General features: G+C 39.3%; 5 protein-coding genes across 7 annotated transcripts in view; 4 read left to right on the forward strand and 1 right to left on the reverse strand.

The window, feature by feature from the left end:
• Positions 1-4,945, forward strand: part of LOC140941020 (charged multivesicular body protein 6-A-like) — a 9,057-nt gene extending 4,112 nt beyond the window's left edge. The window contains exons 5-9 of the mRNA XM_073389967.1: positions 397-483; positions 832-897; positions 1,548-1,628; positions 2,467-2,530; positions 3,588-4,945. Of these exons, the coding sequence (XP_073246068.1) occupies positions 397-483; positions 832-897; positions 1,548-1,628; positions 2,467-2,530; positions 3,588-3,649 (360 nt within the window). The 3' untranslated portion in view covers positions 3,650-4,945. The remainder of the gene's footprint in view (positions 1-396; positions 484-831; positions 898-1,547; positions 1,629-2,466; positions 2,531-3,587) is intronic.
• Positions 4,946-5,190: 245 nt separating this feature from the next.
• LOC140941019 (probable tRNA(His) guanylyltransferase) lies at positions 5,191-9,637 on the reverse strand. Its single transcript, XM_073389966.1, has 7 exons — positions 9,446-9,637; positions 8,810-8,941; positions 8,342-8,386; positions 7,463-7,632; positions 6,855-6,943; positions 6,258-6,365; positions 5,191-5,330 (listed from the first exon to the last, which is right to left on the reverse strand). The coding sequence occupies exons 1-7, from the start codon at positions 9,547-9,549 to the stop codon at positions 5,202-5,204; spliced, it is 777 nt and encodes a 258-aa protein (XP_073246067.1). The 5' UTR covers positions 9,550-9,637; the 3' UTR covers positions 5,191-5,201.
• Positions 9,638-9,688: 51 nt separating this feature from the next.
• Positions 9,689-27,307, forward strand: LOC140940436 (protein Njmu-R1-like). 2 transcript variants are annotated; one of them, XM_073389408.1, is made up of 13 exons: positions 9,689-9,795; positions 9,855-9,980; positions 11,803-12,015; positions 13,150-13,230; positions 13,734-13,800; positions 14,185-14,241; positions 14,673-14,735; positions 15,481-15,545; positions 16,573-16,642; positions 17,653-17,746; positions 18,350-18,450; positions 22,777-22,847; positions 26,153-27,307. In XM_073389408.1, exons 1-13 carry the CDS (start codon positions 9,698-9,700, stop codon positions 26,337-26,339), a joined length of 1,293 nt encoding a protein of 430 aa, XP_073245509.1. In that variant the 5' UTR covers positions 9,689-9,697; the 3' UTR covers positions 26,340-27,307. The 2 variants fall into 2 exon arrangements, with proteins under 2 accessions (XP_073245509.1, XP_073245510.1); XM_073389409.1 differs by lacking the exon at positions 14,673-14,735.
• Positions 27,308-32,329: 5,022 nt separating this feature from the next.
• Positions 32,330-52,928, forward strand: LOC140941239 (lethal(2) giant larvae protein homolog 1-like). 2 transcript variants are annotated; one of them, XM_073390219.1, is made up of 19 exons: positions 32,332-32,589; positions 32,679-32,776; positions 34,049-34,130; positions 38,393-38,511; positions 39,475-39,618; positions 39,731-39,803; positions 41,355-41,793; positions 42,098-42,167; positions 42,728-42,875; positions 43,536-43,603; positions 44,489-44,798; positions 45,240-45,501; positions 46,029-46,283; positions 46,791-47,012; positions 47,448-47,829; positions 48,472-49,120; positions 49,510-49,575; positions 50,681-50,725; positions 52,136-52,274. In XM_073390219.1, the coding sequence occupies exons 1-18, from the start codon at positions 32,503-32,505 to the stop codon at positions 50,699-50,701; spliced, it is 3,495 nt and encodes a 1,164-aa protein (XP_073246320.1). In that variant the 5' UTR covers positions 32,332-32,502; the 3' UTR covers positions 50,702-50,725; positions 52,136-52,274. The 2 variants fall into 2 exon arrangements, with proteins under 2 accessions (XP_073246319.1, XP_073246320.1); XM_073390218.1 differs by lacking the exon at positions 50,681-50,725 and having other exon boundaries at positions 32,330-32,589; positions 52,136-52,928.
• Positions 52,929-53,847: 919 nt separating this feature from the next.
• LOC140940195 (uncharacterized) lies at positions 53,848-55,624 on the forward strand. Its single transcript, XM_073389111.1, has one exon. The coding sequence runs from the start codon at positions 53,870-53,872 to the stop codon at positions 55,250-55,252; it is 1,383 nt and encodes a 460-aa protein (XP_073245212.1). The 5' UTR covers positions 53,848-53,869; the 3' UTR covers positions 55,253-55,624.
• The last annotated feature ends 15,058 nt before the right edge of the window (positions 55,625-70,682 follow it).

Here is a 70,682-nt window from a genome sequence, read left to right on the forward strand (position 1 = left end):
GGTTAGCTTAATTATTGGATAAGTGCCAATTTGCTGAGCCGCGTTAGAGGGCAGCAGTTCAAACCCCAGTCGGACCAACACTAGCGATCGTAAAATAACTGAGGAGAAAGTGCTGCTTTTGTAAAGACGTCTCATCTGCAAATGGTTCAACTTTCAAGTAAACCATAGGCCTCCTCTCACAACCCTTGCACATGTAAATTCTGTGGGATGTTTAAGGACCCAACCACTGTTCATAAGGAGTAGGGGACAGTCCTCTCATGAGGGAGGGACTGTTATGGGCTGACCATAATATTTATTGGCGCCACGTGCTGTTGCGGTGACCCTGCCAAGAATTGGTGAACCTAAGTAAATTTTAAAAAACTTAATACTAACTTGTAACTGCATATACCCTGTCAGGTCCAGGATGTTGAATTTGCTCAAATCCAGTTACAAGTTGCTGATGGATTGAAACAAGGAAATGAAGCACTGAAAAAAATGCATGAAGTATGTGGATTTATACCCCTAAGCAAGACCAGGAGCTTTCAGCTACTACCATCTTGGGAGTTTCCCTCTAGGGGAAAATTCTCATATTGTACATGCCCAGTTAGTTAAAATGTTTTATTTGGGGGGGGGGGGGGGGAGAGCAAGGGTGGCGCAGTGGTGAGAGCACTCACCTCCTACCATTATGGACCGGGTTCAAATCCCTTCATCAATACTATTAATAATATGGTGGATGAAGAACCGCTATGTGGTCCGTGTGGTACCTCTAAATCCTGAGTTTGAGTTAGCGAGATTCTATTGTATTTATGTATTTCTTTATTTTTTTTATTTACTTTAACATTCTTGTTACAGATCATGTCAATAGAAGATGTGGAAAGAATAATGGACGAGACACAGGAAGGCATTGAATATCAAAGAGTATGTATAATTATCTCGATGCAAGAGAACAATCATGTTCTGCAGGGAACAGACACTGAAGATGAACTTCAGCAGGACTTGTGCAAAAATCGTTTAGTCTCTCACCCAATTTTTTTTATTTATTGTCAAAAATTAAAGGTCACTTGCATTTCAGTGCAGACAGTTACAATTCATTACATTAAGCCTATTATTATTGGTTACAACATTTTACCTTGCATTAAAACAGATAAATATTTTAACAGAAGGGAAAAAAAAGAAATAAAAAATAAAGACAAAGTTTACAAAGAGACAAGGATAACAATCACAAGAAGGTTGACTGCCTTTTGGTCCTCCCTCCCCCATCTGCCTATCTCTCACTTGCACTTCCTGTAGCTGTTTAGATTTAAGTTATTTCTCTGAGGGGTATTGCTTGAAAGTAGCCCATTTCTTCCTAAAGGAGACTAGGTTGCTGATATCAAAAGCAATCTGTTTTTCACTTTCGGTTTCCATGGAGTGTATAATTAACTGAGTGTAAATTTGTAGCAGAGGAAAGGTATTTTGTCTCTCACCCAACTTGATATATACACAGAACAGTCACCTTAAAGTACGTAAATAATATTGCAGGGTCATGTAACTAACCTTGCGATAAGATGATTCATTCATTTTTCCAGGAAATTGATGAACTTTTAAGCGGAAGTTTGACTCAGGAAGATGAAGATGCAGTGTTACAAGAACTGGAGGAAATGACACAGGTAAAATGCTATACTTCATGGACCAACAAAAGTATTCGTATTGAAACAAGCAATGTCTCAATATTTGGATGACAAAGAAGAAACTTTCCTCCCTCATCCATCTCACCTCAGTACAATGCCCCCTCTGCAGCTAAGCAGACACATGCAAGGATGTGGCGCATCGGTGTCTACACTGTAGGATCCTGTCAGTGTCAACATCGTATTAATATTAAAATGGCTGAATGCAATTTAGGCAAAGTTAAACTTGAGACAATGCTGGCCTGCTGTCCCTCCCTAGAACTCACAGAAGTAGTCGTGGGCCTTTGCAGGGGCATCTGGGATTTTATGGCTATGTTGTTGAGGTCATCTCATTTCGCTCGTGTTTTGCTTGTGTTTATTTCTGCTCCCTTCCCAGCCCTCCCTTTGGTAAGTATTGGGTAATTATATTTAGTTTCCACTGGTTAGCAGTGTGATGGTGCATGGGTGGATGCCACTCATGGCATTGTCATGGTTACTCACTGCACTCAACTGCAGTTCTGGGTGCCATCAGCTTCTCAGGCACCTCTCCCACGCTCTTTTATTGTTGATGAGTTTAATAGGGTGGATGAGGGAGGATGTTCAAAAGCAAGTGAAAGTTTTTGTTTTACTTTGTTTTCAATTGCCTCTGTAGCTGCTTGCAAGTTTCTAACCTGAGATCAGGCTCTATTTTCGTTTCGCTTTGAAAATTACATTCCGGCGGGCAAGGCGAAATTTCAGCGGTAGCTGTTAGAGAGAATGTATGAGAACCGCTAAAATTGGGCCTGATCTCAGGTTAGCAAGTTTCTAAACAAGTTATTTATTGCTTATGTTTGAATTTCAGTCTGTTACTGAGAACCTTCCTGAAGTACCAACAGAAGAACCAGAAGAACCAACAAAGGAACTTGGTATGTGTCTTAAGACCCTTTAATAACATTATTTAAATGTTACGCATTCACAATATTATGGTGGTTGTTTACAAAAGAAGAAAAATGAAAAGCACCTCATAGAACACACAAGCTTTATAATTCACTTTACGCATTGTTACCTGCAAGATGTTGTTCAATTTAAGCAATTCATTGGAGCCATTGTGGTACCTTCCATAACAAGGACTGTCACCAAGATATCAAGTTATTCAAATAGAACAACTGGGAAGTTCTTTTGGTTCTATTTTTCTTTTGTCTTCTATGAATATAACCATCAGAGGTCATTCTCATAGTAGTTAGGCAAACCCCTGGGTCTTCAGCACTTGGAGACACCCCTGCATGAGTGTTTAAAATTTTGTAGTGCAATCTCAGGTCATGAGATGGTTCATGCGAGAGACCATCCCAGTACAATCTCATTTAGTGGACAAATTGTTTTTCTAATAAAGTATATAGCTGAGTTGCATATTAGTGCTGTTGTCATAACATCATTTTTTCATAAGGCTTAACATTGCAAGCCAAAGTTGCAGTATGTATAACAGTCCCCAATAGGGTTTTCAATGCCATTATTCTGCCAAAACTTTCCTGTCAATCCTGTGATCCTGACAGTTATCATCAGCTAATCCCAATCCCAACCATATCTAAAAAGTGCCTTATAGAGGTTCTTGATTTCTCATTTGAGGAGAACCAGTGGACGATAGTGGGATAAAAATTATGATAAGTTAAAAATTGCCATGTGTGGTCGAGGAAAATGACAGGGCATCTTCTTTTAAATCAAGTGCTTACTGGATATTGGGGTTTTGAACAGCATTTCTGAAATCCCAGAACATAAAATCATAAAATTTCCAACTCTCACATCCCCGTTGTTAAGTTCTACAATCCTGAATATTGCTTGCCTTTCCTCTAAAATTCCAAATCCCATCCTTAAAAAAGGCAACTCCTTGATCCTAAAAAACCTATTGGGATCCTCGTGTATCTGGATGTTGCTGTCATAAAAAGTAATTTAATATTGTTTATTTTTGTTTTGTTTTTTTTTTAACAGGAGAGAAAAGACCACCGAGGGCAAAACAAAACAAGAGAGAGGCGGAGATGGTGCCTGCTTAGTTATAGTCCCGAATTTCTGAATTGCAAAATTGAGTTTGTATTTAGTGCAATGTGAAAGTTAGTCTCCCACACAGCTGTTCTTTGTGTGAACACACAATGTTCTCTTCTAGGGAGGAGTGGTGCATAACAATTTGAAGAATGGCTGCATAGGAGACCATGTAAAAGTCCCTGTTGCTTTTATGTTTATCATCCTCCTCCTCCTCATCATCATCATCATCATCATCATCATTGTCACCATTTCTTCTTCAAACAGACTGCAAGGTGTGGAGAATAGGACCTAGAAAACTATGGTCACAGAAAATATTGATAAAAAATCTCATAATCTCAAAACTATTTGTGATGGTGTCAATTTTCCTCCCATTTCCATGTTTATATACAACTCAGGACATTTTTACCTCAAAGCGGTAGATTTTAAAATTAGGGTTTTGGGCCTCAGTGATGTTTCTCAGCACCTCATTTATCTTACTCTCAAAATCTGGGGGGAAATGCATTTAAGGGGGACATTTATGGCACTTTGATTTTTCAACAAAGTAGTATGATTTGTATTAGCCTGTTCCAGGCTCAATTCAGCCAAACCGGCTATCTCGGAGCCTGGAACAGGCTAGATTTGTATTGGCCGCAATGTTGGAGGACATACTCTTACCCTCCAACATGGCAGCCAAAACTACTTTTTGCTTGTATCTTGTTAAACGGTTGATAGTTACAATGTATGCCCAGATGTGCTGAAAACTTTACCACATAATCTTTTCAACAATTTCCTTGAAGTTTAAGTGCAAAATTTTTGTTCAGAAAGAGATAGTTCATAGGTTTAAAAACCACATTTTGGTCATGTGACCAGCTACAAATTTACTTAAGAAAATGGTGCAGGTTTGAAAAACTAAATCACTATTATTTTGTTTAAGATACGACCCAATAATGGTTTTTTGAAGGCAATATCATATAACTTTTATTTTCATAAAAATGATGTCACATAACCTCTTAGTGCATTGCCTATTAACATAAACATAATAATGTGTTAGATGGAACTAATGGTATCTACTTGTGAATTTATGTTTATCCACTAGACAAGAGCCTAGCACTGATTACTTTATTCTTAGGTAAACAATGTAATTAAATCTGTGTAGGGTAGGTGTAATGCAAATTTGAGAAATTTTCCTCCTTGTTTGAATATTTGTGAAAGTGAAAGGGGAAGTAGAAAATACAATATCACAATTTTGGAATTATGCATTAAAGTATTAAAGAGTTATTTTCAATAAAATAGAGGATTTGCTATTGACATAAAATAGCATTAAATAATAGTTTATATTAAGTTTTGACATGTTAAGTTGTTCAGTATTCTGTTCTATATCAATTCCTGCACTGAAAGGCTCTCAAACACTTTATAATCTTGTTCTCCTTGGCTGATCTTTCTTCTTGGAAATCAACTCATTTTCTAGAAACAATACTGAAATGGCTATGGTGAGGTAGAGTTGTTAGAAGTAAGATTTCCTTCTTCTTTTCTGAAAGGCTATCCATCTTTGAAGCTGTAGGAATGTATGTGTTACCTAAATCACTAGCTTTTTAAGATATCTGGATGTTCAATCCAAAAGCTGTCGCCAATAATGTCAGTGTGGTAAATTACAATCTGTCTCTTTGTCTTTTGAAAATTGCCGGCTTGATCTAAGTTGTTTTCCTCACTGATCTATAATGAGAGGACATAAATGATTTTATAGTTAACACAGCAGCTCAAAAAGACGTTTTGCTTCAGCATGGTACCCTTTATACGTACCGGTATATTCTCCACACTGTTCTACTTTGTACATTTTTTATACTGATTGTTTAGTTCAGGAAAATCACACAGCTGAGACCACTGTAAGCCTTGTTTAATATCATTACAGTTACAGAATTGATCGTATTAACTGACTTACTATGCAAATCCTGGTCTCTTGAGTTGACAATAAAACGAGGACGAAAGCTAACAACCATAAACTGCCATTTATAAACTGAGGAGCGTATATCCTAGGGGATTCAAAACTGGAATAGAGAAAGCAGCTAACAGTGCTAGTCAAAATCATTTTGCATTTACTGTTATTTTAAATGAAACTTAAAAACATCGTAACAAATCGAATTCATTTCAATATATTTGGATCATAAGCTAGAGGGTGGCTTATATCTGGGGCCAGGGGGGTGGGGGACTTATATGTCGCAGTTTATGTTTTTTTAGCACCATTCCTATTGTACAGCGACACTGATGAAGAGAATTTGTAGACTACGAGTAGTCCCCAATTTTTCCTCAAGGATAGTAGAGCGAGTGAAACGCGAGCGCGCATGAAAATCACCCCATGTGAAAAAAGGCGACACGCGGCGGGGAGAGAGAAAAATGGGGTGATTTTCACGGCGCGCGCGTTTCGCTCCCTCTACTATCCTTGAGGAAAAATGGGGGACTACTTGTAGTCTAGAGAATTTGTAAACAATCAAGATCTTTTTAACTAGTCGAACAGTTCAGTTTTTCTTGTGACCTTTTTGATTGATTGAACAGTGTAACTGAACAGAGAAATGGGATGTTGGTCACTCGTAGGGGGCTAGAGGTTTACAGTGCAAAAAAAAATAAGGAATGAGATATGATTACCATCTCCCAGAGAAGGACTGATCCTTTGCGGTACATTTGAGGAAGGTTGTTGTAGTTGATGTTGTATTCAGAAAAAAGGATTTCATTCTTGTCACTAGACGCTGTGCCCTGAAAGAACATAAAAATTTAGTGATCGATGCAAGTTTTAAATCTTGTCATGAACTTTGACCGATCAGAAGCTGTGGGCTCCTTTGAATACCACACATCAAGATGGCTAAAATTACAAAACAACTTAAATTTCGGACTTTGTTTTAGGACAAACAAGAAGTGTTTGGTCTCAGACGAGATCTGACATTTCAAGTGGTTACTCCTTTAGACCATCTGAAGTAATAATTTTTATAGTGGCTGGTAGGGAGTTTTAAGTCATGGTAAGGCCTTGCATTTTTTACCATCTAATATATAATGAATAGCTAATTTTTCCTCCTTATTTGGAAAATACTCTCCACTCAATTTAACACTTAGTGTACAGAAAAACCACTCACATTTTTCTGTTATGCCACTGATTCTGATAATTTCTATGTGAGTAACTTACAATAATCTATTTATTTTAACCACCTAGTCATTCCAACAGCATTAATGATTACTAAAAGCACTTACGTTAAGTCTTCCCTCAGCCTGGTCTGTGGTAAGACCCGATTGTTGAACCAGACACCAGAAGCATGTATTGTAAAGGTTGTTAATATGACCTAGGAAAAAATCTACAGTTAAGAATTTAAAAAGGCTGTTAAGAACTCGCATTGAACAATATTTTTTACAAAGAATTTGGGTCTTTAAATCATCGCTGTTAAGTCACTTTGTTTTATAACTCCACTACCTCCGGAATTCTGAAATATAGGCTCCTATATGGAGTTCAAATTATTTTATTGAAAAAGGAAATACACTGTATTATTGCAATGTCTTCATAAGTCCTGTACTTTGATTACATGATCTTTGATCAAGAGCCATTGTCTGGTACTACATGTGTACATCCACACTCCCTCTCCTCCTGGGTTAGTGAGTCATTGGAAATTTTGACTGGGAGCCGGTCTTCGAGACCAAAATCTTTGTGATACCCAGGGGGGTGGAGGGTCAATTCAACAAACCCTCAGAGGAGAAATAGAGATATTTTCTCGATCGACACACTGTATGCACTTGTGGTAGGCCATGGCCCGGATCCGGATCCCCATCCCCATAATCATCTTGAATCCTTCTCTATCTCTACTTACAATCTGCTTGTCTCCAGCTTAAATAATCTCTCAGGTTCTTTTCTGCTGGATACAGGACAACACGGCCATCAAACATAGGTGGGTAGAGGAGATTTTGAGAGACAAAAAACTGGTTCCAATAAAACACATATGATGATGAAAATAATGACACCACATTAGTCACCAGCTTACTGCAGAAGAATAAAAAAAAATTGACTTTTTACGAGATAATACTAAAACTAAAATATGTAATAATAATAAATGGTGATTATACTAGTCTTGTATGTTTATTAGAAATCGATCATATGTCAAATTTGATTTCAGGTTTTGATTTAACCTAGGTTGATTCTCAGTTTCTTTTGTCTCTTTAAGCCCTAATTCATGAATAATTAGGGCTAGGAGACAAACGAAATTGAGAATCAACCTAAGTTAAAAAAAATTTTACCTGAAATCAAATTTGACCTGAAACATAAACATGTAGGCTAAGGAGTGGTCAACCAGTCTCCTAAGCCAAGGGCTTACCCACAAAATGCTTGACCGGCCAATACATTTAAATAAATTAACTATGTTTATAAAAGGAAAAAATTAACGTGAGAAAAATGTCTTCTTGCTAAACAAATTTTTGCTGATTCAAATCCTGGGGTCGAAACCATGTGTGGGTTGAGTTTGTTGTTGGTTCTCTCACTTGCTTCAAGAGTTTTTTTCTCCAGGTACTCCAGTTTTCCCCTCTCCACAAAAACTAGCATTTCCAAATTCCAATTCGACCAGGAATGGTAGACAAAGAACCACTATGAGGACATGCTACTGCAGAATTGTTATTTACCTATTTATTTAGACATTAAAAATAAAGGGGGAAAAAACATTGAAAAAAATTACAATCACATTGAGATTTTGACCTACCTTGCTCTTCTACTGAATTGTGTTGTGCTTCTTTTAAATACCAAACTAGAAAAAGGTTGGAGAACATAAAATTAAGCTTTCAAGGTTTATTATGAATTACAATGTGTAGTGGAAATCTTTACACAGACTCAGTAATGAGGACCTGTTTGCTTTATTCCGACAAGTGGCATGGCCTTGAAAAAGCAACATTAGACAGATGGACTTGCCACAAACAACAGGGAGATCAGGAGAAGATGGCAATGGGGTATAATCACAAATACAACAGTAAAATACCAACCAGCCACATGGCCTCCTCTTCAATATGCATAACGACTAGTCATGAAATTAAGACTAGGAACATACATGTATAGACCCCCCCTCCCCTCCTAAGTAGGCCTCAGTAGCTAGAAACTAGGCAGATTTTTGTTGTTGTTGTACTGTAAAAGACTTCCTTTGAGGAACACTTTTAGAAGCCTAACTCTTGATCACCTGTATTCATCGCTTTGTCCATATGCAATTACGATGTCTTTGAATTCCTTCATCACCGTCTCAGCACATCTGTTCATTAGCTGCAGTGCCCTTTGATCATTTGGCTTCTCAAAACCATGAGTATCCGAAAATCTGTAAATCAAGTTATCAGTGGCACAAATTTATCTGTCTTCATTGAAGTCTTAATAAACACTGTCAACCTAAAATACCAGCTAAGGAAACAGTCTTGATCTGGACCTAGATTCTCACAACTGTAGTTAAAAACATAAGCTTACATATGGAGCTCAGTTTAGAGAATCTGAATATTTTTAAATATTTATCAGATGCAATTTAAATGTCGGTAGGGATACTAGAGGGGAGGTGGCAAGTTGATTTCTATATTGAATTGATACTTATATATTAAGAATATTTATGACATTTGGCATGAAACTACCAGGGATAAAGACAAATTTGAAACCCTCTCCCACTGTGACCATAATACGGTGAGGTATTTTGCACATCATTTAGAATATGCATAGCTGACTCCGTAAAAGTTCAAATACCTGGGAAGTATTTTGAAATCAAATTTAGGTTTCAAATAGACTAGTAACATTTCATGAAGTCTTCAACAGAAAGTTCTTACTCAACACGAGGTACCTGTGAAAGTTTCTTCCATCAATGCGAATCACAATCCAGCAGTTAAGGAGACATTGGTCATTTTGCTCGAATTTCCGCACATATTCGAATTTGCTTTTTGCCATGTCCCATGGGCCAGAAAATGCAGCGCACCCCAGGCTGCACCCTATAATTTCAATTTCACCGGTAACTTTTACCGCGAAATGCCCGCCATCTTGGGAGCTTAGTAGCCAAACCGTAACAACAAGGCTTGGCCCCAGAGCAACTTCCAATATGGCCGACAAGGAGCAAACAGCTGATGGAATTGAAATTAAGGCGAAAAAGCCGACTGATTTCCACGGATTTGCCCTTTACACATTTAAAGCACGAAGGTATTCTCCCATTGATCTTAATGAGTGTTTATTCAGTATGTAACTATTCGGTATTTTAGGCCCAACAGTGCTGATGTTGACAGAAACGGTGGCGACAATGAAGATGGTGGTGTAAGCAGTAAAGCTGTAGAGGGGAATGTGGCGGATTTCCTTCGAAAAGAGGCCACCACTAATTACGACTTTAGGTAAGGTATTTGTGTTTTTTATTTCTATGACTGTTCCCAGTCCGTGTCGTGTGTATAAGACTTATCGTATTTTGTTTATTTGTATTTTGCATGAAAATACATGACATTACATTAAATAAGCTTAAAAGAGTACAACGAAACCATGATATAAAGAAGGGCCAGGGGACTGTTAAATTTGTTCGCTATTAGGAGGTTTCGTTATTTCAAGGTTCTCTACTATATATTTTACAATTACGGTGTTAAAAGAAAGTTGTTCTTTATACCGTGGCCTTCGTTAATAGGTTCGTTATGCTTCAGTCAATTCCAGCTGCGCCCAGCCCCCGCCCCCGGGCTGACCCCCGGGCATTAGCATTTTTTTTGCCTTGGATGGCAAATAGACCTTTTTACCGATACGGCGGCCGTATTGAATTCATTCGATTTAAGGAGTATTATAGAATGCCCACGGGGCATAAGCACATTTCGTTTGTATTTTCGAAGGCTTTTCGGGACATTTTTTCTTAATGTTCTCTAAGAATAAGATTGTAATGGGAAACAAGATCCTTGTGCCGTGTTTGGATGTAATAATGATCGCCTTTTTCCCGAGAAATATATAGTGAAAGACCAAATTTCTAATACTAAACTAGAAAAAGGCGGGCCTCACCTGGAATTTCATTATATTGAGGTTCCCCTGTATTAGACTTTATACATGTACAGTCAAACCCCGCTTTACAGACACCCGCTTAATACGGACACCTCATTATTATGAACAGTTTGCTTTGTCCTTAGTTAGGAAAAGAAAGCCCTTACGTTTTCTAATTAATTTAACCCGCTCATATGGACACCCCATTAATAGGGAAATGTTTTCTGGCCCCCTCAGTGTCTATATTAACAGGATTTGACTGTACTTCTGACCAACCACTTATTAAAACATTTTGTTCTATTCCATCAGGCAGCGCCGTAGCTAGTATGAGGCCAACCGAGGCACTCGCCTCGGTAAAATTTTGACGAATTTCGCCGATCATTTTTATTTTACATAAGCGATCATTGGATATTTTTAACGCATCATGATATTACAAAGAATTCAGCAATTCAGTCAATATACTATGAAAAAATTACCATATCATCGATCTCAAGGGACTACGTACGTTAACTCAAATTTTTTTTGAACAAATACTGATCAAAACCATTGGCAAGGTTAACGGTCACCCAGATTATGTAGCTTGTTTCTGATTATTGCTTTTTAAATTCCACTTAAATTAACTCGAAAAAAAGTTACCGAAAGGCCCAGAAAACGCTGCAAATCACATTTCCGAGAGACTAAAGTTCAAAATTTCTCGGGGGGGGGCATGCCCCCGAACACCCCTAGCAACTCCCGCCTGCCTCGGTTGGCCGTTTGGTCTGGCTACGGCACTGTCAGGCGGTGTGTCATTGACAGCCAGGGACCAGTTACTCTAAAAGTGATTTCCAGCTACTTTCAAAGGAATGTAGAATGAAAATAGAACCAAAAGAAATCCCTAGCTGTTTGATCCCCAGCCTACTTGTTGTTACTCTCTTGCCAACTTGAAATCTTAGTGAAAGTGGAGTGAGTGTCTAGAGTGAAATGCCTAAGGGCCATTTTGTGCAGCAACAACTGCCCTAGACTGCGAGCAGTCTCTCCTTTGCTCAAAAATCTGTAAGCAAGAGTATTTGAGCAGCAAAGTTGTGTGAGTTGTGAGGGCGCGAGTTGGAAAGGCGCTAATAAAACATCTACAACTGTCCAATCTTTTGGATATCCCAAATGATATTATGGTGTGGCTTCTAACTGGTCAATATTTCGTTGTTGTTGTTGTTTTTTTTTTCACAGTTTGTCTCTTTTGAGCACAAATTTATCTGGAGAACAAGAAACAGAGCTGAGGAAATTCATGGCCAAGCGACTTGCTAGGGGAACTGTGTATAGTGGTAGTGGCAACATCAGCACACTGGAGGATTTTTTTCCTGACGAGTCTGCTGTTTGTTATTATTGTTTCCTCAGAGGAGGAAAAGAGGATGATGAAGGATGCAGTGATCATCATGATGCGTAGGTTTACAAATCGGGAAAATATAGTGCAAAAAGTTCCTTCTCTTGAGTCACTCTAAAGTGCTTACTTTTTGCGAGTTTTTTGCACTATTGCAATCCTTTCTGATCAAGTACTGGACTCTGTCACTTGGCATTATGGAAATCTGATACCAGGTGCTCAGAAAAATATTGTCTGGTTGTCCAAGACAAGCAGTTTTTCCTGCTTTGCAATTAACTTTTCATACTTATTTGGCTGATTGGTAAGGGCCCCGGCAAGCAGTCTTTTAACTAAACGATAAATAAAAAAAAGCATGTACCCCAGCTGTATACCCCAACCGTCAACTGAGGCTTGTGATCTCAAACCTCCAGCTCTGTACCAGGAAAATCTTTTTGTGAGGTGAATGTCAGATGACAAATTCCATCTTGAAAAATAATCAAGAGCAAAATCCTAAAGCAAGGGAGTGGAGGAAAAGAAAGACTTTATTTTTGCCCTTTCCCTTCCCCTATGACAGCTTTTTTGGCTGTTTTCCTAACATTAGCCTGCCTTGCAGGTGCCAGTTACCATATACAGGCCACGCGAGGGGAATACTTCCCTTCACTCTTCTCCTCTTCTCAAGATTTCTTCCTTCACCCTAAAAAAACCGGCACCTGCTACGCAGGCTACTAACATTTGCACTTTTCTCACATAAAAATACTTGCTTTGCAAGCTAATGTACACTCTACCTCTTCAAATCAACACTTTTACCTTAAGGGGGCCAGAGATCCCCCTGTGTATATGGGTTTGTCCCCAGCTTCTCTTGTAGGAAACAAAATGTAGTTAAATGAAATTTAACACAGTTAACAACTAGGAGCGAAGGCATCAGTCAGCAGTCAGTGCAGTGGCTCAAGTGGGGTCAGCCTTGCCTGCATCAGCAACTTGTGCTAGGTACAGCGTTTCCTGGCAGCCACTCTCTTCGTTTAGCCTTTGGACCATTCTTTACCCCTATCACCCCTCTTTTTTTTCCACTGATAAATCAGTGTGACAGGTCCCTGGTTCTGTCAGTATGTGGACTCATGGCTGGAAGGTGCAGGTTTGCCAGCCATTGGGGCATACCTCTGTCTAGTAAATTTTATTCTAAAATTAAAAGTAAAGTCTTGGTTTTCTGCATTTCACAGGGATTCTCCTGAATTTGGAAGTTTCCTCTCAAGCGACTATGTGGTTTGTCTTGTCTCTGGTGGGAAAAGTGGATTAGACCTGTATCCTTTAAAATGGCTGGTGTATTTCAATCTTTACATACACTTTGATAGATGACAGACAATTTGTAACAAAGAGTCTTGTCTAAGGAGGCATTGCAAGTTTGGTAATAATAACTCTCAAATATCATAGACTGTCTATCTTGAGAGACATTGACTGCTAGGCCACTAGCTTTCTCCACTGACATTATTATCATTATTGTTAAAATTCTAAGGTACAAATCACAAAAAATTTGTCTGTGTATTCTTTCAGTGGATTTAGATTTGGCCTTTAAGGTGTAAATTGCAATGAACAGTCATTAGATTTTCTTACTGAAGTTATAATGAAAAGCTGCCAATGATGTAGTACTGCTTAGTATTTACTCACAGCACTTCACTTACAATATTTTGTAGCCTCCAACAGGGTTGAACCTGGTGTTAGGGACTGGTGGCTGCACCTTACTGAAGACGCTGGCTATTTATCTCATAAAAGACATAGATGTTAGACCTTAACCATAATATCTTAGATTTCAGAAGGAACTGGATGATTACAGCAACGGACTCTTACCTTACATTGAAAACTACATTAGCTCTGTAAGTTGGGACAATGATATTATGAGTCTTATTGAAGCATGTGTCATGGAATGTAAGATCCTTGAATACAGTCGACTCTCTCTTAATGGACACCTCTATAAGACAGACACTTAGAGTTGGTCCCTGCCTTTCTTTACTCCCTTTATTTGACTCTCTATAAGATGGACACCTCTCTAAGACGGACACTTAGTGCTGGTCCCAAAGGTGTGGGTCTTAGAGAGAGTTGACTGTATCAATGTTCTTTATTGGTTTTATAATGAAAGCTCTGATGGACCCATATGTAAGCACGTTGTTGAACAAAAATTTGTGTCCAATTACAACTCCCCACAACTCTCCCCTTCATAAGAGCTTCTTCTCACTTGTAATGTGTCTTCGTCCTTGAAGGAATCTCAAGATGTTCAAGAAAGCTTCAAGCATCTGGAATCTTGGTATGATGATAATGTGAGTATGGTATTTGCTTAAGTGATGGACCTTTTTGGAATTTTACAGGGTTTAGCTGCAGGATGCTGACTAGAAATGGCAGTACAGTTTTACTGTTCAGTAGCTAATCAATTTTTTCTTTACTATAACAATAGTATGTATAATCAAGAGAACAAGTTACAAGAATTAATATTATAATAATAACTGATGGGAAAGTACTTTCATCTTTTCTCAAATTCGCCAAACTGATAATTCTTGAAGGAAATGTATGGATATAATATCAGTCTGGATTTGTATGTACCAGCAGCTTCTGTATGGTACCTCTATAAGAACAACAGCAGTGAGGCTTATGAGCATCCATACTATCAATGTCTAGTGTTAGAATAATGCTACGCGACTGTTCATCATGTGGCTTGTCAGACTTCACCTTCATCACTAAAATTCCTTTGCAGATTAGATTTGTATGCAGATGTACACATCTGTTAAAAGAGGATCTGGCCTCTCTTGTACAGTTGGTAAGTCATTCTGCAGCAAGTAATTACGACATAGCACTCCTGGTTAACTGTCGGTCACAGCCCACTCACAATCTCTTGCAAGGCATGGCTATAGTTCAGTCAGTAGGGCATTGACTGGAGAACAGGAGGAAAAAGGACTGAACCAATGCTAACAGATGAAATAAAGGAATTGCCTTAACCTGAAAACAGTTAGACCTTCGTGTTGCTGTGTTGACCACGTGAAATGGAAGTCCTGGTGTCTATTTAATAACACTTTTACACTTTAATACTGTAATTTACAAGTGTAGCTATTGTTTTCAGACTCTTAAAAAATGGCTACAATTTATTGTAAATTCCAAGGGTAAAATTTTTATTAAATTGACCCCTGTCTCCAGTAGAGATGTAAAAATAGTCTCTTAATTTAGTACTTTCATGTTAAAAAGGAAGTGCATTTTTAGGTTATCAAATTGCATGTTCGTTTATGTAAGAGAATGAATTGTATTTATTTGTATTGTTATTTGAACTGCAAATTTTTTTCTAAAGGAATGAGGTTTACTTATCAGTCCCACAACATTAAAAGTTTAAAGGAGACTAGCCTGGGTTGTGATCTAACTGCAGCCAGTAACCAGAGTTCTGTCTGTGACGCAGGCTAAAAGGAGACCTGAAGTTAAAACATTGACACGTCATGGGATCTTACTTGTTAATGATGAACAATATATATCGTTGGTTTTACTTCACATTTAAATTTGTTTTATTTCACATTCAGGGTCTTTTAGGTGGCAAGTTACAAGTAGAAAGTGATGATAACAGACTGAAAAATGACCTAAAAATGTGAGTAATGTGAGACGATATTTTTTCATAAAGATGACTACATTGGAGGCTATCCTAATGGACACTCTCATAAGTGGACAGCTCTACTTATGGCCACCTTCACAAAACCCTGCTTTTCTCAACTCCATACAAACTCTGTATTTTTACATTCCTGTAAGCAGCCAGCTCAAGTCACAAACACCCCTCTCGCGTCCCAAGGTCGTCCACTCATGATAGCTTCCACTGTATTTCCTATAATGGGCACCTCCCTAAAAGAGAAAAATCTGTTCTTTATTAAGTGCATCGCTGGTCCCAATGAAGGCCCAGCTTTTTAGAGAGAGCTGACTTCAATCCAGAAAATTTTTCCCACATGGCATCCCAAATGTTTCCTTTGGTAATGCTGATCTTTTTATCGTGCTAAAATAAAGTTCTAACCTTACCTTACCATAAGACACAATGCATTTTCATGTGAGAATTCCACAAAATGCTGAAGAGAACTTGACAGTTAACATGGTAACGAGCAAAGAAACCAAATTTATCTTAGCTAGAGAACTTTCCATTCAAATTTGCATGATTCTGGTATCATTTCCTTAATTTGTCCTTGTGACTCTCGGGTTATGCGGGCCCATAAGGACGGTTTTATAAGGCTCTTGCCCCTCTCTTCTCCACAGAGGCCTTTTTGTGTCATAGGAAGGCTGGAGAAAGGAAAAAAAGAAAGCACACGTGTCCATCTTGGATACATAATAATGGTAGAGGTCCCCGCCTTTTCTCTCTCCCCATTGTCCACCACACGTAATTATTTCTGTTTTATTGGAATACCCGGTGGGAGCCTCTGAGGTGGCAAGATAAATCGAGTTCTGTGTTCTTACTGGCTACATGTACCTCATCCTGAGCCGCTAAGAATCGCCTATAAAGATTACACTAGAGTATCATAGGTCAATAATTATTCGGTATTTCATTTCTTTAGAAGCTTGCTATGTGACATTTTTTTATTTGTTATTTTTTTTTCTGGTAGTATAATATGGTATTCCTTTCTGCTTGATTAAAGGTTTGTTAACGCCTGTAGTACTGCCACATTTAATGCATTGGGAATAGCCCAGGACACTTCTAAAGTTAAGGTAATTTAACCCCGTGGGGGGGGGGGGGGGACTCTGCAAATGAAAGGGATGGGGATGCTCGTCCGAAATTTTGAATTAAACCCCTAAAGGAGACCAATCTGGGCATGGCCCAAGCTTTTTTTGACCCCTAAAAGAGACCGTGTTAAAACACAGACAATATATATTTTTTTATGTTTTTTCACTTGCAACCCTAAACAAGACCTTCACAGATAAATATGATGGCGTTTTGCCCAGAACACCCTAAGTGAGACCAAAATCCAAAATTTACACCCTTAAGCGAGACGACAAGCATCCTCACCCCTTTCATATGTGGAGTTCCCCACCCCCCAGGAATTTAACTTTACTGCAAATACTCGAATTAGCGCCCAGGGTGCATTTTTTTTTTTTAATTAAGGTGTTGATTGATTGAAGAAGACACTTATTTCATTCTTCAACATTTTCAGCCTTTATGATGGCATATTTATTTCTTTCAAGTGAACGAAAACAGGAACACTAGAACGCATCTGTTAGTAGAAATCAGTGATGTCTGAGGAACAAGCACAGACTTTCCATACTGATAATGTGTTACAACCCAGATCTGGGTTATCCTTCTGATTGGTGGTGGCACAAGAGAAATTTTCTTCAACTAATCAGAAAAACTATCCATTTCATAACAGCAAAATAACATAATTACAGTGATGATTTGTCAGCAGTAGACAGTCTACCTGCCAAACCCGCATCTACCATGGACAATAATGCATTCCTGGCTGTGTCCGACCACAATCATTTTCTGTTTTGATCGCCCAAAATGGTGACTTGACGTTTCCTATGTTTATATAAAAATGCGAAAGCTCACAATCTTCATCACTGCTGCTGATTAAACATCGATGGCCCAAGAGCCGAAGTCTTTATGAGAAATAAGTGTTAATGTTGGCTTGGGGGAGGGGTAGGTAGGCAATATCCCAGAAAACTAAATTGCCATAGCTTTTCCCTGTGATGCAAATTAATTATACCGTTTTTTTTTTCTTTAGGAAACAGAAAGCTTAGCATGCAAATGTGCTGCAGCAATACCCACAGAACTTGCCTTAAAAACAAATGGTGTAGAATACAGCCTCGATAACAAAGGTACTTTGTTCATTTATACGAGAAAGAGGGGGGGGCGGGGTATCACCCACACCCTGATGTAAAGAATGCCAGTAACACAATTCCACAAAATCGTTTAAACTTGGGAAAGATTCGAGATAATTGGGCAATATCACCGGTCCAGCAGTTATTTTAAGTCCCCGGAGACTAAAAAGTTTTGTTTTACGCGTCTTAACACGTTCTCAAGTTTTTTACTGCAAGGCAGGGGTAGCCTGCGTAGCATGGCGGTTTTGGTTGGGCGCGCTAAGTAATAAAGGCGGGCGAGGGCAGAGAAACCGCGAGGAGATTGGGGCGGCAGCAACTCGCGGCTTCGCCACTCGTTCTCGCGCGCTTCTCGCGCGAATTTCGGGACTTCGCCGCTCGTGCGCCCGGCTCGACAAAACCGCCATGCTACGCGGGCTAAGGCAGGGGAAGCAAAATGTTTGTTCAGTTTCCATGCAAGGTGTAGCTACCAGGCTCGATTTCCGCCACTCTCTCGGGTCTGCCAAGCGCGCAGACAACAGAGTAAACCAAAGATCCTAAACAAAAGCTTAACATTAAACAGTCCTTGAAAGTGTTGATGAGCTTCTTTTTAATCTCTTCTAGTAACAACCCGTTTTTGTCGTGAATGGGCAAAAACTCTGCTGACTGATACAGAAGATAACCCCGTGTTTCTTAGACAAGTTATTGAGAACTACAAATTGAGGGTAAGCAGATAAGTGTCGTAAAACCAACGCAGTTCCCCTAACCGATTGCAATATAAGTGGACAATCAAGTAAGCCTGTCAAGTCTCAAAGCGAATACAAGAAAGTCGCGATTGTTGTCACTTTTGATTGGTCTTGATGGTGACACAAGAAATTTGTCGCGAGAGTTTTCGAAAACAAAACCAATTTTTCTGGCCAATCGCCACACGCGTAGAGAGCATCACAAGTTAGCCGAACGAAAGCGCGGGAAAATGTTTCTAATCACGGTACAGCCAGACAATTAAATGAACCAATGAGATGTTAACTTAAGTATTTGTCGCGGGCGCCAAGCGCGGGAAGGTTTGATTTTTGTAACGCAAGATTTTAATATGTTTTCGAAGAGTGTTGCCGATCTTAGAGTCTGGGACCAAATCTACTGAGACACCATGGTCCTACTTGGTGATGTCCCATGCACTTTCGCGCCATTTTCTTACAGATTAGTAGCCTGAATTTCATCCGATTTCTTCGAGTCGTTATTACTCCGTCAGTAGGGACCTTAAGATCCGAGGACGGCGACGGCAGTGAAAACGTCGCTGAAAAAGTGAATTCGCGTTCTTTCAATCTTCATGGCGATTACTCCATGTCACTAACTTTGTCAAATGTAGGTGAACCCTCGTAAATCTGAATTCCTAAGAATCATATCCAAGTTCAGAAAGAGAGAGGAAATCTCGTCGTCGCTTGTGTACTTCCTCTGTACATCGTGAAATTACGCATTTTTACGTCGTAGTCGTGCAGTGACGGCAAAGAAATGTACAAAAAAGCGTGATGCACGTGCAAAATTGTTGTTTTGCTAATTAAACCTATTGCTTTTGTGACGTTCCCGTTGCCATCGCCGTCGTCGGATCTTAAGGTCCCTAATAACGACTCCATCGACCGGCCGTTAATGCCGTTCAGTGACGTCACTACTCCTTGAACGTTAAACGTGAATTACGATCGAAAAAAATAAAGTAATTCTGTGTCATGCAGACATTTCCAAACGATATTTCTCGGTTTGCCACTTGAAAATCGTGTTTTACTCTTTGCATGTATTAAAGCAAAGGTCAAGCAGTAGTGACGTCACTGGACGGCATTAACGGCCGGTCGATTCAGACGTTACTGACGGAGTAATATAACGACTCGAAGTAATCGGATGAAATTCAGGCTAACAGATTAGCATAATTAATTATATTTACACAGGTGAAAGCGCTCGTAAAATTTCCGGCGCGAAAGACTTCAAAGTGGCAATTTTCAAGTGGTTCCCATATCTAATTTTGCCGCGTCATTGTTTAGTTGCTACGCTATTTAGTGCTTTTCAGAGGAATGCTCGTAACAAATTAAACATTGATGAACCAGGAATCGTGAACGTATTCTTTCCTTTCTCTCGTAAGAACTTTTCAAATGTTTTTCTTGTTGTTACTACTTTTCATGCCTTCTTGCTCACCATCTCAAAAATTCAGTGTTAATTTTCATTTTGCCCTGGCTTTTGTTGGCACTGTTCATTTTTGTGATAGGTGGTACTTCAGTTCAATGCACTTGACAGTTATAATATAAACAAAGGCCAACTAAAGCTTTTGATTTCGGTGAAAAAAAAATTAAAAGCGCTTTTTACAGTTCAGCTGTCTAATGGGCTTTTTATTCTTGATGTTGGGCAAATATATCAACATGTATAAGTCAAAATATATCTCCGACTTTTCTTGAAAGCATTTAATCATTTTATTAGAAAGTTCACATGTCATGTGTGTACACAGATTTAGCTCCAAAGACAGACTTAGGCTATTTATTCACAGATGAATCCCTAAATCTTTTAATTTCAAAAAGACAAAAAAAGGATTTACGCACATCTGTTGTGATAGTTACCGAGACGGTAAGCTAACGTCTAGACATATAAACTAGTAAACTTTGCCAGCTCATAGGCGCAACAGACAACCCCCTTTGTTAATTAACAAAATTTTGAGTTTCTTTGTATGCTGACACGCTAAGAGGCCATCAAAACAAGTTTAACAACTCTACGTGGGAAAAAAAGGAACATTAAACTTTCCGTTCATTTTCCTCCTTCAGTGAAAGTCAAAACTCAGAGGCACCCAACGAGAATATAGCTCAAAACCACTTAAAGATAGCATTGTTGAACGTATTTTAGTACTTAAACGGTAGATATAGGCATATTTTTATCCCCTAAAAATATTTCATCTGTTCGGATTTCCTAGCCGAAAGTCGAGTTATCCGAAAATTATAGGGATCAAAACTTACCTGTTCGAAAATTTCAGTCGGAAAAAAGGCTCCCGAAAATTCTAGGTGATCTTTTTAGAGTAAGAATCCGTGAAAAATGGGCAATTACACAATTTTGGGGGGGTTCGAAAATCCTAAGAGAGGCAGGCAAGCAAGAAATTTTACAACAAATGTTCCGAAAATTCTAGATCTCAAATAGTCTTCCGAACAGATATTTTCCAAAAATTGTCGTTGGGTGCCCCTGAAAACTTAGACTACGAGTAGTCCCCCATTTTTCCTCAGGTATAGTAGAGCGAGCGAAACGTGAGGGCGCGTGAAAATCACCTGAGGAAAAATGGGGGACTACTCGTAGTCTTTTGAAAACTCTCAGAATAGGGTGCTCTCTTAGGGACTGTTCACACTAAACCTGATATTTTTTGCGCCGGCACGAGAACCATACCGGGAAGTTAGGGGAGGGGTAGGTAGGCATGGCACAAAAACCATACCGTCTAGGGCTTCTGTTCACACATAAGAACCGTGATTTTGGCGCGATTTCTGTAACGGAGCGCAAAGATCTCTAAAGTGGAGGAGTCTCATATCTTTCATACTATACCTGATAGTTTTTCGTGTCGGAACGAAAAGCTGCCTAAAACGGCCCACTGAGTTCTGTTTATGGACTTTATGGCTGCCTTAACAAAAAACCCGTAGAACTAACTCCTAGAGACTCTGTACTTTGATACGACTGAAAAGGGTACGCAGTGGAAACTTTCGGATACGATTTGGTATAGACCTTGTCACGGTTTTCGACGCCATCTTGACGAGTCGGCAAGTGTGTGAGAAATTACAGTGTTTGTATGAGAATCTAATGTCGAATAATTTTTAATAGATTTTCCATATATTTGTCTGTAATTTTTCCCGGGACTTTCTTACAGACAAATGTATCGAAAATTTAAAAACGTGGTTTTAGGTCTTCTAGCGAATGGAACGCCCTCAATTTTTTTTCAGTAGAATCCTTAGGAGTGAAGCGTTAGGTTACAATTCATATTTTTTTCAGAACAGGCGTTTTACGGAAATCATTCGACATTAGATGCTCATACAAACACTGTAATTTCTCGCGCGTTTGCCTACTCGTCAAGATGGCGTCGAAAACCGTGACAAGGTCTATAGTAATATGCAATACCATATTATAATTAAAATTAAAAATAATTTCGTGCGATGTAAGCGGCCGGTGTAAGTTCCGTTGTGATGCTACTGGGCGCTTGCGATGATCATCAGCTTCAGAAATGGAACCTTTTTCTGCTTCTTGAGGATGTCCTCTTGCGGTAGCTTTGACTGTTTGTGGCTCGACGGGTTTGTTTCAGGGGCACCCAACGAGAATATAGTTCAAAACCACTTAAACATAGCATTGTTAAACGTATTTTAGTATTTAAACGGTAGATATAGGCATATTTTCATCCCCTAAAAATTTTTCATCTATTCGGATTTCCTAGCTGAAAGTCTCAAGATCCGAAAATCATAGGGATCAAAACTTACCTTTTCGAAAATTTCAGCCAGAAAAAAGGCTCCCGAAAATTCTAGGTGAGCTTTTTAGGGTAAAAATCCGTTAAAAATGGGCAATTACACCAATTTTTAGATGTTCGAAAATCCTAGGAGAGGTAGGCAAGCAAGAAATTTTACAAAAAATGTTCCGAAAATTCTAGATCTCAAATCGTCTTCCGAACAGATATTTTCCGAAAATTGACGTTGGGTGCCCCTGTTGTTTCTTCTCTGCTAGCCTGCGACCAGGCTCACTTTTGTGAGTTCGGCGAAAAGTTTGGCGGCGGAGCCACCAGAGCGCAAGGAAACAGACTTTTCCTCGTGATTTTTTCACTTTTTCTCGCGCGCACCGCCGAAATTTTCCTCAAACTATCACAAATGACACGAGTGAGCCTGCTCACAGACGATCCTCGCAGGCTGTTCCTCTTCCTGCAGTGCCGGCTCAAAAAACAAATGAAGCACATTTCTGTTTAAAATACTCTACCAGCGGTTTGATTTTATTTTTGTAATATTTTTGATGAACACGTCATCTCCTCTTTCGTTGTATCAGGTCTCTCTTTGTCTCCGCAGGTAAATCACGACATGAATACATTAAAGAGACTTTTGAGACAAGCGGAGACGGATCATTACGCATTATACAGGTAATAGAAATCATTTCGCGTCCCAGTTTAGTGGACACAGCAGTCTGTGGAGTTCAGAATTTACACTCCTTTAGCTCAAAAACGGCGTGCCAAATCGCACGGCCAGCACACGAGTACTACTGTTTTCACTATAGAAATCATTCAGTTCTCTCCTAGGTGCCTGTTAAATTTTAGCCTTTTTCACTGGCGTCCCATCAAAGGAAAGGAAAAAAACTGAACAAAGCCGTTTTCTAATATAAAACCGATATCAGAAGTATCTTCGGCAAAGACACGTTTTACCTCAGGGTAACCTTACTGACTCGTTGTCTCGGTAACATTGGCATTCAGCAGATTTGAGTGTGAATTTCTCATGATCCAGTGTTTTTTTCTTTCATTCGTGTTTGCCCAGCTATTTTTACAGTTGTTTCTAAAGGAAAACCAAAGAAAATGGTTTAATTAGCTTGCTGTCTAAATAGCTGTTTCCGGACTGTGATGTTTTTTGACGCGTGGGAGCAGCAATATTGACCTAAAGTAAGCCATTGATGGACGATTTGTTTTACTTTTATTATTTTTTGATATAAGATAAAAGAGTACTTTCTTGATCTGTTTACACTTACGCCCTCTCCCTTATACATTGAATGGGTAACTTCCATTTTTGGAATCACTGCAACATCGACGTGCAATCTTCCCGCTTTTCATACCATTCCGTCCTTTATACTTGACGCTGTCGCAGGAATGATTTCTCGTTTTGCTACGAACTGAAGAGTCGAAACTGCGCAAAAATCTCGTACAGTTCAAGTATAGTTTGTGCGTGAGCAAGAAAACCATTTTGGATGAATATTGTTCGTACGTGGAACTATTTACTACTCGATTGATTAAACTTGTATCGAAACGACCGGTAACGCCCTGATAGATGCACTCGGTTGCCGGAAATGTGCTATTTTATAACTCGTGAGAACGTGTTTCTGACTTAAAGATTACTGAACTGAATATTTCTTAGTGTTTCTTTCCCGCTTCAGATTTTATCACTTGCAAAGATTCAAGAGACGCTCGTTCTTTTCTCATTCTGTCGTTCAGTCAATTGCCTTGCGGCGCTTGTTTTTGTAAACTGTAGGATTACAGGGCCACTTATCTACGTCTCATTGAATGCTATAATGCCCTTCGTGTTATGGATCGTTCTTTCAAAAAGCTTTCCGACAAGCTGTGGATCAAAGTGACCATGCATTCTGTTCCCCGGGGGGGAGGGGGGTACTCCTGGGAATTCTTGGTGGGGGTGTATCCAGATGCTGACCCTATTTCAGACCAAAAAATGTCATTTTTCACACCCGTTTTCAGACCTGGCCTCTAAGAAGTTATGTCGTCATTATTTAGATTGGAACACCAACAAAAACGATTTCTTAATTTACACATTTCTCTTTCTTTCTTACTCATTCGGAATCGACAGGATAAATACGTTCATACACTCCTGTAGCTCCCTCGAAAACCATACCCGATTCCAGACCAAAATATAATGGGCAAAGTCTCAACCTGTTTTTAGACCAAAACAGCGCAAAAACCCTACCCTTTGGGGCGGCACATTCCTGTATTGTTTATAAGAGGGAGTACCCCCCCGGTTCTGTTATCGCTTCCTTGTAGTGAGTATATCAAGTGCCAGGAGTGACCAATATTAATTTTCTCCTAACAGCATCAGCAGATCATCAAGAGTAAAGGTTATGAGAATGACTGAAAACAGAAAAACCTTGATTACCAAAGGGAGAACACTTTGATCTTAAGCCAAATTCTTTCAACAATTCTTAAAAGAAATGTGTGGAGATCAGTGTGGGGAACTTGTACGTGGGTTTAACGGTTCAAAGAAAAGGGGGCGTTTATACAGAATAATTGCCGAGGGGATGTCGAACGTAGGAGGGTATAAGTGTGGGAAGTGAGATCCTCAAGATACAGGAAGCTTTGTAAACTTTCATACAGACCATTTCTGGCTGGTAGCGCACTCCTCCCTAGTCTCCCTCGCAGCCGTAATTAGGGTCGTCACGAAACGCTAATCTTCGCTAGCCGTTTGTGGAGAGGAGCATTGTGTGACGACCCTAATAGGCTTCCTTTACTCTTCCCCAAACTCTTCCCCAACGTCGCAGAGTAGAACATGCGTGATGAACCCGGCAAAAGAACGTCTGCGTTGGTGGCTAGAGGCGTGGTGCGTGGGGTAGCCTGGGATTCCCAGGTTTCTTAGCATGCCCCTTTCGACGCCTGCTACGCAGGCTACAGGTTTCTGAAAAGCGCGATTTCTATAGAGCTTTTAACAATAGGACTCTTTGGATTGTATGTTGAAGGTCGAGTGATACAGTGATACGCACGTGAAGGAAACGCAGGTCGTTGAGTTATACTCTTTTTTTTCTATAAGAATATATTTTATAAGAATATCGAGGCTGAAATTTGCGAAATTTTAAGAATATTTTAAGAATAAACCCCAGGCTGCGGTTTTGAAAAGGATGTAATTTTGTGTGTTCAAAAACTGTAAATACCACACAATTATGTTTTCAACTTATTTCATCCTCTGAACGGCAAAACTTGCCAACAAGGCGCAAAAACCTGCACTAACTATACTTGATACCCCAATATATTCTAAAACGGAAATGTCATAAGCTATAATTTAAGAATAATACAAGAATATTTTCAGCCTAAAATCAGCAGAAAAATAAGAATATTCAGCCTCGGCCGGGAAAACAACATTCTAATATAAAAAAAAAGAGTGTATCCATATCACATAATCTGTACCGGAAAAATAACAAAACATACAAGCTTACAAGCTGGCTTACATATCATTTTCCACCACAAAAACTTCCTTTAGAAAATAATAGCCTTAAAGAGGTTGTGCAGAACCCATGTCTCCCTTCCCCGTTTTGAGGACGGCAAAACTGTCTCCTTTTCCCATTTTGAGGACGGCAAAACGCTTGTGTGTGACAAACGTGACAGGACGAGTTTTGTCGTGATCTTCACTCAACATTTGTGCTTTCCGGTCGTTGCAAAAAGATACGTTCAAATGAAAGTGAAGTTTGGCGAAAAGTTATTTCAAACAAAATTATTGTCTCGCTTGGCATACGAGGTTTGCCGTCTTCATTCCTCTCCCGTCCTGTTGCGTAAGTTTACTACGGTGTAATATCAAAAGAGATCCCTCTCTTGGTAATATCTTACTCCGCGAGTTTCACCGTTGTGTTTCATTCAGTATTGCCATTCTTTCTTTAACTTTTATTTTTTTTCAATCTTTGTCCTCTTTGAACTGACTCTCGCCGTCTAATTTATGACATTCGTGTTTTCTTTGTGCTTGTTTTCAGGTCGTATGTATTTCTCTTGAAGTGTGGTAACGGACCCATTTTACTACGTAACGCCACTTTAGAAGCTCGCGCCCTTTGCTCTGAAGATGCGTTAAATATCATCCAAGTACTGGAAGAGTTCATTGAGGAAAACAATCAATTTGGAATCGAAGCTTTATCTGAGCGAACAAGAACTGACGAAAAGTGATAAATAATAGGGACTTTAAGATGCCACGAGGGCGACGACAACGAGAACGTCAAAAAAAAGCAATTTTTTTTTAATAGGCAAAGCAACAACTCTGCACGTGCATCACGCTTTTTTGTACACTTTTTTGCCGTCACTGCACGACTACGACGGCAAAATGCCTAATTTCACGTTTTATGGAGGACATAAACAAGCGACGGCTAAGTTTTCTTTCTCTTTCTGAACTTTAATATGGTTCTTAGGAATTCACCTCAAAAACACTTCGCTTGTATTTGACAAATTAAATGAGTTGGATTAATCGCGACAGAGATTGAAAGAACGCAAATTCACTTTTTAACCCTTTAAACCCTAAGATCAAAATTTGAATTCTCATTTGTTGCCCCTATTCATTTCCTACAGAAGTAGTGGGGAGAAGTTGATAAAATATCAAGCAAATTCATCTTGTGTGATCATGACAGTAATTCTCATGACCACTTTTTTTTACAAAGCATTGATATTACAAGGAGAAATTTGATGCTGATCACTCTTAGGGCTTAAAGGGTTAAGCGAAGTTTACGTAGCCGTCGCGGTCGTAGTATGTTAGACGCCCTAATGCTGGAAGCTCACGGTTTTTGCAACGGATCAGGAGTCTATGACTGGTCATCTGTTAACGTTTCGTAAATATTGATGCCTGCTTTGTAAGAATCTGAAACTGCATGATCAGTGAATGGCTCATCGCAAGAGATGGCAGAGTTGGACAGCATGTCTTGTGAACATTGAGTGATAGGAGAGCCAATCTGTTTTCAGTATTCCCAGCACAACTCCAAAATCTGGTAAGGTGGATTTATCGGTAAAAAAACAATTTTCCTCAGAGCCGGTCTGCACACACCTTTATTAGAGAGTCCTGCAACTCTTTGGTTAACATAAAACCCGCGTGAAAGCGAATTCATGTGGGCTGGATAATAGACATGTATGAAGAAACTAACTTTGAAGCCGACTTATGTCTTTTGGTTGGAAGTTCTCTGACTGTTCAGTCGTGTAGCCTCCTATGCAGGCGTTGCGTTTTAAGGGGAGCTCGTTTTTCATCCCCCCTAACTCTAACCCCCCCCCCCCCCCCCCCATGAAAAACGAGCTCCCCTAAAAACGCCTGCGTGGGAGGCTACGGGCGCCTGAGCTACCGCTCGCTGATTGAGTCTTTTTTGCCTGCCCCCCTTCTCCTTCCTCCGCAGCGGAACCTGGTCCCAGGTTAGCAAATGCCGGTTTTTTTCTTATGCAGCGAGAATTTTAAAATTAAGCTTTCCTGTATAAACATTTGATTCTAGTTAAAACTAATTCAAATGCAAAAATTCTAAAAAAAATCATTCAATACTGAAGAAGTTTTGCCTTAAGATTAATTCTCTAGGCGCGAGATTGCAACGCAAAAACCGAAAGATCGCCTCCTCGGCACACTATGCGGATTCTCCCGAAACGAAAAGCCGCTTTAAAAGAGATCATTTTTAAATATTTTTGCGAATCAGCGAAGGCTTGACATGGACTTTTTTCCCGTTAAGGAACCGCAATAACCAGAGCATTATACGTTTCTGGGAAACTGTCCACCTACCCCTCCCCTAAGCCAGCATTAACACTTACTTCTCACTTAGGGCAAAATATTGGCTTAAGGGAGGGGTAGGTGAGCAATTTCCCAGAAACGTATCCATACCCAATCAGGACCTTCGAGAAGATCCGAAAGGTTATATGGAAACCTGGCTTTAGTACACCTGCGAAAATCGGAGCAAGGTGAGCGAAAAATGTGATCGGAGTGCGAAGCGCGAGACAGAGTACGAACGACTTCGAGGAAGTCTACCAGAGTTTTCTGTTGAATATGGTCTGCTGAATCCGATTTCAGACAAGGCATTAAATACAGCTATTTCCTCCTAATGTTGTCTTTGCGGCCTTGCACGTCGTATATTTAAGGAAACCAGAAGTTATTGTCCTTGGTGAATGAGCAAATTTTGCTTGGCAATTCCCGTGATACCAGGCGTGATATCGGGATAGGCAGGCGAGAGTCCAAAACTTGACTGCTTGGGAATATTTTAACATCAATCTTTTCAATTTCGGGAGTGCCAGTGTACAATTATCAATTTTCACCGGTTTAAGGCATAGGGGGGAGGATCCAAACCAATGGTTATGTGACAAGAGTCGTCCAGTATTAATTGCTAATACGTTTGACTCATGTTTTAGGTCTTATTAGGGAGCTTAAGCAACGACGACGGCGACGGAAACGATAACGTCAAAAAAGCAAGAGATTGGCAAAACAACAACTTTGCGTGTTCATCACGCTTTTTTCTCTTCATTGCACGACTGCAACCTGGAGGGTGTTAACCGCAAGAAAACGACTTCCTTTTATCTTTTCCCGAACTTCAGTACAGTGTTTTAGAATTTAAGTCCACAAAATTTGCCAAAATTTGACGAATATTGAACGATAAAGTGTGAAACAGCGCCACTGACGAATTTGCCGTTACCGTCCTTGTTGCTTAAGCTCCTCATTGCATTGTATAAGCGTGTCACCCACTAGGCAATTACGATGACCCCTTTCAGGAGCTTCTGCCCCTTGACAGTGCAGTAAGGGAAGTTATACGGCGCAACTTTAACACAGTTGCAACTTCTCAACTTCTAATAACAAGGCATGCAACTCAATTTTCCTGCCACAACGCGTTAGTTTTAGTCTTTTTCCAGTCCGTTTTAGAAGTGAATTTTTTTGGGATTCACTTGGCCAATGCCGACCCCGAGGCTACTTTTAGACGGCACTTACCAGTTTGGCAAACAACAATTGCGTTTCCTTCTGGCAAGGGCGTAGACTAAAAATAGATAAATTTTGTAAAAGAAAGTTATCTTTAAAATTTGTCTGCAACGGTTACTTCTTTATAGAAGCATAAAAAACGATGGTGTTCATGTTCTTGAACTTGGATAAACTGCAGTTATGATGTGTCCAAATCATATTGGAGAGTTAAGCTTCACATATACGGCAAATGTCAAACGTCAAACGTCAGATTCAAGCTGAGAATTTCTCAAAATAGAAAATGAGCAGCTAAAACGGTTCAGAACCATTCCTATGGATAACAAAATTGCGTGAAACTACTAATTTATGTGTAGAAATAATGAGTAGTAAACGACAAGTAAAGGGAAAACTTGGTCACCTGGTACAAATTCGCGTTTGCCGTTTGACTGAAGTGTGCTGAGTACCGGATCTCAATCATTATTGTAATTCCGCGGTTAAAATCTAGGGTCAGGGTCTATTTTGAGTTCACTTAAAACCACAAACTTTAACAACAAAAACGTCCTTGAAGATGGAAAATGTAGCTTGCGATACAGTCGTCTTTCGTCGGTCTTTACCGCTAGAAAGCCTGAGTACAGCCGCTTCCTTTCCTCAAAAACAGTCTCTACTGATCCCCGTCGACTTTGTTTCGATGAGGGAGCACCTAGACACAGGCTTAGCGGCGAGACTTTCGTGGGAAGCTCCCTACCCTGCTGTGTAATTTTATCTCAAAATGTTTACTGTACAAACATTACCTTTTTGGAAGATCCTCGTCGTTTTTGGCAAAGCTATCACGGGCGCCATTAAACAGAAGGTTCAAGAACCTGAAAGATTTTCTTTTGTCAGTCAAGATGGATAATTATGGCTCATTCGCGGTTTCCGGAAACCCCGTAACCTCGAGGAATTTTCACTTCTAGCGAGTGAATCTACTTCAAATAAATTTTCCAAGAAAGGTTATTTTTCAATTACTCGCACGATTTTTACATTGACGAGAGAAAAGGGCACAAAAAGCGTTGTGAACACTTTACGATTATAAGCTATTATTTGACTCCATAGATTCAAAGGTTTGAATAGGTTTTTTTTTAGGCAGTCAGTTCTTAATTCCCGGCCTTAATTACAGACATCTTTTCGCACGCCGGCTAGGCGGAAAAACGGCTTTAAGGAAGTAGAAAGCTAATTTGGTCAGTTTCTTTTCATGAAGAAATAAAAACAGCGGCACGTGACCGCAATTAGCATATCGTCGGCTTTATTCGTTATTCTTTAAATCAACTTGGTTTTGTTCGTAAAAAAAACAAATAACTTCTACTCATCTTACCCCAAATAATAGACAAACCGATCCGTGATAATAATGGAAAGGGTTCTAAATGTTGTGATTCAGTTGCGTGACGTCCCGAGTAACTTTGTAAAAGAAAACTTGTAAAAACGGTAAACGTCTCCCGAAAAGCGGGTTCAATTCTGTTATGACTCAATGGCCGGATTTCAAAATCGAGAAATTTTGTAACTTCTATTAATAGTTATGTGCGACTGGATATCAGGCGTGACTGAATATTAATCATAACGTTAGACTTTGTAATATATTCAAGGTCCGTAATCGGATAAAAAGCAACAGAATACAGAGAACCGATGACAACTGATCAACTCCCTTTGAAGAAATAAAAAACAAAAATCCCCTGACGTTCGAAAGCTTATCTTTCTGTAAGAAGATGCCGCTTAACAAAGAATTTTGAATGATGAAAACAGTTGATTGCATTGAAAACCATTAATTGGATATGAAGCAATTGGGATTTGCAAGGCACTTAACACATTATTTCAGTGATAGATCATCTTCGTAGATAATGTCAATATTTACATGTAAAATTTCCGAATATTGTATAAACAGACGCTTTGGTAGATATAACGATAAATCTTTAAGTTAAAATTATTTATATACTGTATACGATTTCCTGTGAGTTTTCGAATATGTCAAATCAGAAGTATATTTCCGTTTTTTTCAAAATCACGTCAATCGCCGTTTTAACTCGAGACAGGTTTCCTCTCCGGCATGTTCTGCTAGACTGTCAGGCCAAAAGATTTATCACAGTCCTACTGCAATGAGTCCTTATTGTGAAATCATTATACCACCCTCCAAGAATCCAAGCAGGCGTTTTCTACAATCAGGAAGTCTCGACGCCCGCATAAGAAAATCACCAAAGATATATTGGTAAATTCTCTGTCCCTTTATTTTTTGAAAGAAAAAAGTCCTTCACGGAACCTAAATTAAACAAATTATTATATTTTGATGCAAACTTTAGGATACTGTCATGCAAGCCAGCCGCAAACAGACAAAACATGGAGTTTTCACCCAAGTGGCTGAAATCTTGCGTCATCGCTATTAACTGTTTGGCGCGTTTCGTGGGTGTATTTGCAAAGGCAAGCTCCAGGGATCTTTGTACCTTCGAATCTGCGTATGTCAGAAACTCAAGGTAGAAGTACTATTAGTTGAAACAATGTTTTTACGTGTTCTAACCCCTTTTTTACCTATTAAAAAAATAATAAAATAAAATAAAAAACGGGTGGACTTTGAAAAATGGACGGTGGAGTTCTCATTCACCTGTAATTCCTCTGACAGGCTAAAATTTGAATAAGGGTAGCAGGCTATATAAATGAGAAACAAATCAACAAATTTGCTCCTATTCACCTCAAGTGTAACTTCCTGTGTAAAACAGGCATTGAAATTTTTTCTTTTTGATCTTAAAAATATGCATATTTAAAAAGCTTGAGTTTTTTCTCTGACACGTCAACACGGTCAATAAATCCGATGCCAAAAATTGCAAAATCTTAGTTTTCTTGGTCCATCATCAGTTTTTATAGTTACATTTTTGTGGACAACTAAGATTAATAAGTAAAAAATGTTCACAGCATGGAAGATAAATAAATGTGGTCCATAATTTAACATCTTCTCCTCAAATTAAACGAGATTGCGGGCACGCATCTAGCATAAATATCCGAGCTTGTCAAAATCTCATGCAATACATGCAGATCACGCGCGTCTAAACAAATATTCACCTCAGATGACACCACTTGAACGTTCAAAACTAAATTTATTCATGATGAAAGAAAGATTCGGGACAGTTCATTCTTTGGCTTTAATTTTGTTTGAGGAGGTTGGGAAGCCAAGCTAAAGCAGCTGAACTGTTTTTTCGGCGCGCTTTTTAATCACAATACACATTCTGATTGGTGCAGTGGTGTTTGATTGACAGGGTGTCACATGACCCAACCACAATTTCTCAAAGGCGTGATTGCATTGATTTTCTAACGAGTCTCTCGGTGTACTCTCTTCGACCTTCCTAATCAGTTGTTTGTCCCTGTAAAGTCGCCGCATTTCAGTTCTCTTCGAAGGCGACCGCCGTAGCAATGTTTAAGTTTTTTTCAAGAACACGAGACAGGAGCTCGGGACATCTGAAGGACAAACTCGGCAAGGATCTGTTTCTCTTCAACAAGGTTTGCTTTAGCGCTTTCTGGCTAGTTCTTTGAAAAGAATATCGTTCGGTAGACATGTGCTCGCTATTAATACCCTCAATTTGTTGCAGGCTGTAGAGCATGGATTTCCACCGAAGCCTTCGGCAATTGCTCATGATCCAGAGCTAAACTTACTGGCTATTGGGACAAGCAATGGATTGCTTAAGATGTATCCTTTTCTTGTAAATGTGCGTAGTACTTTTGGTTGCTCTCTCCCACCCTTTTCCATTCCAGACAATTCTTACTCTTTTGTCCTCGAAGAGTTTTGTAACACCTTCGAAGGACAACTATTAGCTCCGAAAAATCCGGAGATTTGGGGCCATTTCTAGGAATTAACTACAGTTAAGCTGAAAACATCAGCTCCCAGACAGCAAGTTGTAGATCATGATTTGATTAAAAGCGATCTGGGAATGCCACGAACACTGTAGCAAGCGTAAATTTGTTGCTCGCCTCAGACACAGCTTAACATTGGTAGCCTTGTTAAAGAAGTTTTTCTTTCGCTTCCAATGTACTTCAAGTAGGTCTTGTGACTTCACCTTCCGAAATGTTTTGATGTCGTTTCAAGTGAAATTGGCTTGCAGGAAGCCTCCTACGTGCTCTGAACAGGATTGGATATTTCTAGAGGGTAGAATTTGCATGCAAACCAGACGTGATTAAAAGAAGAAAACCCTGAAGACATCGCCTTTGAATTACCCATTGCCACGGCTTCTAAGTTAGGTATCTGGGCCAACGCGAAAGAGCTCAAATTTTGCATAAACAACGTGGATTACCCTTCGAACGCACGTGGACCAGTCGTAAGTTACGTTTTGTAAACTCGCGTCCGCGTCGCTATCATTAGTAGAAAGTATCCTCGCATTTGTATAAGGTTCCTTCTGGATTTTTAAGTGGCTGCTGATATTTTTTGATAGCTGTTCAAACGAAGCTGATCTTTGATCACAAAATTAAGATCCTTGAAGTAACAACTATCGCGGTACCAGGTTCAAGAGTCGAATATGCGAGAAGGAGATGTTAATTTTGAAAAACGAAAATCAGCATGTTGTTGCCTCTAAATAATTCTAAATGATAAAGTTAATTTGGGCTCAAGCCGAGTTAGCAAAAGAAATAAACACCTAGCTCTTAAAGGTGAAACTGAAACAAACTTCTGAAATTTACATGAAACAAAAATTCCGGGTCGTCGATTTCATTTCGCCGACATAATTTCATTCATAATTAAGTGCAACGCCGTGTTGCCTTTTCTCTTGGCGTTAGGTATCCGGAGTACGTCTTCTCGTTACATTTTGTTAATCGTATACTGCGCCTGCCATGGAATAGCCTCCTTACCAATTTAAGTCTGCAGGGCAAAAGTGTATTAGGTATTTGAGTCACGCGGGTACTTCTTGTGTTTACCACATATTCTGTATGCATGAAACCCCCGCGAATTTTTCTTTGACGTGTTTGCTAGCTATGGCCGTCCTGGAGTGGAGCTTTCTGCCAGCCATCAGAACGAAACAGTCATCCAAGAGTTGCACTTTTTGCCTGAACAGGTAAGTGACCAACAAAAAGCTTGATACTTCAGGTTTCATGTTTGTAAACTTCTGTCGACAGAGGGGAAAATGGAGGGTGTGTTTGTGAGGGTGGGGCTTTTAAATTCAATTACGAAGGGAAAATTCTAGTTTCTGACCCAGCTAGAAGCTAAATCAGTAGTTGCCCATGTTATGGAACGGAGTCCACTTTGTGTTTCTTATATGTGTTGTAATCCATTTCGTCCAGGGTTTTCTAGCACAGGAAATCAATACATGTCTATATTTATTTTGTCTGCCATTTATTTAGAATAAATTTAGGTAATGATTTTAACCACTGGAATAACATTGTGCGAAGACTTCTATTGTTTTTAGTCAAGGTCTTGTTAAAACTCAAACGAGCTTGCCTTTAAACTACTTATTGTGGTCTCATCTGGATATTTTAATTGTGTTACAAAACGGAATTTCTTTGACATAAAATATTCAAATTCTGATATTGGCATTTGTTTGTAAGTGAATAAATTCTCTTTCGCTGAATAAACTATTAGAGCCTTGTTACATTCATCCATCATATTTGGTGTTTCCAAGAGATCAACTCCCCGATTATTGCTAGATGACTGTTGGAAATTCCAATAGTTTCGAAAGTATTGGTTTGCATGTGATATTATTCTTGAATCTTGCCCATGGTCAAATGTTGAAGCAAAATTATGCAAATTTAAATTGGAGGCCACTTCCTTTCCCGTTTAATTTTTGTTTTTTCAACCTTTTTCAATCCATGGTAGTCCAAAATGTTCATCTTTATGAACTCTAATTTTTCTCATATTGCAGAGAGCACTTTTTATGTGCACACGTTGTTTATGACGTCAGTATTATAGAACCAAGCAGTGCATTAAATCATGAATGAAATTAAAATGAAATCTCCTTTAGGGACCGGTCATTATTTATGTGGGGGGGTGGGGGGGAAAAATCATGGGGTGGGCCAGGCCTATTTTTTTTAGAGAAAAGGGGTGGGCCAAAAGAGAATTTTATGATGATTGGGGGTGGGTCATCGTGTGTTTTGTAAAGAATCACACTCACTACAATTCATGTGGAAGATCTAAATAAATTCTAATGCTGTACGAAAAAAAAAAAACTGGTGAAGAATTACATTGAGCACTTGTTGCAGCTGCAAAATGTCAATGAAATCCGTAAGCAAGAGCGAAGAAAAGAAAAGCTTGTTGGAACCATAAAAGATGTACATTGCTATGACTGGAAAACACTTGTAGAGAAGGGGGAGCTTGACACTCTGAAAGTCCCCGAGTTGCACGAGCATAATAAACTTGGCAAGAACGTAAAAAAAATCGACAAAATCAAGCGAATCACAGTACACTATTATGAAACTTCAAAGGAATCTACATTTCCTTCAAGCATCAGTGTTGGTGAGGACAGTGATGAGAGTGACAGTGACAATGACCTTGTTTTGTGTGATGAAAGTGAAAGTGAAAGTGAATCAGATGATGACAGTCATACTGTAACAATACAATAAGGCACATCAACAAGAAGTGGCCGCAGAGTAGGACACTGGTCCACAGGATATGCTGATTTCGTTCAGTGAACAGGAACTCCTTATAGAGGTATAGATTGAAGGGGGTTGGGGGTGGGTCACCTCTTATATAAAGTTATATGGGGGTGGGTCAAGAATTAACTAATGGCCTTAAAGGGGTGGGTCACGTTTTTTCTTTCATGCTAAAACAAAAAAAATCCCCCCCACCCCCCCACATAAATAATGACCGGTCCCTTAAGGGACCCCTCTTCTGAATGTATGCAAGTTGGCTGCTTGTAGGTAAAGGCTTGCCGATATATATCTTGACTTATGATTGAGGCCTGCAGAAAATGTTGTTAACTGTTGAAACATATGTATACATTGTGTGCAGTCTGAGATTCGCAAAAGTTTGCAATGCCCTCTGTCCACTGGCACTTAAACTTGAAAATTTGTTGAAAATTCTCACATACCAAAGTGGTTCGTGGGTCACTATAATTTCTGCAAAGTTGTGCATGCAACATTGGCTGTATCAGCAGTGGAAACTAGAGACTGGGCAAAGTCCATCTCTCTTACATTTTAATAGTTTAAAACTTTGTGACATCTAGAAGATTTTGCTGCATTTCTCAGTCAACCATTTCCAAATAAAAACCAAAGTATGCAATTCATTAGCCCTTATTAGGAATATAACACAATGTTGTGTGCCTTGGACTTGTTGTGATAGTGGGAAGTTGTCCACAGGCTTTTAATGCGAATGATTTTGTAGAAGAGACTGTCTGATTTGTGTTAGTTGGTAATTGCATAGTGGAACTTGCACTAAATATTTTTGGGCATTTCTGCAATGTCCTATGAATTACTTTTCGAGAAAGGTTGCTCAACCCATTGATGACATCAAAACGTGTTCATCCTAAAGCACACTCATTGTGCTGTCACTTTGTTACATCACAAGACTACAGATAAGAAACTGATAAGAAATTGTCCATTTTACACAGTTGTAAGAGGTCTTTCTTGTGTTGTTTGTTTCTAGCTTTTTATGACTCTTGTTGCATGTGAAGTAACATTTAAATCATGCTTTTATGTCAGCTCTATATTAATTAAGTTGGCAACCAAAATTTATGATCTGGCAACAATTTTTTTCCCATTTGTCACCGGCAAGCTCCTCAGCAAACACACAAAAAAAATCAACTCTGGGCCATTATAAGTAGACATGGCTGCTCATAAGAACGTCTGTTAAGAAAGCTTCAACTGTGTTTCCAAATTCCCTTTCTGTCGTGCACAAAACCCTAAACCTTGTTTATTTTGCCACATTGTAAATTGGCTGCTTTTGTTTGTATGCGCTAGTGCATAAATACTTTGCACATGTGATCTATTTCCATGAAGTATTCCTTTTTATTTGCCAGGTAGACACTGTATTTCAGGGATTTTGTGATTGATCTCACAATTTAAAGACAAAAACATCTCTCGAATTCCCCCAGCAAATTTTTAGTCAATTAAACTACATAACAGTCTGCTTCATCCCAACTATGATGTTGGAACTCAATAAAGCAGTGCTAAAAACAAGTCCTAATCCAACTGTCTTTTCTTCCCTCAGACAGTCACAGTTCTCTTTGTTTTAATGCCAAACCTTTCTCATTGTACACCTCTGCTGCTACATTTACATTCCTTGGGCATTGATTATCTTGTAAAGGATGTTTTAGACACTTGCTTTTTGACAGTATGTGGTCTTGAAACAGCTAGTGAAGGGAACAAAGACAAAATAAGTGCATGATTTTGTCTCTTGCTCAGTTTGATCCTTTGTCTCCTGCTATGCCTAATGGGATGTATTGTGTGCTATTAACCATTCCCTGTTATCATGGTTTGTAAAACTTTAAAGCTGCAAATTTAGCTAATTCAGCTTCTAATTTTGGTACATTAGTACACAAACCTACAGGATTAGAACATATTCCTTGTTTGTAACGTAAAATATATTGGCTGACCCAATTACATATTTATGACTGCTGCTAAAACATATAAAGAATCTTCTTTGTTTACAAGACAAAGTGGTTCAAATTATCTGTTGTGAAATTCAGTGGTTAGAATGGCAGACAATAGTTTGGCAGGTCATGCAGTGAGTTTTAACCTGTAAAGCTTCTTTTATCACAAAATTAAAAAAATGATGTATTCCTAAAATTGAGATCATCAAGATGTAATTAGCTGGGAAAATTAAGTTCGTGATGATGTCTATTTTGGTTAAAAATAAACAGCCTTGAAATTAAGGGAGAAAAACCAAGTGGTAAACTGCTGAATAAAATTGCAGATGCTTTTTTAAGGACCACGATGCAGGGCTGCCTCTAACAACGATGGGCCGAGAATATTTCCTGTGACTACCATAAGCATAACCCTTGGCTACTTTCATAGGAAACAAAGTGAAAATAAAAGCAACATGAAAGAAGAATTCCCCAATTGCTAATTGCATCTACAGGGTTCTCATTAGGTTTTAAAGTAGACAGCTTTGATGTTAAAGTAGGTGGCTTAGCAATCGAATCCTGAAGGTAATTTCAGGCTTTCTTTCTCTCACTTTACCAGTAGGTGACTCAGACCTCAAAGTAGTTGGGTATTTTAGCTAGTTCTGGTGCTTAATGAGAACCCTGCATCTAACCGGTGAACTTGATTTCTAAGTGACATTCCAGACACAATGGAATGCCACCAGATTCTATTGAATGCTATTCTTGTGCTTTCTTGTTGTTTTATTATTGCTTTTGCTGATGTCTGTTATGACTATTTTTAGGGACGTATCATCAGTGTTTGTGATGATGGCGAGCAGAACACCATCCATCTGTGGGAGGTAAACAAGAAAGAAGGGAAATCTGTTCTTGAAGAGGTGAAGACATGCACATTGGAGGGAAGGTAAGACAGATGTTATTAAAAAAAAGAAAATAAAGGTTTAAAGGGTTGTTTATGGTGGAAAGTGCACCTAGCTTATGCAGCTACTTTACAGACACCGCACTCAAATAATTAGAAACAAATAATTTAAACATAACATAACAGCATTAAAAACCCCAACTGGCAGGAGGCAACCAGTTGGCTATTTAAAAGCATAGCCGAGGTTTTGAACTTGGGATGACAGAGAACAAATACAGCAATTGGCCAGAGGCGGACTCGAACCTGGGACTGTGGGATTATGAGTCCAACGCGCTGACCACTTGGCCATGCTGCCTCCTGTTATTGTTGTCATAAGTTTGGGGTGGATTCATTTTTTAAAACATACATGTGTTGTAGCCCTCAGTTTGACTTGTTGGAGGTATTGTTTTAAAGCTTTCATGTTTAAAAACAACAAAAATTTCCAACAGGCAGATGCAATGGCTATGCGTGAGTGCTGCAAATGAACCCACCCTATATATATCAATATTGCTGTGGCGCTGGCTATTTCACGTGAACTTTCTGCCTACTCTTCTTTGGAAAATACCCCAGTTTAAATACAGTATTCATGTGCTGTCCCCAAATGAAAAAGCCAAAAGTTAATGTCTGTGGTCTTTTCAAATACTCTAATTTTTGGTCCAGAATGCTGGAAATGCATTCTAAGAGACCCAGATTCAAAATGTTTCCAGGGGGAGTTGCCCCAGGACCCCCTATAGAAACTTGCGCCTTCAGCGCTTGCAAGTTGTGCTTTTGGCACAAGTTTTTTCCTTCTCTGCTTACTCCAAAGCTTTTGCCACCTACTTATAACCTTATTGAAAACCCTGATATAAGTCCACCATATTGCACATGCATATAATCGTTGCAATTCCTGTGGGCTGTACTATAGAGCACTGTGTTCTAATTTTTAATTATAGAGTATTTACTTCCATTGTCTTTTGTTAATGTTTGTAGACTGAAAAAGATCTCTGTGTGCTGCTTGTCCATGAAAACCAATCGCCTTTACCTTGGAACAGAGGGTGGAAACATCTACTTGTTGGACATCAATTCTTTTGAACTCCAGGAATACATTATCTATCAGGATGTGGTCATGCAAAGGTACCTTGAATCATAAAGAATAATATTTAGTATCTATTGGCTTTTGCTTAGTATAAATTTATTAACTGCCTTGCAGTTGGTTCAAGAACTTTATATAATTTTCTTTTGGTAGTGTGCAGGAAGAGAGCAAAACAAATGCAGGTTCGGTAGAAGCAATTCAGGAACACCCAGATGATTCAAACAAGGTTAGAACACAAATCAGTGATGCAGTGATTTTGTTACAAAGTCCTGGGACTCATCTTGTGAAAAATCATGACTTTATGTGAAAAGACAGTTAATCTCAAGACAGACTCCAAAACTCTAAATTACAGTATACTAAAATTAAAATATAGTCCTTTTATTTTGAAGCACAACAAAGGCATTGTTAAACAATAGCACAGAAATTACACAAATGAGGTATTTGGACCACAAATACACATGTTCAGATCGATCAATCAATCTTTGCTTCCTATGGGATGCATGTCATGAATTGTTTTGTGTCTTAAGGGATTTTAATGCGTCAGGGATGCAGGATGCAGAGGTACATGTTTGTAACAAAATCACTGCTGATGATAGTTTTCTTGTCACTCAAGGGTGGAAAATGTAGTGTACTTGAAACTGCTGTAAGTGACCAGGACTGTCAGTAAGGGCCAGGGGGCAAGGATAGCCAGCCCCCTGCTACTTTCATCTGAAACAGAAGGAAAATATGGGCAAAAGAACTTCTAACCTTTTTAATTTCCTGCCAACTAATTCAGAGCTTCAAATAACAGCTAGTCAACAGACAATGTCTGATCAGAACTGGGTCTTGACTGGACTAATCCTTGGATTGCTGGACATGTTGTCCGGTCATTTCCTTGTTCAAAGAAATTCTAATTTTTAGCTATTTGATAAGAGACAAAATTATGAGACAAATTGGTCGTTGAGGAATTCCTGCTAGTCGCAAATTTCCATGATGTCATCAAGGTCCTGTCACAAGGGCAAATCATCATGTCTTCCATTTTGTTTACTTTAAGTGCTCTCAATTAGTAGAGGGTTTTACCTTTGTCTAGATACCAGTGACTCTTAAATAAAGTGATTGATTGAGTGATTGATTGATTTGAAAGTACCCTCACAAAGAATAATCTCACAGCACCTAGAATACCCTGTGTAGCAGTTGTTGCAAACTGTGAAAAGCAAACAGAAGTCCCAAAACCTGAAAATCTGACCACCCTTTTACTCTAACAAAAATTCACAAGTGTAACTTTAAAATAAAAGGCTCAGACTACTACTTAAAGAGTAAAAAAAGCAAGAAATATAAAAAGAGAGTTTGTCTGTATTTGTTTGCTTGCATGCAAATATTTTCTGTGTTATTATTAACCTCTGAATTGCAAGGTTCAGTCAACATCCTGTCTGTTTTAGATGAAGGAAAACTTTTATATACACAAAATATTCTTATTTGCAATGCATTGAATGTCCCACAATTTTGCTGCCAAATTTCGAAAATCCTAAGACGTTATGAATTTAACTTGCAAGTTAAGTGTGTCCTGTTTGACCTGACAACATTGCCAGCATCTGCCTGGCTGTTATTTGAAGCTATGTAATTGCATGCCATATTTCCCTGAATAAGCACAGACTTCAACTAAATATTTTGGCTAAAAGGAGGGCTCTTAATCAAGGGGGACGCTTGTTAAGTTTTTCTTTTAATTAACTGTAACCTTAATAGAAAAGCAAAAACTACAGCATTATTTATGTAAATAACTTGTTATGTTGTCGAACAGATTCTCATTGGCTACAAGAAAGGCCTGGTTGTTCTGTGGAACCATGCTAAATGTAGTGTTCAAGCCACATTCAGCATCCAGTCATCTGAACAACCTCAAGAAGTAGAAAGTGTAAGCTGGCATTCTGATGGAACAAAGTTTATCAGTGCTCATGGCGATGGCAGCCTCACCAAATGGAGTCTTGAAAGAGGACCTGAAATACCTAAAGCCGTCACTCCTCTGGGTCCTTTCCCCTGCAAAGCAATCACAAAAGTGGAATGGAGTAGTTCATCAGTGTTCTTCAGTGGTGGCATGCCTCGTGCCAGCTATGGTGATCGGCACTGTGTTTGTCTCATTCAAGATGCAAACTTGGTTGATGGAGGTGACAACACACCCCAGGTTGCATTTGACTTTACATCTCATGTTGTTGACTTTTTCACTGTGAAAAAGGAAGGAGAGGGTGAGTGAACATTCCAGCTGTACAACTGTTTATCAGTTGATGGTCATAACTTCCTTAACTTAAAGTTGTTCTGTGGTTTTTAAACAATAGCTGATCAGTTTTCAAAGGCCAATGAAACAGAGGTTTCTGAGAGGCCTGTATGTTTTCACGGTCAGTTACCTGCTGGGCAAGCAAAGTTTGTTTCGTAGAGACTTGTATAGTTTAGTTTGGGCTTGCTTTTCAGACTGTGAGCTAGTAATCTGAGGCAAAATATCGCCCTTCTGGCCAACTGATTTTCTTGTTTTTGTCCTTTTCTCTTGTGTAGAACCAGCTTATCTTGTGGTGCTGTGTGAAGAGGAATTAGTTGTTATTGATCTTGTGACCAAGGAGGCTGGGTAAGAATAATTTTTTATAACAATAAACTTGGACATGGTTGCCACAGAGTCGGGAAATAGGAAGGGAAAAAATTTCTTCGTGGTCAGGGAAAATTTAAGTCTTGGAAAGAAGTCAGGGAAAAGGGAAATTTTGAGAGTACATATTTATTCTTTTCCCCCAACTTTTATTGTTATGTGACACCTTTTGTACATTTTATGGACATATATCATGTTGCATCAATAAAAATATTGTTCATGAAATTGAATGACAAACCGGATGTTGGGTTTTCAAGAAAATCAATCCTATGTTGCACATATTGTCGAGGAACTATCAATATTCATGTACCAAGCACATGACTTGACATGGCTGAAATAATAAAGAAATGGCTGTGAGGAGAGGTTTGAGTCCATTTCCAGGACTAATTTGTGATTGGTCAGGGAAAATTTACATTTGTCAGGGAGAAAGTCAGGGAATTTCAGAAACCTCTGGTTGTGGCGACCATGTTGGAGTGAAATTGATGTGAACCACATTTGCGAAAGTAAAGAAAAAAGGTCGTTGATGCAGGTTATCCTTTGCACAGGTTTCCCACCTTCATGAAGCCTTACCTTGTATGCCTGCACTCTTCTCCGATCACTTGCTCAAGTCATAGCCATGACTGCCCACCAAGCTTATTTGACCAGATAGCAAATGCTGGAACCAAACAACTGGCAACAGACTTCTCACAGGAGGTAGGTTGTAGTGTTATACATACTCAGTAAGGAAAAATCTAGACACTTTGTCTGTGCATTTTTGCTTGATATGATTTCCTAAAAAGGCTGCCAAGTTGCAACACATTAGTGCTGGAAAAGGTTTGCAAAACCTTGCCATGAAATTACTCCTTGTGTACTCTTAGGCTATGTTCTCACTTTGCCGGATAGCTTTTCGTGCTGACATAAATAGCCATCTGGTATTCTTTGTTTGCAACCATGTTACAAGGGGGCCATGTTGGGGGTCAAAAAGTTTTTCTTGAAGAATTTACAATACAAGAATTTAAAATATAGAGTTGAGTTCCCAGAGGAGAGAAATGTTTTTGTTCTTGACCACAAACATGGCCACTGTGACGTCACGTGCAAACCAGCAACATTATTAACACCTATCCACTATTTGTCTCTCCACTTAAGAGATTTGTGTGGTGCACGTGCATTTGCTCCGTTACCTGCCAAAGTCACCTTTCTCATGTGTGAACAGGAGCCGTACCCAGCATGGTGTTCATGCTGGCGTAAAAGCTGTCTGGCGTGAATATAGCCTTACATTTTTTTATTAAGGGCTTATACAGTCACCAGACCATGTTACAGTAAAATGAGTGAAAAAGGCAAATTTACTTACATTAATCTTGTTTATTCTTGCAGAGCTGGCCCATTACAGGTGGAAAAACTTTAATTGAAGAACCAGAAGCAAAGGACCTTCTGATAACGGGGTAAGCTGATTAACATGGGCTCATTACCCTTTGACCCCTAAGTTCAAATAAAAACAGTTTCCATTTCTTTATTTCTCCTTTGGTAACGCTGTTAAAAGAAGCGTAAAGGTCAACAAGGAAAGGAAAGTGACAAAGGTCTTGATAAACAAATTGTTAAACAGATTCTCCATGTTTCAGTGCCATATGAAAAATATTAAGAAAAGTGTGGAGAGCGTGTATGACTCGGGATCAAGATCAGGTTTACAAGAGTTTCACCCACTTGCTCTTATAAGACCTTGTTATTCTGAAGTTTGCCAAGAATGTAATGAAAGATAATTTGAATGGTTAAACCTTGACATTTTGTCTACAATATTTTGATAATACAGATATATACATTTATAATTATTTTGAGAGTGAAATGGTTTCATTCTGTGAAGAATTTCTGGAGCAGATAAGTAAAAACTTATTTAGCATTGGATTTGAAGTTTATATGGTGCCAATGTTGTAAATAGAACATCATTGTAAAGGAAAGTGATGGCTAATTTTGCTGCCAAAAATGTTTCTAATTCTGTTTGTGCTTTGTTATTGCAAATAAACAGCTGTTAACAAAAAAGTCCCCTGGGCATATGACAAAATGCTCTCCAGTAGCCTGGGGCAATGTACAAGTCATTGCATAATAGGCAAGCCAAATTTCGTAACCTTATCTGGAATAATAAATATTAATTTGATAATTAGAAATTTGGCTTGATTCTCGTAGCTTAGGGCTAGTTGAACTGAAGTGCCCTTAAGTTAAACTGATTTAATCTCATGATCACCTGCTTGGTGCAATTTTATTTGTGTTCTAAATGGTTGTTTGTTTTTCTGAAATCACTTTTCTGTCTTGTTTATTTTTTTTTTTTTTTTCAGTCATGAAGATGGTTCAGTCAATTTTTGGGATGTTTCCCATCTTGAGATGCGCCTCATCTACACACTGAACACAGCCAAGTATTTTGTAGGGGAGCATGAAGGCCATGATTCTGAAGCCCGCGATGCTGAGGAAGAAGTTTGGCCTCCATTCAAGAAGGTCGGTAACTACTGCCCATACTCAGATGATCCACGATTTGCTGTGACCAAGATTGTTTTTTGCGCGTCTAATAAGACCATGACAGTTGCCGGCAATGGAGGTCAGGTTCTCACCTTTGATCTGTCAGAAGAGGAGACAAGCGTGGAAGTGCAGGTATAGTACACTTTGATGTTACGTCTATGGCTACTTGTGATTTTTTTTATCAGAAATCATATTGTGTGCTAGAAGCACCGGACCTAGACCAGCAGACAATGCTGGAAAAAGTGTTGCTTAAGTCAGCATGGCTCAAGACTTCTGAAGCTTTTGTTTAAATCATAGCTAACTGCAACAAATTAATAATGCAAGTAGTTAATTATCTTAAAGGTGTAGTTAATTATCTCATGTAAATAAATTAGTTATCCTGCTGTAAAACTGATTTTCTTTGCACCCTATAAAGTTGCTTATACTGCTTTCAAAGTGCCTCATTAATATTGTGTTCCCTGACATACAGTCCCTCAATTTTTGTGGTCTTAGACAACAGGAAATATTTTGCTTTACCAAAGCATCCATGACAAAGTTAATGGTCAAAACGTAAATCATTTGATTTCCAAATAGATGGAAGAGCTTGATTTCACTGAAGACAAGGAGAACTTTCAGTGGAAGGGACATGGTCCATTACTTCCAAAGGAAGGCTCAATCACAGTTCCAGCTGGCTTCAAACTGCAAACAGGCCTGCAGCTTATACCAGCTGCACCAGTTAGTGCATTGGCAGTGGACACACGCTGGGGACTCATCGCAGCTGGAACTGTCCATGGATTCGTTGTGTACGATTCCTTGAATAAGAAGATGGTCACATCTAAATGGACTGTTAGTCAAGGTAGGGAGTACTCTGTATTCAGAACAAAAACTATTTTTTCTCACACTGAGAAGGATGCTATAAAAATATAGCATTGTTCACAATTTAAGTAATAGACAACGTTTTCTTTGTTTGCATAGCTTGATATAAACACGAGAGGGGTTGGGAGAATTCATTGAGGGTTTGCATAACAGTTTATAATTCTCCCAACCCCGCTCGTGTTCAAATAAGGCTACGCAAATGCAGGAAAAAAAGTTTTAAATATTGCTTTCATTACTTAACTTTCCTGAGAAAAAACCAAACTCTTTCTATGGCACTGATTAAAAGAGAAATTCTTACCAGTCGCGAAGTCTTGTACTCAAAGTCTTGCACATGTAATCAGTTTCTGTTTTGCAAAAAAGATTCTTTCCAAAATATGGACTTTTCTCACTTAAAATGTCAGCTTGAGCAAAAAAAAATTGACACAGCAGGTTTGGAAAGATTTTCCAAGTTTCAGCCAACAGGGCGGGACTGTGTAATGCTGATACTAAAAGTTTTTATTTTTGCAGAGACTGACAGTGGAGAGCATCTCTCAAGAAGGAAATCCCTTAAAGAGAGCATCCGTAGATCATTCCGCCGCTTGCGTTCTCGCAAAGGATCCCGATCTGGTGCAACACCCAAAAAAGAAGGAGATGCCCTAGCTTCCCCCACACAGGAAGCAGTAGCAACACCAGTGTCACGGCTTGTGGAGGAAAGTCGTGTTGATGAGAGTGTATTGAGTATGGTTCGCTGTTTGTACTTTGTGGACACTTATATCAAAGATGGTAAGCCTTCACTTTTGTAACTTAAAAGTTCTGTGTGATTACAGGATTAAGCATTCATAATTTTCGTAAAAGGTGAATATACAATATCTCTCTTTTTACTTCAGAAATTTCTGGGAAATGTGAACACAGAATTTTAATCATTGTGATGTGTTTTTTTTTGTGCTTTTTAACATCTGTAGAACAAGTGTAGGACTTCCCCGTACCCCTCTCAACAATATTAGTCTGGTCTAAGCATAACTTTGCTTTTGGGTACACTGCTTTTCAAAAGGTTGCTGTTGTCAAACCAGGTATAGAGTATTTTCACTCATGTGGCCACGATCTATACGTCTATGGTTTAAAAGAAAGCGCCTACATAAAAAAAGAGTTTAACTGACACAGTGTTGGCTTGTAACACCAACATGGCTGTCGTTTCATTGTTTTGGAACACCAATATTGTCGCCGTGATGTCATGTGAAAATGCCTATGCAAGGTTATCATTAACACTAACATTGCTCTGTCTACATTCAGGAGTGCACCATTGTCCCTCCTTGTGGGCAGGAACCAATGCTGGGCACATTTTTGTCTGCTACCTGACCATCCCTGGAGGAGAAAAAAGAACAGAGGAGGAAGTTCAAGTTGAGATCGGCAAGGAAATCAAACTCAAACACAAAGCTCCTGTGGTTTCTATGTTTGTTGTGGATAAGGAGGGCACACCCTTGCTTAATGATATCGTAGAGGATCAAGGCAAAGGTAATAGAAATATGGACAAGAAACAATTTTTTTGACTTGGCCATAGTATTCAGCCTTAACTTTTGAGTCTGGTCAGAAAGTCCCCTGTATTGTTACCATTAAATTTGGCCATATTTGGAGTGAAGAGTTTAAAGTTAAACCTAGGGGCAATTTTTTTGGCTTTGAAAAATAGCTTCCTACAATTTCATTTGTTTTATCAGCCAGTGACGAGTATAAAAGTGAAAGCTTGCTTAATAGTGATCTTTTTTCAGCTGGCAATGCTTTGCATTTTCTTGAAAATAAACAACAGCTGTACGAACTTAGTCTGTTTGACATAACAATCAACTTTTCGTATTCTTGTGTTTTTGTTGTTTTAGTTTTCTTCATGCATGTCATTTCAAGGTCAAACAAAAATTGCCCAATATCATATTGTTCTCTGTATTACTTCTGTTGCAGAGCCAGACATGAGTGGAACACATTCTTTGGTTATCTGTTCTGAGGAACAGTTTAAGGTGTTCAGCCTGCCACACTTGAAGGCTCGTAACAAAGAAAAGCTTACAGCTATTGATGGCTCCAGGGTTCGCAAGATTGGCCTTATTAACGTCAGAAGCAAGAACGATGATTCTGGAATGGTGTATCATTGCCTGGCTTGTGTGAGCAACCAAGGAGAACTGATTGTGTATTCTCTTCCCAACTTGAAGGTGCAAGTCAAGGCATCAGCCATGAGGAAGTCAGATGTTGATGCCATTAAATCGTTGGTGTTCTCAGTCAGTGGTCAAGGGTTCTATCTCAGCTCACGAAGTGAGATGCAAAGGTTTACACTCTCTGCAACAGACTTGTAAGTTTTCCCCTTTATTGGTCTTGGCTGTTTTTTATTACTATTATTATTATTATTATTATTATTATTATTATTATTATTATTATTATTATTGTTATTATTATTATTATTATTTGGGAAAGGATGGAGTACTGATACAGTCAGCATGCAAAGAAAGTCATGTCTGATAGCTCGGGGCTAGTGGATTTTGCTATGGTGCTAGTATTTTCTGTTCTTAACTTGCCCGACGGGCAAGCACTGTTTTTTGGGGAAATTCAAATTACAGAAGGATTGTTGTCAATCCTGCTAATCAAAAAGCGTTTGGGGGCTAGTTGAAATGACTTGTGGGCTAGTACCTGCTATCTACAGCTTGCCTGAATGGCAAGCTGTAAAACTGACTTTCTTTGCACCCTGACAGTGTATTCTTGTTGCTTCAATATTGATTTTATTTCCTTTGGGAATGTTTAGTTACATGTAACACAACCACAAGTATGTTAAATGTGCAATAACGTTCAACTTGAGGTAACATAAGCATGCTCAGAAAAGTAACTCTTTGATGGTGCTGGCATTTAAATTAAGCTTCTATTCTAACCTGCAGCCAGTGCAATGTTATAAGTTAGTGGTCCATTAACTCTTGGCTTGATTATGTTTGTACTTTGGCAGGTTGAAGCCAGACTGTGTGCTTGAACTTGCTGAAGGAATGAGACCACCTGAGCCAGAACCCGAGACTGTCGCCGAAGAAGAAGAAAAGAAGTCAAGAAAGAGCTCAACATCCAGCTCATCGTCATCATCTTCATCATCAGATGATGAAAAGGATGAGGAAAAGAAAAAGGCAAAGAAAGAGAAAAAAGAAAAGAAGAAGAAAGCCAAACTTGAAGCTGTTGCTGTAGCAGCAACTGCGACAGAGGTAGAGACAGCTGTGTCAGAGGAGGTTGAAGAAAAGAAGGAGGAGGCTGAAGAAAAGAAGGAAGAGGCAGAGGAAAAGAAAGATGAGCTTGTAGCCAAGGCAGATGATGCTGCTGCTGTGGTAGTGAGTGGTGAAGGGGGAACATCTGTAACAGAGAGGGTTGTTATCTCAGAGCAAAGATCATTCACTCATCAGTCCTCCACATCCGAGGAGAAAGAAGCCCCAGAAAAAGTGTTTGGTGAGGAGTCCAGTACCTTCTCTTCAACTATGGAAAGTTCATCTTCATTTACCACCACCCGTGTTGTAACCTCCAAACAAGTTATCTCTTCTTCATCCACTACGCAACGAATAATAACATCAGAAGGAACAACTTTCCAAGCAATTGAGAATGGAGAGTCTGAAAAAGTAAGTGCTTCACACATGGCTAGTGCATTGACAAGATACGTAAATTTGATTTTTAGCCCAACATGGTTTTCTGCTTGTTGTTATTGTAGTCCTTAAGTTGGTTTATTGTTTTGAATTTTATTTGTGGTAACTTATAGTAGATCTTTGAAGTGTTTGTTTCTGACCTATACTAAAAAGTTTTTAAACTATAGCAACAGTTACAGTCAAGAAATCAAAGTGACTTTCATTCTCTTTCCCAATTCCCGCTTTTGTTTACAAGCAAACAGAAGGCAACCTAGAAGGAAAAACTAGCAGTTTATTAGAATTAACTTGGAACTTTTCCCCAGGCACTTCAATTATTTTTATATTTTTCAAGTTTCCCACTAACGATGTGTTGTTATATATTTCAGCTAATGTTAAATGATTCTGATCTTCAAAAAGCAGCAGACGAGATGCTTAATGATGCCCATGATGAGGTTTGCAAATTATAATATTTTGTATCCTGTATTTAGAGTCCATTTAGTTTAACTTGCTCAACCCTTGTACATGATCTAGTTATCTTGTCTATCTTTGTTGATGAAAACCTTTTTGGAAAAGGAAAGAAATACTGGTTACTGTCAGGAAATTTGCCCTCATTGTTACAGGAGCTCTGTCATAATATTTTGAGCCATCATTTTGCAACTTAAAAGATAAAACTCCCTTTAAACTACGCACCTCAGCTATAGCCAGGAGGTATCCATGGCAACTCTGCGAGTGGGAACCAAACCACCACCCTTGCATGCAGCTGCCGACTGGAACTGTCACACTGAGGGAAATTCAGTGCTTAAGTCACAAGATAAGCAAAGGTCCTTGCGGTCACCGCACTGATCATGTACTCTTGAAGAGGAGACCACTGACCGCATTGGCTTGCAATTTAACTTTTACTAAATTACGTGTAGCCACATTAATTTATTGCCAGATACCCTCAAGTCCACAAGTAGTGGTAATAGCCTGAAAAAACAGTGGACATTTTGCGACACCACCACAGGGTTCCCCACAAAATTATGTCTGAGGAAAGAGCGCAGAAATTTGTTACTTATTAAGTGTAACTACCCACACTTCTGATTGGTTGTGCCACAAGGAAAATCTGCTTCACCCAATCAGAAGCAGTACCCAGGTCTGGGTAGTTACACTTAATCAGTATGACATTTCTGCGCTCTTTCCTCAGACATCATTTTGTAGGGAAACTGGCAGTGGAGTCACCAGGGAGTTAGCTGCTGTCCATTATATTATCAGGGTGTCGGCAATTGTAAGGTGTCTTCGAGATGAGAGCTGTTTGTGCAGTCTGGGCATTCACTTGTGACGAGTGTGAGAAACGTCAGAAGGGTTTGCCATTTGTAACAAGACCTTTCATTTAAAGATACTTGCTTTCAAAGGTACTAGTGGTGCTTAGCCTTGTCAAACACATAAAGCATCTTGTTATGGATAGGTGAAGTCTTTCTGTTTAGTTAGATTCGCCTAAGATAAGCGGGTTGTTTCAGTTGTTGTAATTATTGTAGAATGTTCATCACATCCTTATCATCTTGCCGTAATTGTTTTTAGGTTGAGCAAGCTTCCAGTTGAGAATGGCATTGACATTAGAAACAGGTTCATGTGCAGTTGCTTTTATTTTTTTGTGTTCCTTGTTTGGTTTGGCATTTTATGGTTTGTGTTTTGTTGATTTTTTTATGATTTACAATGTTGTTGAAGGACCTTGAGCCCTTCAATAGAATTGTTGCTTGGTCATTCTTTTTAAAGCGTCTGTAGTAGAGAAAACTAACTTAAACAAGAAGTTTTTTTTGTAATATTAAATTTAAACTGACAAAATAATAGTCGGTAGCTTCTAATAAAGTGACTGCACTAAGCCATGCATGCCTTTAGAGCACTATTTAGGTTGTTAATTGCACTAATCATAAAAACTGTAGGGTTGAGGCATATTGCAGTTTGTTAAATGATTAAAAGATGTTTGTCGCGTCTAAAACGAGCTGAGCTTGCATTCATACCCAGCATACCTGGAAGTTGTACAAAATTTGTCAAAACGTATTAGTTCTCCCATTTAAGAGACACTGTCCGGTAACTGTAAACACTTATGTTATTGTAAACTTGACTGACCTTGCGAGTGGATTGCCAACTTATTAACCTCAAACTTTGGGGAATGGGGTGATCGAATTGGAGATATGACTTGGCTCCTTTATTAAGGTAGTCCGTCTACAGCCGCCCCCCTTCCCCCCCCCCCCCCCCCTCAAAAAAATCTCACTTCCTGAGAGAGGGCCTCTGTACACGGGCTACAATTAAGGCAGAGATTGGTAATACCGTAAGGCATTTGACCTTTCTACTGGACCACTTACATCAAGTTCTTTTAAGTCTTAGCTTAGACAATAGCTTCACTGGTAATAAAACTTAGTACAAGCACTTAAAACTACCTTTCTAAAAGATTAATTGTAGATTTATTTGATCATACGAGACACTATACAGTCGTTCCGCATTTTGCTTTTCTTTTTCTTTAAAAATTAAATAAATAAAAGGCCATTTTTTCCTTAGGCTTTGTTTTCATTGAAGTAGGGCAACTTTCCCGAGAGTTTGTCTCTTAAAATTTGTCAAAAAGTAGATCTCCTTAACAACTTACTTAACGTCTATGTAATCTTTGTCTTGAATCATAAAAAAGAAATTGTCAATACTTTCAGTCAAATAAATAAACCTTTTTTAAAAACTAACTTTAACAAATTCTCTGATTATTAACGTTGTGGATTGAAAACTGAAGTGTGACCATTTAATCTAGCAAAGGTTTTTAATTAGAAAAATCGTGAACATAAACCTCGTCAATGTTGCTTTTTACTGAACTTCAATGTTTAACTATATGAATTGGTCTTCTTTGCAAATTCAATTCCAAGGCTAATTCGTCACTTACAGCGTCTTGTCAATAACCCTTCAGTATTGTTTTCCAAACTGGCCCCCAATGAAAACGTTATATCGTCCAATGTTGAACCACACTGACCTTCAATGCTTTTCTTTCGACAGATGGATTCTGTAGATTCTTCTGATAATGATAAGGAACTCACCAAGATCAGGGGAAAGGGATTCAAAAGCCCTGGAAAACTTTACACAAAGAAAAGCACTGGAGACACTGGGGAAGCTGGTTCTTGATTTTTGGTGTTAATCTTGTAATATTCACTAGCTTGGGGACTTGGAATAATCGGTTCCAGTTACATCACATACATTCTGTTTGAATTGTACCGTGACAGTGTATTAGACGTTTTTGTAGCCTACCGCAATAATAGCTGGTTTCCGAATCGTAGTAGTCTTAGTTGCCCTAGTCAGTAGTATTTTTCCCTTTTGCGTTCTGAAAATCTAAACTGTCGCGAAGTTAATTTGTGAAGGACACAAACAGTACATGTAATAGGCGAGGTAGGATTCGGTTAGTCTAATTCTTTTCGAATTGCGGAGTTGACTTTCCAATTAAGCTAGAGAACAATTTTTGATGTTATAGGCATCTTTATTTAAGTAATTTTGTCGTTTTTGTCACTTTGTTAGAACAATTTCCCATGTGTGTCCAACCAAGTTTCATACACTCTAATAAGCATGCCTTCTGTTAACAACAATTTTTTCCATTTCGGAATGCTGATTTGCTGTCGCTGTGTTTTTTGTTTTGATCACAATGAATCTTTGACTCGCTCAAATTGTTTACTGATTCACTCATCTGTATGCAGTAAAATTGCAAGTCGATTTACCTGTCACTGAATTAGATTTTTAACTGTAGCATAATTGTTTTAAAGAGTGGCTTCAATTAAAGGTTATACTTGTACGCCTTTCAGTGTGCCGCCAGTGTCTTTTGCCCCGACTTTTGCGCCATACAGTCTTTTCATGGTGGTCGCTTCGGCTATTTCTCTAGCCTGCGTAGCTGGCGAGATCTTCAGTGTGCGCATTTGACAGAGGAATTGCGAAGCCGAGCTGTACAGCCCCCGAAATGATCCCGACCCGAAATGAACCCCAAATCGACCCTGAAACGATACCTACCCCTTGATGATCCCTAATTAATTTTTGGAATGGAATGGTACTCCGCCACGGTTAAGCGCTCTTGTCATCTAATCATCTTTGTGTCTACTTTTGCATCTTCAGCGTCATCATAAATATTTAAAAAGTGTTAAAACACCGTTTTTAAAATTCACTATCCAAGACGTGCAGTTTTAACATCATTTTTAGAATTTAACATCCATGCAGTTTTCTCTATAACCCGGGCTATAATCACTGAAGTAATTATAATAAAAACTGGCATGTTTCTTGATGTTATCAGTTGCAGTTCATGGTTTCTGTAGTTTGCAATATTATTACTGTTGCAATAAATTACTTGTTTTTATGTGTTTCTTCTCAATGAACAATAACATTTTGCTTCAAGTATGGGGTTAGGGGTAGCCTCCCCGCAGAGGTCCTTTGGGGTTCGTTTGTCACGTATTCATTTCTCCACCACGGAGAAATGTCCGTGGGGGAGAAATGAATATGTGACAAACGAACCCCAAAGGACGTCTGCGAGGAGACTAGGGTTAGGGGTAGACGTTCAAAACAGTCCTTCGTCGTTTGGCCTCTCCGCACACCGTGCAACTCCTTTAAAACCTTCCCATCAATCTCAGCGCTCATAACTCGCGCTGTATAAACAGTCTATTACCATTACATGAAGTATATCTATATCTTTTTGGCGAAAGCTTATGTCTTTTGCCAGTGTTCAGGGCTTCATGTGTCGATTTTTATGATGAATAAATGGATAGACTGACAGATCTGGCGTTTGAAGCGGTCTGTATACCGTATGGTGACTACGATTATAGTATATTTCATGCTGCGTGCATTGAACAAGATATCAATACTTGTAAGACTGTTCTTTGGTGTAGTCCCAGTAAAATGGATACAGCATTGGCCTTGAAATGTACAGTTAGAAATTCTGCGTTTTGTTCCTACAGTGGATCTACAGCGAAAGATATTGTTAAGAACAACAAAGCTTTGAGTTTGTTGCATATCATCGAAAAGGCTGAGAGAAATGCACTGGCGGGTCTTTCACTAATACACGAAACAGCAAGACGAGGAAGTCTCAGACAGGTTAAAACAATCTTTAAAAATACTGTGAGAGAAAACATCGACAAACCTTCTCCGCTCCGTGATGATGATCATGCAACGCCTCTCTTGCTTGCTGCTAGATTCAATTCATGCCAAGTTGTTAGATTCTTAGTCGAGAACCGGGCAAATAAAGATGCAAAAGATTGGATGGGAAGGGGGGTGCTTCATTATGCAGCTATGGGAGGAAAAGAAGCAACTGTGTCATATCTTCTCTCTGTTGGTATCCTTGTAGATTATAAAACAACTTGGGGAAAAACAGCATTACACGTAGCAGCAATGAAAGGTTATGCTGCAGTAGTCAGCATTCTTGTTCAAAGTGGTGCTGATCTCGAATCTTCCACCGGATTTGGTGACACCCCTCTTTTACTCGCAGCAGAGGAGGGGAATATAGACTGTGTAAAGGTGCTTACACATAGTGGTAGCAATATAAATGTCTCAAACATGGCGCATTACACCCCTCTTCATAATGCAGCCAAAGAAGGGCATCATGTGACTGTCAAATTCCTTCTGCAACATGGTAGTCGAGTTGATGCTGTCTCCAGTTGTGGAGAAACCCCTTTGAGCCTAGCAGTTAGAAAAAAACATGGTAAAGAGGCAGTTGCTCTTTTGCTTCAGTATGGAAGTAGTGTAAATTTGCGTGATCTTTGTGGAAGAACGGCCCTTCACTATTGTGTGGATAGAGATGTTGCTGTACTTTTGGTTCAAAAGGGTGCAGATCTACATGCAGCAGATATTGAGGGTAAGACACCACTTTTCCTAGCAGCTCTTGGTGGTTATGAAAGCGTTGCTGACCTTCTTATTAATCAAGGGAGCTCTGTAAATGCAGCCAGCAAATCTGGGGACACTGCCCTCCACGAGGCAGCCATCAGAGGGCATACAAGTACTGCACAAGTCCTTCTGAAGTACGGAGCTAACATCAATGCTAGAACAGTGACAGGGGAAACTCCCCTTTCTCTTGCTGTGATTACCTCTAAAGTTAGAATGATACAGCTGCTACTTTCCCTTGGTGCTGATTATGGATATACCCCTTAACCTTTAAGCCCCAAGATCTGCATACAAGTTCCCCACACTGATCTCCATACATTTCTTTTAAGAACTGTTGAAAGAATTTGGTTTAAGATCAAGGCATTCTCCCTTTGGTAATCAATTTAGTAATTCTCATAACCTCTTGATGATCTTCTGATGTTGTTAGGAGAGAATTTGATGTTGGCCACTCTTGGGACTTAAAGGGTTAGTGGGGCACTCCAGGGGCCCGTTTCTCGAAAGTCCCGGTAACTTTACGGGCCCGAAATCAAATATTCAAATCGAAATATAAAGAATAAGAGCGCGGGTCCTGGCTAGCAAACTACTCCATTTTGTTTCATTAACTGACAGTTTTATCTTGTTAGATGCAAAACTATTGAAACCTCGGTCTTTAATGTAACCGGAGACAGCTTACCGGGCCCGTTAATTATCGGGACTTTCGAGAAACGGGCCCCTGATGACATAAGTGATCTGGAGGTATGAATGGCATCTTAAACCTAAGATATCACATGAACCAACTTTAAACCAAAATTCAAATCGTAAAAATACTCTCCAGAAGGACCAAGAGTTTCCCTTTGTGACTGGTGATGGGGTAACTCTTACAGAGAGGGTTCTGCGTACAGATCATTCACTTGTCAGTTCTAAACATCCCAGAAAGACTTCCTGGTACAAGTGGTCCCTTTGAAGTAACCTTCAAACTAGTCATCTCTTCTTTATCCTCTTAACAGCAAAATAATGATCACAAATGATTGCAAAAGTGCAAGCCATTGAGGATGAAGAATCTGAAAAAGAAGGTTCTTCAATACAGAATGTAGCAGATTCAGTAGTCTTTTCATTGGGAAAGTAGTGCGAGATATCCTAATTTCTTGACCTTTTATTGAGTGAGTGTTTTTTCCTAGTTAAGTTCTAGCCTGTGTAACAGGCGGTGGCTTTTTTAGGAAGAGGAGAGAAATAATTTTAAGGAGGAGTGTGCATGCACAAGGGGAGAATAGGAAGGGAGGCACCTTCCTGAAAGACCCTGGTTTCCCGTTTACTCCCCCAATTTAGTTACTTGACAGTGCTGAATCAACAAAGCAGATTGTCTGACAACATGAAACTGATCTCAGACCCACCCAGAGAAAAAAATATGCAATGCAATTTTAAATTAGTGGCAAACAGGACAAACATGCTTACCTCAGTTCCGTCTAGTCTTTAGTCTACAAAAGTCACTGCCACGTTGGTGCTAAACAATGATGGTGATTAAAATGAATTAATAAATCTGTTGTCCTCAGCCACTTCATGATCAGCATATGCCTATACCATGTTATACTTTTCTTGCTTTATTTCTTTTAACCCTTTAAGCCCCAAATTCACCAGACTGATCTCCATACATTTCTTTTAAGACTATTTGAGAGAATTTGATTTAGGATCAAAGAATTCTCCCTTTGGTAATCAATTTCGTAATTCTCGTAACCTTTAGTTTTAATGATTTGCTGATGTTGTTAGGAGAAAATTAATGTTGGTCACTCTTGGGACCTAGAGGACCCTAGAGGGTAAGCAGTCCAATTCTTCTCTCAACTCACTCACTGATATTCCCGTAAAAGTTACCTCCACTTCTTGCAGTCTCAAATTATGCTTTGCAACAAGGAAATAACTTAAGGTCTTGCAAAGCCGTTTCTGGTCTTCCCACCCCAGTCACTACAACACACAACTGAAAAATTATTTTTTTCCTAGCCCAGTTGGTAATATGAAAATCTTTTCGAGCTAAGGTCTTTGAAAACTTATTGCAAGCACACTTCTAAGAGTTCTTCTGCCATTGACAGCTAGCCTGTACACAAACGATGTTTTATTTTTCTTTTCCTTCTTTTGGAAAACATCGGCGTGCGCTTCCCCTTTGCGCTGGCGGTCAATAAATCCCCTGCGGTTTATTTTTTATCACGCGCGCTCGACGGACTTTGAAGAGAAAATATAGTGTGTGTGAACAGGCTTATTGACATCTATCACGTGTGTTTTGTTTTCAAGACTCTTTGAATTACCATTGAATGACAATTAATGACTTGAGGTGACAGACTAACTCCAAAGAGGTGCTCTCATAGCCAATAGAATTCTACATACTGTCAGAGAACGTAGAAAACGGAAAACTAGCACTTCTCAAAAAAAATCTTTAAGGGCATCTTTTATTATGGACATCAGTCTGGGAAATTTGTATGTAGATATTGCGGCAAACAACCAATCAAAGCATTCGTATTGAAACCATGATGGTTAAGATTGTTTATTGTAACGATTAAAGTAAGAACAAATTGCTTGTTTTGCATAGTTCTACTAATTCTTTTGTAGCCATTAGTCCCAACCCTCCCCCCCTCCCTGCCCTATTTCAGACCTGATCAAAAATGTGATACGCTATTTCAGACCTTCCTTTTAATCAGTTCCTCAGGTCAGACCAATGTTAAAGGCAATGTTTATACGCTTTTATTAAGTAAGATACAAAACTGTACAAAGTTTCGAGCTTAAAATTCCACACTATAAAGCAGGTTGCATAATGCGCAACCTCCATGTGCGACCACCTCTCGTAAGCGACCGGCAATCCAAAACACCAAAATTTTCCCAGTCAAAGCCTTAAAGTTGGAACTTCTAGTAAACGCCCACCTCCTGTAAGGGACTGCGACCACTTTTTGGGCCTGACGGTTGATGATTTCCATTGTTTTTAACCTCTTGTAAGCGACCACTTGCCACATTTTCTGATCCCTATTTCCGCCGCGTGCAATATGTTACTTATAATATACTAAGAACTTTAGTGACAACATGGATCTACACATATCCTAACTTATACATTGCATACAATAAATTATCTTCCATAGAGAAGATGTGCCTGGACCTCTTCTCGAAAGAGACCCCCCGTGGTTTAATTCTTGTAAACGACCACCTCCCGTGAGCGACCACCAGTCTTTGCATTTTGGGTGGTCGCTACTTCTTCATCATTAGTTTACGCCAACTGTGTACGCGCTCCGGTCACGCGCCGGACTCCAGGGTTTTTTGAACTAAAGCTGGCCGGAAATTTATGTACAGTCGACCCTCCCGTAATCTCGGACCAAAATGGTCAAAGTTGATATTCCATTTCAGACCAAAACGACTAAAAAACCATACCCTTTGGCGCCGGACATAATCTAAATAAGGGAGTACCCCTTCCCGGGTCCCAAACACACCATAAACAAATCACTCTGATGTTCTTGGATGACTGTAGCCATATTTTCATGGAAAATTATACAAAAGAAGCTAAGGAGATGACATTTTTAAAAGTAAAATGACATCAGAGGGAATTTTAATTTAAGAACTACATTAAAAAGCCTAAAAATACAATGCAAAATCACATTTAAAGCCCAAAATATAATAAAATATAAAGTTATGATAAAAAGAAATGTCTTGCTCGGCGGCAGAACGTTTGAATGTTTTCACTCTTCACAATGTTTAAAGGGAGTTTGTGAAAAATTTTTGTGCCAGTAAAAAGAAAGGTCATTTTTCTGTTTAACGTTTGGTAGGGATAGCCTCATAATTTGCCTTGTGAAATAAATATGAATGTTCAAAAATCTAGTAAAATATAATGATAATAACTAGGAACTAGTTAAGCCTTTTTCACAGTGGCTTGTGTAAATGTACTCAATTACCACATTGATATCATTTTTTCGTATTTAAAAGCTTCGTACCAGTCCTCCCTATTGAAGGGGATCTTGTAATTACTCAAGATTCCTGTTTAACAGCAGTTTTGTTACAGTTCATTCATCAGCTACATTCACTCTTTCTGTTTTTGTATTTTCTTCTTGTTCTGCAAGCTCCGCCGCCAAAATTTTCCCCGAACTCGCACAAATGTACTCTGGCCCCAGAAGTTTTTCTTGAAATTTTTCGTCGCAAAAGAGAGAGCGACTCGCGAAGCGGTGACAACTTGCTATGGCCGCTTCGCGGCTCGCTGTCTCTCTCGCGAAGAAAAACTTCAAGAAAATCGTCTGGGACCAAGGAAACACAAATGAGCCTTCTCGCAGGCTAGGTGGCCTCTGGAGACTCAGAGATTTCCTCTACTCTCATTGTTCCGACACGCTCATTATCTCCCACGTTATGGTACCCCAGAGAACTGTTTCTTTCAAATGTCCTCCTATTGAACTGCGGAAGAGCGATCGGTACAATGAGAGACATAAGTCTTCAGACACTTCCGTAAAATGGCCCCTTTTTGCATAGTGGACATACCTATTCACTTCTCCTGTGTACCCCAACCCCCTCCCTCCAAAAATCAATGTTGTATTTTGGACCCTCAAGTCTTTCGTTTACTTCAGCCAACACTGATTAGGGGGTGGGGTGGGGGGATTTACGGCGTTTAAAGGGAATGAATATGATAAATGAATGAAATTGTTGATTAAACAAGCGTGTCAACTACTTTTTTCCCTGATTGTAGACTAGACCAAAGGAAGTATCTTGAGTCAGCTGGCCATTCTAGCAGGTATGAGTTTTCATTTCATTTCATTTATTGGTTTATTCAGATGTTTACAATATTATTTTCTCACTGCCAGCAAATAAAAAAGGCTAGTCTAGGTGGGTAGTGTCTATGTAAAACAAAATACGTACTCCAAATGGTATTATATTAAATTAACAGGTCAACAAAAGTTATTTAAGCATATGTCCATTACAGGTCCATTAAGTTGTCTTTCCATCTGACCTGACATCATGGCTATAGTAGACCCGTTATTTATCATTTCATCCCACAAGGACGCAAGCAAAGTTGTTTGAAGGTGGCTCTTCAACGCATCGATAATTCTCTCTTTGGACCATTCTATCACAGAGTCACTAGTATCCATTACTTGAGCCTCGTCATGGAATAGATAACTCTTCCCCACTGCCCTTCAATCGATGAGCAGTCGGTACTGGTGTCCATGGCTTAATTCGTGCTCTTCGTGATAAACTTCAGTGATCTCGCTCGTGTCCATGGTGTAAGCTTCCTCTTTGAGTACTTGAAACGTTTCCACTGAATTTGTGCAGTCGCTGCTTATAACTGTTACGTGTCCCCGTTTTAAATGTTAAATGTGAAATGTATTTTAAAAAATACTTTGCATTTGTAACAAGCGATTTGTCTTTTGTAGCACGGAGAAAACTTTTTTGCTTCTGATGAGCAAAACGATGTGGTTTTTCTTGTGGATCGATGTGTACAGGCAGTAAGGGAGACACATAGTTGGCCCCTAAGCCTTTGATCACTATGATCTTCGGCCATCTACATGGACTACCTGTAAGTCCACAATGCACGTAAGACGACCTTCGTAGTTCGACAGGTAGTCAGGGAGGAACATAGTCGGCCCCTAAACCTTCGGTGACTATGACCTTGTCCATCTGTATGGACTACCTCTTCGATGAATTTCAAATCAGCTGCGAAATAGTTCACTGCTATCCTGGTCCGAGAGGTTTTTCTTGAAATTTTTCTTCGCGAAAGAGCGAGCGAGCCACTACAACAACAACAACACCAAAAGCTTTATTTGCATGACCATAAAGGAATTACAGTATTGCAAAAGCTATTAGTCTAAATTTAAGTACTAATTCAACTAATTAGTACGTGCAAAACATTACAAAACGTTACAGTTCTTATTCATTCATTCATTGATATTAATTTGGTTCTTAATTCAAAGCATTGCGAGATAAATGAAACTAATTGACAGTTAATTAAATAATCATAAGAATTTCTAAGAAGAGATATTAAAGTACGGTGTGAAAGTGATTTGAAGTCAGGTATTTTAGTTTCTAGTTTGGAGAAAAATATGTCTCTGATCTGAGAATAAGCCTTACAATCTAGTAAGAAATGATTTTCATCTTCGATTTTGTTACTTGTACAAAAGTGACATATCCTTTCATTGCGAGGAATGTTTTCGTATCTACCTGTTTCAATTCTAAGTTGATGACTACTTATTCTAAATCTAACTAATGCTTTTCTCGAAGGGTTTTTTCTTGTTAAAACTAGGTACGGCGAGGGGCTATAGTCGTCTTTGATTGTACAATAAAAACTGAGTTTTTGTGATTGTTGAAGGGTCTGATTCCAGTAAGAGACGTATTTATTTTTCATTATGCCGATATACCTATTAACTATTGAGTCACTCAATGAATTACAGGAAAAGTCATAGTTTAGATCATAGTAGTCAACCATTTTCATGAGAGTAGAGTAAAAGCTAGTTTTTCCGTTATGATGAAGGTCATTTGAAATTTGTAAGGTCTGTTTAACTAGAATCTTCATCTTTACCTCTCAGATAGTCTAAGTGATTTAGAATCTTTTTATTTATATCAATGATCAAGGGAAATTTACCGAGTTCAGCTCTACAAGCAATGTTGAATGCCTTGTTACGTACTTGTAAATAACGTTTACAGAATTGCAAACGGGTTTTCTCAATTGCAGAGCTGTCCCAGGACTTAAAATCTGATTTAACAAAAGCACCCAAACTTCACTGTTGTAGGTTAGAATTGGTGAAATCATAGAGTCAAAAATTTTACACGCAAGTGAGGGCTTAAGACTATTCAAATCCGTGAGCCGCCTGAGGCTGAAGAGTGCGTGAAGAGCTTTTTGTCCGAGATGTTCAAGCGAAAGTGTAAAATTTCCGGAAGATGTAATGCGAGTTCCTAAGTAAGTATAGTTTTGGACAACGTCGATTACTTCATTGCCTATGCGGAAGTTATGTTCACATTTTCGTGTGCATCGTTGAAAAATCATTATTTTGGTTTTCTTAGGATTTATTCTAAGCATCCATGAGTTGCAATATGAAGATAGTACGTTAAGGTAGTTTTGTAGACCAAGTTTGGATCGCGATAATATTATCAAGCAAGAGAGAATGATCTATTGTATCAAGTCATCTGCGTAAAGGAGAGAGTTGAGTCTGGTGCCATTTGGTAGCACGAAGGGGTCTGATAAAACATTGTCAAATGAGAACGCTAGATCGTTAAGGTATAAGTTAAAGAGCAGGGGGCTTAAAATGCAGCCTTGCCGCACTCCTCTTGCGTATTGAAAAGATCGCGTTTTGTTATTTCCAATCCTGACAGAGCAGGTAGACTTCGAGTATAGACTCTTAATTAGACTATAAAACTTTCCTTGGACATTGATCTTAGATAACTTATAGAGAAGCCAATCATGCCAAACCGAATCAAAGGCTTTCCTAAAGTCAACAAAACACGCATATATTTTCTCCTTGTGACAATGGACATATTTGTCTATTAATGTTCGAAGTGTGAGGACATGATCTGCTGTTCTATTATTTGCTAGAAAACCAATTTGAGACTTGTGAAGTATATTATTTAAGTCAACGTGCTTTAGAAGTCTCTGATTGAGAATTGAACAAAATAGTTTTCCAATACAACTGGAAATACAAATTCCACGGTAGTTTGATGGATCGCTTTTAGTACCACATTTAAAAATTGGTGTAATGAGGCCATCACACCACATTTGGGGAATAGTTCCTAAGTCGAGGACCGTGTTAAATAGTTTTAGATAAACAGGCATTAATTCGTTTAGGCTAGATTTGATCATTTCGTTTTTGATTTTGTCTGAAAAAGAAGATTTGTTGTTTTTGAGTTTTCCAGCTGCAGTGCGAATTTCACTTTCAGTGATGAGGTAATCCAAGGAGTGAGATCGTGTCGTAATATCCTTTGAATTCTGCAACTCATCTATAATTGCCTCCTGCTGTTCATTAAGGGGTTCATTCGAGTGCAAAGATTGAAAGTGGGATATCCATTGTTCTTCAGAAATTGGAGGGGTGTAGGTTTCCTTCATAGTGTCGTCCATTGACTTCAAACAGTTCCAAAAGCTCTTATTGTTCGAATTTTCGACCGTGTTTTCAAGTTCACAGATCTTATTGCTATAGTATTCTTTTCTCTTATGTTTCAAAAGGTTTTTATATTGTTTTAAGACGTTGTGATACTCTTCCCTGAGGGTATTGTTTAGAGGATCTCTATGTTTTTGATTAGAAAGTTTCCGCAGTTCATGTCTTTTATAGCGGCATTCTTTGTCGAACCATTTTTTGTTCGAAGATATTTTGCAACGTCGCTTTTTTGCTGTTTTGATCTTCAAACAGCGTTTGGCGGTTGAAATAAGAATATTTTCTACAGCATGAAGGTTCATATCAACATTTCTCGTGATTGTTGTAGTATTCATAAAATCGTGGATCTTTCTTTGAATGTCTTCAGACTGTAATGTAGCTCTAAATTTTTGTGACGAATCGTTTTCCCAAAAAAACTGTTTTGGTAGAGGAGTCAAAGAATCATTTATAATTGCCTCGTTTGATGAATCGTTATCTAAATGACAGTTAACCTTAAGCCATGTTATTATTGGACTATAATCTGATAAACTGTTCGGCTCTTTCACTACAAAAGATGTTATATTTCCTAGCAAATCTTGGTCGCATATGGAGTAATCAATGACATAGGAGAGAGAGGGGTTTTTTTCTCTCCTCACAGTTTCGGGACGGCGATCTGTTCATTTCCATGAATCGGCGCTTCGAACACCAATTTTCATTTGGTAAATCAGTTTGTGCTCTACGTACCAATTTTCATCATAGACACGAATGTACAGCAACAACCGATTTGTCTTCTGTAGCACGGAGAAAAATTTTTTGCTTCTGATGAGCAAAACGACGTGGTTATTCTTGTGGATCGATGTGTACAGGCAGTGAGGGAGATACATAGTCGGCCTCTAAGCCTTTGATGACTATGATCTTGTCCATCTGCATGGACTACCTGTTAGTCCGCAATGCACTGAAGACGATCTTCAGAGTTCGACAGGCAGTGAGGGAGGAACATAGTCGGCCCCTAAACAACAAGCTATTTTTAGCTGTTAAAGCCTGGTTTTCATATGTCGGGAAGATCCCAGACGATCGGGGACTTTACGGTCGGAAAAAAGGGAAAGCCGCGATCGTCTGGGATTTTCCCGACATATGAAAACCAGGCTTAACCAATAAGAAAGTCCGCGGATCCTATCGTTATAAGATGACGTAACCGCTGTGTTATAAATAGACTGCCACTTTAGCACTATAAAAGAGACATCACGACACAAATTTTGATTTTTCACAAAACGGACGACGCCAGTTGTAGTTTTTTGTCATCACCGACGGTCACTGCGTTGATTACATTTCAGAGACAGCACTGTTGCCTTGAGAGAAGCTGCCCAGAGCGTCCTTGGAACGGCCCTGCTTTAACCGCCCGGTTATAGATTTTTATTCAACAGATCGCCTTGTCTTCCCGTGCAGATGGTGTACATATATCGTCGTGTCCATGATGAAAAGAGGTGGCAAACAGTTTCACAAGAATGTACACTTCGCCTTGTCTTCTCTTGACGTACAGATCACCGTACGACGAAAATTGCCGGCGAAAGAAATTCACTGATGCTGTACATACCGTCGTGTCAATGATGATAATTGGTGGCAAACCTACCCACGGAAATGTACAGATCGTCTGGTTTCCTTGATGAAAATTGGTGGCGAATCAGATCGCTTTATCTACCTTCGACGAAGACTGCCGGCTAACCTATTCACGGCTGCTGTACATTGGTGTCTATGATGAAAATTGGTACGTAGCGCACCAACTGATTCACGAAATGGAAATTGGTGTTCGAAGCGCCGATTCCCGGAAATGAATACATCGACGTTCCGAAACTGAAGAGGGAAAAAAACCCCTCTCTCTCCTCTGCGCTTCGCAACTCGTTGTCAGCGATGTCACCGCTTCGTGGCTCGCTTGCTCCATCGCGAAGAAAAATTTAAAGAAAAACCTCTGGGACCAGAGTAGCGGTGAACCATTTCGCAGATGATTTGAAATTCATCGAACAGGTACTCCATACAGATGGATAAGGTCATAGTCACCAGAGGTTTAGGGGCCGACTATGTTCCTCCCTCACTGCCTGTCGAACTAGGAAGGTGGTTTTGCGTGCATTGCGGACTTACAGGTAGTCCATGTAGATGGACAAGATCATAGTCATAGAAGGCTTAGGGGCCGACTATGTATCTCCCTCACTGCCTGTACACATCGATCCAAACGAATAACGACGTGGTCGTTGCCCAATGTGTTGCGTTGAGCATGAGCAGACGTATAGAAAAAAAAAACAACAACAACAACAACAACAAAAAACAATAGGGTTGTTATAAAAGGAAGGTACTAATGGGACACATAACAGTTATAAGCAGCACTACAAGACAACAGTTTGTTAGAACTATATCTTTTCAAGAAAAATGTTTCAAGTATCTCACGAGGAACTTAACTTCATGCAGACGAGCGAATGTCCAATGGAAGAGGAATGCGAGATCCACGAAGTTGACGACGAAGAGCCCATGGACACGAGCAACGACTCGTCGATGGAAGGGCAGTGGCTGAGAGTCGCCGGTGATGTATTCTATGAGAAGCCTCCTAAAGCCATGGATATGAGTTGCTCTCCGACAGAGTGGCCCAGTGACCGCAGAGTTATCGATGCGTTGAAAACTTTCATTCAAAAAACTGTGTGCGATCAATTGATAAATACCGAGTCTACCGTGAAAAAGCAACTCAATGGACCTTTTGTATTGGACATGATAATAATGGAACAAATTTGCTGTTTGATGCAGGCAAAGCTGCAAGAGCGCCTTTGTTGTACAAAGCAGACAATGCAGTTGCCTATGATGGGACGTGTAATTTGTATGATGGGGCTTCAAACGAGCGTAAGATTAGTGCAGAATATCATGGAAGATATTAACGGGACAATGGACAATATAATAAGTGAAATCTTCCCGACAATGAGGCGCTGAAGTCAAGAGACATTTCCGTTGGAAAGAAGAACACTTGCACTCTTTTGATTATTTTCGTATCAAGCGGGTCTGGAGAGACAGCGGCAACGCAAACAATGTGTCTTTCACTTAAAAATTTTGTAACAAAGTAGAGTTAGTATGGAAATGTTTTAATTGTCATGAATAGTGCTACATGCAATGCATTAAAGGAAATGTTGATGTACAATCAGCTTTGAGTAGATGCTTATTAACATAAGATTTTGTGATGCGATCGGACCTTTGGACTGTAAGACAAACTTAAAGCAAGGGGCACACATACACCAACCCACGGCCTGGGCAGTACCTCACGCATGCGCACAGCCATATCACCCGGGCAGTGGCAGCTATGGACAGCTGTTTCGCCCTTCTTGGGGCTCATCAGCATGGCATTGCCGTCGGGTCAATGAACAGGGAAAATCCCCGTGTATCAAAGACCCTTCTTACTGTAGTAGGTTCGATTGTCACCATAATTGGAGATGATTTCCCTCAGGTAGTGTGGGTATATTTGAAAGTGTGGTAAGTGGGCCTTTTAAGTTGGTTTCCCTAATAGAAGAAGAAATTCGATGTCTAACTTGGACAAGGGTCGTTTTCGACACTGAAAATACTGTACAAAGCCTGATTTTCAATGTTAAAAGTCTGCACATATACAATTCTCACTACTTTACTTAAAATTTAGCTGGGATGATAGGCTAACCCTTTAACTGAAAGAATCCGCTTTATAATGTTAAAGATTTTCCACTTTTTAACTAACGAAATGACGATTCTAGTCACTCAGCTGTGCCAAAGTCTATGCCATTTTCTTGGCACATTTCTGCCTCAGTGTTTAGCCCACCTCAACGGCTCCGCAGTGATATGCGTAAATGTCCAACCAGTTCTCCCGAAGTCTGCTGGATAATGATTTATTCGGGGGATAGTATAGATGATGTGAACTGTGACAATACAAATTTAAATGAAGATATGCTGGTCGCAGTAGTAATTAAAATTTAAGCAATTGCAAATTAACCCGTAAAAAATTTCCGGACCTCATCAAATTGGCCTGCTCGCAATGAATAGGTCTTCATAGCTCAAAGGGTAGGGCACTGCAGCGCTAACACAGAGGCCATAGGTTCGAATCCCGTTAAAGTCCCGAAATTTTTATTCGGCTTTAACCAGAGAGAATGAGCTCTCTTGGCTTTAATAATTTGCAAATATTGCTAAAATTGCAATTAACACTGCGACGATGATATCTTCATTTAAAATTCAGGGATAAGCTAGGGATAGTCTTATCCAACTTTTGAACAACCGGACCCAGCAGATTTTAAAGAGGGTCGTACAGGGGGGGTCTCTCGCACGGTTCACGAACAGAAAAAACAGCGAATCACGGATCACGGCTATCAAAATTTCATTTTCCCGAATCACGAAAATAAACAAGTAAGGTACTCGTTTTAATAGCCTTCTCTTACGGTAGAAAGAGTGTTTGAAGAAAGAAAAATCGTTAAAGGCTAAGTAAAGGCTGCTTATCGGAAATCACATACCTAAATCACTCTCGATGGACGACTCTGACCATTCGTCCACTTCGCGTTGTAACTGCCCGAAGAAACAACAAATCGTCGAAAGAATCTACCTCGTAATTGTCAGCAATAGGATATTCAGCGTCTGAGTCAGTGTCATACTCTTCCTCCTCTTCTACCTCGGCTTCCTCTACTACTTGAACATCTTCAATGGCCTCGTGCGATGTAGAAGGCGTAACAGTCGTAACGGTCGTAGCAGAAGTAACAGTCTCCTCTTCGACAGTGTTAGGGCTGAATGAGACTTCATCTTTAGGATAGTCTGATGTTCTGTACATGTTTAACGGCAATGTTCCGGCCTTGAACATGGTGGTCTCTTGTCTCACACTTCTCTGTCGTGCAGCCCTCCCATTATTTGTCGCCCACTCAATCATGAGGTCTTTTTCCTGCCTATTTAACTCCCTTCTTGCCTTAAGATGCTCCAGCTTCGGAATGGCATTTAGTGGAGTTCTCTGGCGCAACACGGGATAGTATGATTTATCATGTGTGAAGTAGTAGGCACTCCAGGGTACTACACGCTTAATGCTTTCGTATACGGTATTTGCCAGATTCCGTGCGTACTGCAAAAGGGTAGGAAACTGGTCCTTGAAATGACCAACTGCGTGTAGGTTTTCAACCTGAACTGTTAGACAAGAGTACAGATCAATGGCGAAGCTTGGGTTATGTTCTTTAACTAACGCCTCCAGATCTTTCAGTCCATAATATCATGTTAACCGAACGCTTTGTCTGATTAGAAATAGTTCCTTGAAAACCCCTTGGTTTACCTGTGCTGGCATCGTTTACATCGTTGCTATGCGACAACGCTTTTTCCGTTGTTGTTTCCAAGTAACTGTCAAGTCCTTCCAGAAGCTCGATTGCTTATGGTAGGGAACGTTTTGGTACAGTCTGAAGTTTCATATGAACAGAAAAGGCTTTATACAGGAGACCAAGATGGCCTAAATACTTTACAATGCCTTTTATTGAGGTAATTAAAGTCGCCGGGAAAATTGAAACGTTTCACGAAAAGTTTCAAGTGACTTGAAAACCATCCTTACAACCGACATAGCGAACTTACGGTTTCTTGAGCTTTGAAGAAAGCGGAGCATGTCAATCAAGCTTAATTAATTGCGTGAAGTTAAACTTGAAGTAAAATAGCATCGCCCGTGTTTGAAGCTGTATTTTACCTGAAGTATTTAAAATTTACTTGTCTTGAAATATTTCTAAGTTAACTTTGTGCTACCATCGTCATCCTGACATAGTCGCCGTATTCTCTTGTTCTTCTTTTAACCTTGTTTACTTATTAACCTATAGAAAAGTCGGCCCGTATCTTTCAGAACGGTCCTTGATGTCGTCTAATAAGAAGTAAATAAATTCCTACCTTGTAATGAAGATGTATTTCCTGATAGTAGCGGCCTCTCCTTGTCCCATTGCTCTTGTGTATTTATCGCAAAGGCCTTACTGCCATCTTTTCCCTTTTCGAGACGACAAAATTTAAGTTCAACACAGGAGCCGAGGCCACGTTTCTCAGCCTCTGCCTTTAATCCGGCAAATTCCGCGAACTTTTTAGTAAACACTGCCAAAGATGAATGTTCATCTGTAATTGGAAAGCGAACTCGTTCCTTTCCAAGAAAATTAAGCGAGCCGACAGACTTTGGGTCAACGTAAAATTCAATACATTCGACCCTCATCGTACTATACGTACTCGTCCCCTCCATGTCTCGGATGTTTCGATGTTTTGGATCACTGTCCTTTGATCTCCAGTGGCATAGGAGACCATAGGCATAGGAATAGACATCTGATCCATGACAGGCACGTAAAGCACGTGAATTTGCACAATGGATTACTTTAATTAAAGCGAAGTCTCTTACTTGTCACATTTGATGTTTTCAGTCTTAAAATAAGTCTTCCAGAGCACTCGCATCTCAAAATCACGCAAAATAGAGTGGTGAAATCACGAATATCGGTTAATAATTCAAGTTCTTCACGGGTCACGCAAAACCTTCAGATCACGGATCACGAAGAATAATTTATTAAATTCACGTTTCACGGAAAATAAAATCAGCCAATCACGCATCACGGGAATACCCCTGTACGACCCTCTTTAAACGCCTGGAACAGGCTAGAGCATATCTAGACCTCTTGCTTTTAGCAAATAGAGAAACTGGAATTGTTGGAATCGGAGTCTGATTAAGATTTGCATTGGAGCTTATTTGAAGCGGATTTTCAGCAAACTCGATTGCCTGCTTCAATGTGTACCCTAACCCCTTCCCTCCAAAAATCAATGTTGTATTTTGGACCCTCAAGTCTTTCGTTTACTTCAGCCAACACTGATTAGGGGGTGGGGTGGGGGGATTTACGGCGTTTAAAGAAAATGAACATAATAAATGAATGAAATTGTTGATTAAACAAGTGTGTCAACTACTTTTGTCCCTGATTGTAGACTAGACCAAAAGAAGTAGTTTCAGTCAGCTGGCCTTTCTAGCAGGTATGAGTTTTCATTTCATTTCATTTATTGGTTTATTCAGATATTTACAATATTATTTTCTCACTGCTCGCAAATAGCAAAGGCTTGTCTTGGTGAGTAGTGTCTATATAAAACAAAATGGATGTCCATGGCTTAATTCGTGCTCTTCGTGATAAACTTCAGTGATCTCGCTCGTCTCCATGTGAGCTTCCTCTTTGAGTACTTGAAACGTTTCCACTGAGTTTGTGCAGTAGCGGCTTATAACTGTTACGTGTCCCCGTTTTAAATGTTAGATAAGAAATGTATTTTAAAAAATACTTTGCATTTATAACAAGCTATTTGTCTTTTGTACCACGAAGAAAAATTTTTTGCTTCTGATAAGCGAAACGACGTGGTTATTCGTATGGATCGATGTGTACAGGCAGTGAGGGAGATACATAGTCGGCCCCTAAGCCTTTGATGGCTATGATCTTGTCCATCTACATGGACTACCTGTAAGTCCGCAATGCACGCAAAACTACCTTCGTAGTTCGACAGGCAGTGAGGGAGGAACATAGTCGGCCCCTAAACCTTCGGTTACTACGGCCTTTTCCATCTGTATAGGCTACCTGTTCAATGAATTTCAAATCATCTGCGAAATGGTTCACCGCCATCCTGGTCCGAGAGGTTTTTCA

This window comes from Porites lutea, chromosome 6, assembly GCF_958299795.1.
Source record: "Porites lutea chromosome 6, jaPorLute2.1, whole genome shotgun sequence".
NCBI lineage: Eukaryota > Metazoa > Cnidaria > Anthozoa > Scleractinia > Poritidae > Porites > Porites lutea.

Bases quoted from the DNA above. Each gene is read 5' to 3' on its own strand.
- LOC140940195 (XM_073389111.1), top strand. From the start codon at position 53,870: ATGGATAGACTGACAGATCTGGCGTTTGAAGCGGTCTGTATACCGTAT.
- LOC140940436 (XM_073389408.1), top strand. From the start codon at position 9,698: ATGGCCGACAAGGAGCAAACAGCTGATGGAATTGAAATTAAGGCGAAA. The intron at 13,231-13,733 runs GTATCCTTTAAA...ATAATATCTTAG, and splicing joins GGGAAAAGTGGATTAGACCT to ATTTCAGAAGGAACTGGATG. The intron at 13,801-14,184 runs GTAAGTTGGGAC...TCGTCCTTGAAG, and splicing joins TTGAAAACTACATTAGCTCT to GAATCTCAAGATGTTCAAGA.
- LOC140941239 (XM_073390218.1), top strand. From the start codon at position 32,503: ATGTTTAAGTTTTTTTCAAGAACACGAGACAGGAGCTCGGGACATCTG. The intron at 43,604-44,488 runs GTAAGCTGATTA...TTTTTTTTTCAG, and splicing joins AAGGACCTTCTGATAACGGG to TCATGAAGATGGTTCAGTCA. The intron at 49,576-52,135 runs GTTTGCAAATTA...TTCTTTCGACAG, and splicing joins TTAATGATGCCCATGATGAG to ATGGATTCTGTAGATTCTTC.
- LOC140941019 (XM_073389966.1), bottom strand. From the start codon at position 9,549: ATGGCAAAAAGCAAATTCGAATATGTGCGGAAATTCGAGCAAAATGAC. The intron at 8,387-8,809 runs GTGATCAAGAGT...ACCTTTTTCTAG, and splicing joins GGACAAAGCGATGAATACAG to TTTGGTATTTAAAAGAAGCA. The intron at 7,633-8,341 runs GTAGGTCAAAAT...ATTCTTCTGCAG, and splicing joins CAATTCAGTAGAAGAGCAAG to TAAGCTGGTGACTAATGTGG.